The 72,089-nt window shown below is 37.4% G+C and overlaps 3 protein-coding genes across 6 annotated transcripts; 1 reads left to right on the top strand and 2 right to left on the bottom strand.

Annotated features, from left to right (window-relative positions):
* The first annotated feature begins 26,512 nt into the window (after positions 1-26,512).
* LOC133819166 (protein OBERON 1) lies at positions 26,513-31,306 on the top strand. Of its 4 annotated transcripts, XM_062252345.1 has the most exons (6): positions 26,513-26,817; positions 27,987-28,454; positions 29,343-29,902; positions 30,005-30,071; positions 30,371-30,854; positions 30,975-31,306. In XM_062252345.1, exons 2-5 carry the CDS (start codon positions 28,079-28,081, stop codon positions 30,811-30,813), a joined length of 1,446 nt encoding a protein of 481 aa, XP_062108329.1. In that variant the 5' UTR covers positions 26,513-26,817; positions 27,987-28,078; the 3' UTR covers positions 30,814-30,854; positions 30,975-31,306. The 4 variants fall into 4 exon arrangements, with proteins under 4 accessions (XP_062108329.1, XP_062108328.1, XP_062108327.1 ...); XM_062252344.1 differs by having other exon boundaries at positions 28,064-28,454; positions 30,371-31,306; XM_062252343.1 differs by having other exon boundaries at positions 27,992-28,454; positions 30,371-31,306.
* A 2,429-nt stretch (positions 31,307-33,735) lies between these two features.
* Positions 33,736-34,987, bottom strand: LOC133819165 (uncharacterized). Its single transcript, XM_062252341.1, has one exon. The coding sequence runs from the start codon at positions 34,689-34,691 to the stop codon at positions 33,984-33,986; it is 708 nt and encodes a 235-aa protein (XP_062108325.1). The 5' UTR covers positions 34,692-34,987; the 3' UTR covers positions 33,736-33,983.
* Positions 34,988-44,592: 9,605 nt separating this feature from the next.
* LOC133819164 (uncharacterized) lies at positions 44,593-47,668 on the bottom strand. Its single transcript, XM_062252340.1, has 6 exons — positions 47,525-47,668; positions 47,305-47,410; positions 46,985-47,029; positions 46,773-46,881; positions 46,008-46,323; positions 44,593-45,321 (listed from the first exon to the last, which is right to left on the bottom strand). Exons 1-6 carry the CDS (start codon positions 47,570-47,572, stop codon positions 45,136-45,138), a joined length of 810 nt encoding a protein of 269 aa, XP_062108324.1. The 5' UTR covers positions 47,573-47,668; the 3' UTR covers positions 44,593-45,135.
* Positions 47,669-72,089: the final 24,421 nt, after the last annotated feature.

The following is a 72,089-nucleotide window of genomic DNA, read 5'->3' as shown; positions in this document are numbered from 1 at the left end:
CCTGAGTTTATCCCGAACTAAGGATATGATGGCTGTGAAGCACGAGCTCAAAATCGAATAGCTATCGAAGCACGAGCTTGGGGGAGATATCTAGCTCGTGGTAATTCAAGAATATTGCATACTCTGGGTTCCCTAAAGACTCGGGATTTGTTTACATGTTTATTTATGACCAAGCTGTCATATTTATTATTCGAGATAACAGGAACCTGTTATCCTGTTATCAAATCATGCCCCAATATAAATGGGAATTATTTCTATTAAATGTAGACATTATGTAAATGTGTGATTGACTCACGCGGTTACCCAAATCTGTCCATGGAATTCCCCTATAAAAATACAGGAATATTGGACAGGAAAGGGGACCATTATTCTGTAATACCAAAACTCTACAAAAATAGAGAGAAAAACAATAATAATATTGACTCGGGGACTAGGTGGATTTTAACCACTGAACCACGTAAAAGTTCTGTGTTCTTGAGTGAATTGTGTTTATTTTTCATTATGGTTTATCATTAAGCACTAATCTGCCTTATTATTTTTTGATACACTGTTGGCAAAAAACTGCGTCAACAATAAGTAAACATCTTTTCGCCTCACAGTCCAAGATCACGCAGATACTCATCCATGTTCCACAATCATACTAACAAACATATAGATTCATGATCATAGAAATTAACATTTAGCAATCAACAATTAACAATACTAATAAGCATGTTCTAGCAATATCAGTGCTAATAAGCACGTTCTTGCTCATCATGCAGCAGTCAAGGGCCAGTCCTATTAATGTATCCCATGCATGCAAGTAAAGAATTTATATTCTATTTAAGCAGGTAAACACATAACCACATAAATAGTTACCAAAACATGAGTCGATCTTGTCTTTAGTGGCGAGTGTACATGCCCATCCAGTCTACAGGAACCCTAAACCTTGGCACACTCTGATACCAAGTTGTAACGCCCTGGATAGCCCAAGACCGTCACACTCTGTACTTTAAATAGTGCTTAACTCACTAAACGAGTCATTAGGTTGTAAATGTGCAATCAGGTGATATTAACAGGCCAAGGTGAAAATCTCGGCCAAAAAGAATGGATATATTTTAATAAAAATGTTAAACTATACATGGGCCCATAAAAGTGTTTACAAATTTATTTACAATCCAAAATGGTCATTATAGTATAAAACTTACAACCCGTCGACCTAAGCGGCAAAAATAGGGTTAAGCCCTAGTTCCTCAGAAAAACACCTTGGCCGTGGTGGTCAAGCGGCCACATATGTACACATCGCCACCTAAGCTCTCCACTCAAGGCTGGGTGAGCTTTTCTTTCCCTTTACATGCACCACATAGTACCCGTGAGCTAAGACTCAGCAAGAAAACTTATTACTGTATGTATACAATATGAATAAATGATCATGTAATCGTTCTGGGGTCCTGCGCCCTGGAATGTTGACTATTAAGTCGTTCTAGGGACCAACACCCTAAATAGATGACTAATACGTCTCTCTCTCGGGTAGATGACTAATAGGTCTCTCTGAATAGATGAGTAATAAGTCTCTCTGAATAGATGACTAATAAGTCTCTCTGGGGTAGATGACTAATAAGTCTCTCTCTAGGGTAGATGACTAATAAGTCTCGCTAGAATCCCGTGCCCTAAGCCATGTGATGATTCAATCACCTAAGCCTTTTATCCCTGGCTCTAAGTAACTAGCCTTTAGACTAGACAAGTGCTTTAGTTTTCTTCGACCAGTAGGTCGGTCAAGCATTTAATGCTCATGTTGATTAGATCTAATCATTTCGGCCTGCGTTAAATACGCTAATGCCACTCTTGACTCATAAGCCAATATCATACAACCAATGCTAAGTACGACTGCCGATCATGACTGATAAGTCAGAACTTCATGACCAATACTAAACATCAATGTTGTTTCTGACTAATAAGTCAATGTCATTCACAAATAAGCAAAGCTTCCAGACATTTATAATGCAACCAATGTCCATAATTAATGCACTCAAAATGCCTCATCAATAATCATGCATGTCACATATTGGGTGCAGTTTTCTTACCTCTGGTTCGAGCGTGAAATAATAAAAGAACGACCCTTGAGAACGATCTGTCCTTAGGCCCCTTAGCAATCACCTAATCATAACCAAATATGAAATTCCATCAATAAAATAAGTAATAGAAGGTTGCTAGACCAAGACCTAGCCTCCGGGATGTCGAATCCTACTAAATTGGGTAGTAGGAACGATCTCGAGGCCTTAGGTTTGAGTTCCCACGATTAAAACACAATTTTGGCCCAATCTGTCCTTAAGCGCCGCGGCCCCATACCCTTGAGCTGCGGCCAACCTCCAAATAAAGGTGCCAACTACATTCAGCCTGAACCTCGCGCCGTAGCCTGCCTCCTAGGCACCGCGATCCCAACGCCCATCAGCCTCTCCTCTCTTCTTCACTAAGCTTGGGCCGCGACGCCCAAGAACAGGGTCGTGGCCCCACCTGTAACTCAGCCAAAAACCTTCATTTTCCCCTTTTAAATCACTCCATAACCCTATCCAAACATATCCAAATCCCAAAACAAAGTTACCAAACATCCCAATGGCCCAAAACCATCAAAACTCAAGCTTTAAACAACTCAAAAACTCATCAAAGCATAGAATCCAATTCAAAACTTAGAAACTTGAAAACTCAAAACTTAAAGCTTGGATTACCTCTGATTGAGTCATTTTTCTATAAATCCTCCAGTTAATAAGCTTCTAATCTTCCCTAGAATCGCTATAACTCGATCCTTGCTTGAATTCGACTCCTAAAACTCAAGTTTCATTCGAAAATGCGACGAACAATAAAAAGAGATAACGGGAGAAAGAGAAAAAGTGTTTGAATGTATTTTCCTTCTGACAAGTTACTTCAAGCTTAAGTAACCTCACATAAATCCTAATGCTCGAGGTCCCAAAATACCCCCGGGGGTAAATAGTCAAAATTCCCAAAATTTCCTCCTGATCTCACTAACTCTCAATATATCGTCAAATTATCATTCTCATTACCCAATATCCCGGTAATTGACCCCGTAATGACAAAACTGCTAACTTGCATCCTAGGATCGTCTCATGCCAAACAGCTCAAACATATCCACATAATAATGTGGTCTCACCTATAAATCATAAACATGTGCATAAATATACAATTATGCCCTTAACGGGCCAAAGTTATGAAAATGTCATTCTAATAAGAAGTGGGCCCACATGCATGCAATTATCATCATATAATGATATAACTCACATAATCATGCATATAATCACATAATTGCATATTAAATCAGTTATGGCCCTTCTGGCCCCCTAATCCAGGCATTAAGCCACATTAGAGAATTTGGGACATTACAAGTAGTATTGTCACCAAAACTAAAAAAAAACAACACAACATATTAATAAGTTCAAAATAATAATATAATAAAACTAAATGTCATCAAAATCAATTCCAAAGTTATTATTGTCATGTTGTTTTGGTGGTTGTGGTTGTGGTTGTTACTGTTGTGGCTGTTGTGGTTGAAAGCTTGCCATTATGGACTGTATCATATTCATGTCCAAGTTGACAGGCTGAAATTGTGGAGCTTGGATGTTCGGATTTGTTGCTTGCAAAAATTGTTGCATTTGCTAGAAGTTGTTGTTCTGGTTCATAAAGGCTTGAGTGAAGTGTTGAATCATGGACTAGAAAGCCTCAGGTGGTACCGTTGGAGGGCCAACTGTGGTGGACAGAAACGGTGATGCCTCTGATTGTGAAGAGGATCCAGTGGCACTTGAGGCAAAGGTACTAGTGCCCTTCAACTTGCGTCCAATACCTTAGTTGTGGCCACGACATTGACCAAGTACCTTTTAGAAGAATTGTGTCTTATTGACAGTGGCACTTCCTACTAAGATTTAGATTGAGATTGGGATAGGGATTGTGTCTGGACTTCTTCTTGCAAAGCATCCTGCAGTTTAGAAACAAGACAATTAATACATAATATAATTGAATAATATACATATATACAAAACTTAGAAAGTTACTTACATATGCATCCTTAGCATTCGTGTTCACCCACCCACATGTCGGATGATTGTGCATGTCATGGAACGTATCGATAATGCTGGGTAGTTCCTTAGTTTGAAGATTCATCTTTAGAAAACAAAATTTAACAAAATATCATTTAATTATTGAAATTATTATTAAGATAAATTAAAATATTTCAAATTATCTATATATTTTTATTTACCTTCTTAAATCGAGCTAAAGCATAAGAAGATGATCCATGGAGACTTGGATACTTCTGTTTTGCTTTGTTTGCAGCATTTTCCTTTGAGCGTGCCATGAACTGTGGAGTGGTGAAAAGGTCAACCAAATCTCATTGTCCATGTCTTCCAATGGATTCTTTCTGGCTGTCTTGATATCATCACACCCTCTATGTTCATCGAAGTGTCTTTTCTTGCGACCTTTTCTATCCTTATAGTGATCTTGAAACTCTCGCTCAATCCCAGTCTCTATCAGTCGCTACTCAGGGAGAGCTCGGGGAAGAATGAAAAATTCCTTCAAAAAAATGGTGAGATTTTTTAAATTATATAAAAAATATTACATGTGAATAAATTGATAAATTTACCTCAAGCTTTTGCATCAATCCTATCTTGTGCTCATCCGAAACACTCTGCCACGAGTCATAATATAAGGGGACATGGTGACCAATAAGGTTACCAATAAGTCTCGTGAATAATGTCCCAAAATCACCAACTGATTTGTAGGTTCCCTCCTTCATATCAAATTTTAGAGCCAACAAACCTTTATTGTCATTGACGAGCTGTTGCAAATTTTTGGATCGAGGCCGACCTCTTCTTTTTTCGGGAGTCGCTGCATATGTTAATTAAACAATACAATTAAATTGAATAAATAATAACAATTTGTCATTTATTGATAAAAGATAGAGTAATTATAGTATATTACTTGTCTAATAAGAAGTAGGAACTCGCGTGGGATCTGGAGGAGGAGGATCCGCTTCATCACCACCATGAGAACGAGCAACAGTAGCAGACACATCTTTGCATTTTAAATAGTTATTAACTTAAAATCAGTTATATAATTTCGGTAATGCATTTGAAACTATTGAAAAACAAACATTGTTGAGCAAAGTCATATATTGATTGAAAAGTCTTGAAATTAAAACATACACATTAAACATACAAATATGAATATGCATAAGAAAATATTAATTCTCATCAATGTTGATTCCTACATCATCATCTAAACTTTCTAAATCATCTTCACTAATTTCTTCATCATCATCCACATCCGGAACAGATCGGGATGTTTCCCCAATTATGCTGGTGTGACCAGGTCAATCCAAATGCATAATCTACAACTCTCCTAATTCCACAGTGAGTACAAAATTTGATGAAGTGCTATGATGCACGACATCAACCTCGTTATCATCATCAATACTTGGATAACCCCAGATCTTTTGATGATTGACTTCTTCTACTACCTTCCAATTTTTGTTTCTTGAAGGATCTTTCAAGTAGAAAACTTGTTTTGCTTGAGTGGCAAGAATAAAATGATCGTTCTTGCACCATTCAGAACTAATCATGATACTAGTTATATTATTCTCAGTCATATTTCGACCCTTGCTTACATCGGTGTTGAACCATTTGCATTGAAACAATACTACTGAGTAACCATGGGAATAACATAACTCTAAAATCTCCTCAAGTTGGCCATAGAAAGTGAAACCATCAGATCCTGGCACCGAAACTCCACTATTTTGAGTGGTACGTCTTTCGTCACGACTATGGACCAAAAACTACACACTGTTAACAATGCAAGCTGTGTAGGAGTATTCATTCTGATTGGACCCGTTTGCTAAAGCAAATAATTCATCAGTACACTCAGTTGATTGTACTTGTCGCAAACGACCCATCTATAGAGTATGACACAAAAAAAGAAAACACAATGAGATGAGTATTAATCGATACAAATTTCATAAGACTTCTACAGTTTCGATAATTTACCTTCAACTTAGACCAACTAGGAAAATCTTTTTGAATATTTATGATTGAATTTTCTCGAAGGCATTCACTATATAGCACAAGGATTAAGGTAAGATAACAGTTTGCTATGAATTAAATTTAATGAATTCATATATGTGTTGAGCTACTTACTCCATAATGGTTGGATTTCAAGGCAATTGTTGAGTACAAATCACTCCCCTTCTTTTCGATGAAGATAGTCAAGGGATATGATTTTCTTTTTGCTACTTGGACGACATTGTGATTAAAAAATTGACAACTGCCTTTTAGGAATAACAATATCCGCATTTCTTTCCGAACGATTAAATTTAGTCTGTACGCCCTGAAGATATTGCAAACAAAAAATCAAAGCTTCATCAGCAACATAACCCTCCGCTATTGAACCTTCAGGGCGTGCCTTATTCCTGACATAATTTTTCAACTTCTTCATATATCGCTGAAACGGAGACATCCACCTCATGTAAACTGGTCCTCCGAGGATAGCTTTTTGCAGTAAATGAAGAATTAAATGAATCGTTATGTTAAAAAAGGCTAGAGGAAAAATTAACTCCAACTTGCACAAAATTCGTATCACTTGATCTTCTGCATTCTCCATGTCTTTAACAACCAATGTACGAGCACAAATTTGCTTAAATAAATTGCAAAGCTCAATGATTGTCTTCAAAATAGACTTATCCAAGTATCCTCGAACTCCTACCGGCAACAGACGTTGCATAAGAATGTGACAATCATGAGATTTCAACCCAACAATGTTGTCATCATTGTCAGTTACTTTCTTAGAGAAATTTGAACCGAAGCCATCAGGAAGTCTAAATCTTTTTACGAACTGACTAAAAAGCTGTCTATTATCCGGTGTGAAAGAGTACATAGGATGTGGTTTGATCAACTTCGTACCATCTTCCTTGAGGTGAAACTCTTCTCGGATACCCCAATTCTTCAAGTCTACTCGTGCGTTGGTGGTGTCTTTAGATTTCTCATTCATAAGAAAAGTACAGAGTAAATTGTCGAAAATATTTTTCTCTATATACATCACATCTAAATTGTGCTTCAGTTCAAGTTCGGACCAGTAATCAAGTTCAAAGAAAATACTTTTTTTTACTCCAATTAAGCTCTTTTGAATCTCGCTTTCTTTTCATACCCCCGAAACTGACATGTTTACCAAGAAAATGATCTGGAACATGCGCTAATTGTTCGAGTATGTCTTGACTACTAGATTTTCTTGGAAAACATCATTTTTCATAATTCCCATCAAACAAGTGACTCTTCCTCCACTTATGCGTAGAAGATAAGAATCTTCTATGAGCAACATAAGCCATCTTCCCAATTACCCGACATGAAGGAGTGTCTCCGTTGCATGAAGGACATGCCATATATCCTTGGCCACTCCAACCAGATAAACTACTATGGGCCGGAAAATCATTGATCGTCCATAATAGTGTTGCACGCATTCCAAATACACTGATCATTGTGGCGTCTCTGGTTTGAACTCCTTTATCCCACAACTCCTTCAATTCGTCTACCACAGGCCTCAAAAAGACATCCATGTCCTTCCCAAGTGATTTCAGACCGAGAATCAATAAGGTCGGCATGAATGATGACTCTTTCATGCACAACCAAGGAGGCATATTGTACGTGCAGAATATTACTGCCCACATGCTGTAAGATAGACACATGTTACCAAATGGATTAAAACCATCAGCAGCCAAACCCAATCGAACGTTTCTGGGTTCCTTAGAAAAATCAGGATATCTTGAATCAAATTGTTTCCAAGCACCCCCATCAACAGGATGGTGCATCACACCATCTCCTTTCGACCGTCCCGTACTATGCCAGGTCATATCATTTGATGTATGCCTTGAACCATAAAGACGCTTCAGCCTAGGAGTCAAAGGGAAGTACCGCAACACTTTGTGGGTGACTTTTTTCCCCCTTGTGTCTTTGTCAGCCCATCGGCTCTCACCACATACAGAACAACTCTGTTTTTGGGAATTCTCCTTCCAAAACAAACAATAGTCGTACTTGCAAGCATGAATTGATTGATAACCTACCCTAACTTCGTCATTTTTTTCTTAGACTCGTAGAATGAAGTCGAAATCTTATTCTCCTTCGGGAATGCAAATTTCATAAACTTCAAAAGTTCATCAAAGGAACTATTTGTCCATTTATTTATAACCTTCATGTGCATCATCTTCGTCAAGAAGTCCAAGGAAGACAACCAAGTACAACCAGGGTATAACTCAGCTTCAACATCTTGAAATAGGTCATCAAACTGATTCTCCGCACTATTGCCGCCACCATCTGAAATTCCTTCATTTACGTCTTCTTCATTAGGGTCTTGTTCACCAATAACATCATTGATGATTTCAATCATCTCATCAGTCACTGGAGCCCCGTCGTCCACTACTGGAGGCGTATCAACTTCACTGTGGTAGGTTCACTTCACGTATCGCTGCAGAAATCCATATCTGTGTATGTGAACCTCCACCACATCTAATTTCTAATTCAGCATATTGACACACTGAACACATGGGCATTTGACTTCTCCCGAAGCATTCACATGATTCTTGCCCATTTGTATAAATACTTGAAGACCATTCCAAAACTCATCAGAGTTACGTCGTCTATTAGTTATCCAACTCTTGTCAATAGTCATAATTGTTTCAAGTGGAATATAAATTATCACAATGTGATAATCATAAAAAACTACCTTCATTTGCTAATAATTTTTTTTATCACCAAAACACTAATTTTTTCAAGTAAATTGTGAAATTTTATTGAATCTTATGAATGTATATTATCAAATTTTATGAATATATTATCAAATTCATTAAATAAACAAATATTTAATTATAATATTATTAATTTACCATTAAAGATTATTATTTTAATTTATTTAATAATCATCAAATTATTAATTTATTTTCTACTTTTTATTTTAATAAAATTTCAAGAGTAAAATTGACTATAAAATACTTTATTATAAATTTTTATTCTACTTTTTATTACTTTATAAATTTTTTATTAATTACATTAAAATCTACTAAAATTTCAGCAGCATAACGATTATAATCTAACCTATCCCAAAAATTAAAATCTAAATAAAATATACAAAACCAGTCCCAGAACATATATATAATTGAATATAAAGATTTAAATCTCATATCAACAACATAAATCATATTATAAACATTTAATTAGATTTATCTAACCTAATAAACTATTTTTTTATTAAATTCTAATATTCATATCCACATTAAATCATATAAAATATTCACATTTATATACATATACATACGTATTTATATTTATATACATATACACATAAAAAATAAACATACATATATTAATCAAAAAAAATATATCATCTAATATATAAACCTATCATATGCATTTTTTATAACATAATATTTAATTAAATTAAATTAATAAATATATTTTTATATCTATCCCTAAAAAATACAAATATAATTAAATTAACAAATATACAAATCTAACCTAAAAAAACATAATTCAACTCAATATAAAATAACCAATTACACAATTGAAAACTTAATTTAACACTTAATCAATAATAAAAAAACTTAAAAACAATACCCAAAAGCCAGGCTATAGCGTGATCTTCTGTTAATAATCTTATCCCAAGGCTCGGACTAGGCACAAGTAATCTGCAAAATAATAATAATAATAATTGTTGACGCCGTTTTTCGTCAACAGTGAAAGAAGAGCACGTAAACAATTATTAGTAATGGCCAATTAAAATATGACAATATAAAGCACGATTTTTTACGTGGTTCAGCAGTTAAATCTGCCTAGTCCACGAGTCTCTGTTATTAAACTCAAGATTATCTCTGAAAATTCTTAAGCATGAATTCTTCAGAGTTTTCTCTCAAGGTCAGAATTTCGGTCATTTACAATGGTGCACGACTTCTCTATTTATAGAGAAGGATACAGAATACTATCCCACATATTTTGGGTAGTTACTCTTTTTGGTGTAAATAAAATAAATGGCTTTAAATGCCTGCGATCCGATATAAAAGGAAACGTCCCCTGAAGACCAGGGGCGTATAACTAATCGAATAATATCCCATGATTTTATGGGATTTACAATAATAAATGCAGAACACGCCCCTTATAAACAACACTTATAGATATTCAAAGTCATTATCATATATCTCCAAGGCCTTAATCTCCCAGGTTTCTCATCAGCTTTCGAGCTAATGACATCTCCCGAGGTCACATGGCTTCGAGGCCAAACGTGTGTCAGGCTCAACACCCTTGATTCGAGGTATTCTCTGAGGATAGATGCGTGTCGGGAGCTATCCTTCGAGATCGTGAATATTTCGAGGCCACCGCATTCGAGGTCGTCTCAGTCTTGCAGGCTCGATATTTAGTCCTGGAGCATACTTCAAACTTTACGAGTCCATTCGTTGCGAATCCAACTTTCGAGGTCACATTTAACATAGCTCGAAATCTGGGTATAACATCTTGCCCCCTCAAAAGTATTTGTTCGAATCCTAAGAGAAGGAAACTTTTGAACTACTTTCTTCGGGAACCGTACCGTCATACACTTTGAAAATGGACACGCATCAGCTGGGTATTGCTCATTTTTGGTACTTGAGTACCTTGGGAACATGCCCACGATCATCCGTCTGCCACCTTTTTGGCGCCATCTTGTCATTGACCCCTGCCCGTTGGATTTTATGAGGATTCTAGCTAATGGCCCAGATCAATCCTCTTTATCACTTTTCTTCCTTTATATGTTCAAGGCCTTCTTCTTCCTCTCATTTTACACGCATCAGAAACAAAGAAAAGGAAAAGATGAAACCAGAGGCCATCTCAGAGAATTTTTCTTCTCGCGCATGTTCTCTCAGCCGAAAAAACAAAGAACCCCTGGTTTGTTCGAGTCCGTGAGCTCATATTTGCAGCCTCTCCTTCAGTCAACGATCTCTCTGCAATCGCTATTATTGTGTAAGTGTGCAATTTTTATTTTCTCTTTTGCCAGTTTCTGTCCATAGTGTTCTTGTTATTTTTGGGAATGCGCTGATATATTTCCTTAGTATTATATGCTAGGAAATTTTTTATCAATAGGTTTCTACATTTACGTTCCCATATTAGGTGTTGAATCTCTGGTTTCAAATCCAATTTTTGTGTAGAACGAACCCAAACATGGTTTCTTCATTTTTAGGTTTTCAAAACTTAAAAAACGTATCTTGCACACCAAGATATTTGGGTACACAATCTTGGTTTTTAAAGAATGCACGATACCCCACGCTACCTTTTCTGAATAACCGCCACCTTTTTTTTCCTGATACTTTGGGATTTTCAAAAAGTTATGTCCACTCTCCTCCTTTTTCCCGTAGAATACACGTTCTGACTTTTTTTATTGGGTTTTAGTATCGAGCTCGTTTTGTTTCTAAACTCCGAGCTCGCTCTATCGAACTCGTAATTCTTGCATGCATGGCCCTCACCATTTTTTCTTTCTCGCTAGATGTCACAAAATCTGGAAAAACGGTGGGGGTCGTTGCTGGCAATCCCTTACTCGCCAAAAACCCCAAGCTCGGAGTCGCTGTTCGCTCGGAATCAACGCCGGATTCGGGAGTACGAGCTTTCGTGCGAGCAGGAGGATATTCGAGCTCATTATCGCCGTCAGATAGACGAGGTTATAGAGAAGAAGAGGAGAACTCTTCGGGAGGCCCTTTATCCAGAATCCAATTCAGGGCCTAGGCCGATTCCCCTCGACCCTGCACTAAAGGTCACTGTCGCATATAATCTAGGAGAACTTCAATTTTCACTAATGGGGGAACCTTCTTCCTCACAGCCGAGGAAAGAAATGTTCGAGGCCGAGCACTATTGGAGCTCGGTTACCTCGACTAGTCAGATAACTGACATCTTGGCCCTCCATGGCCTTAGCTTGTCAGGTTCTTTGAAGTGTCGAGCTCCAGCCGACCACGAACGAAGCTGTTTCGCCCCTGGGGGCCGCGACGCCAAGCTGAAATACGCGGCATGGAGCCAGGAACACATGAGGGCGGGGGCACTATTGCCTTTGAATTCTTTTTTCAAGGACTTCACGGATTTCGTTGGGTTGGCTCCGTTCCAGCTCAACACCAATTCTTACAGGGTGATGTCTGCCCTGAGGTCGCTATACCACGAGCTGACGTGGGAAGGGCCTTCGCCTCAAGAGATTTTATATCTCTTTTGTCTGAAAAGCAACCCCTCCCGAGCTCGGGGAGGAGATGGCTTTTATTATCTTTCGAGCTATCCCAAAGAGAATAAGGTCTTGGAAGATCTTCCCAATCATCCACCTGATTTCAAAAAGGCCTTCTTCTGGACAGACGGTCTGTCCCCGTCTCGACACTACTCGTTCAGGCGGATTCGTAAATATTCCAGTTTTCTTTATCTTTGTGCTCGGGATTTTAGCTGTTAGATCCGTACTTAGTTGAAATATGTCTTGTCTTTCAGCCAATCTTCAGCGTCCCACTCCTGACGAGACAATGAAGGGACATAAGGAGACCCTGCTCCAACTCCCTCATGGTAGGAGGTCTCTCCTGTACCTTTTACATGAGGATAAGCTCCGAAAATGCGGACTTTTGGGGGAGGGCCAGTCTACCTCTGACTGGTCCAATAAAAAGTATGAACACTGGGAGCAGGTGCCTCTGCCCACAAGCGTCCTCCCTCCGAGGAAAGAGGTGAGGCCCCCACTTCCAGTTCGCATAAGGAGTCCGCCGTCGGGGAACGAGGCTAATGACGAAGCCTCGAGCTCAGACTCGAATGAAGGTAAAGCCCTCCATACTTCGAGAATGTGGTCCCCCACCTTACTAAGGCATAAGCTCAATAGGTTAGTCTCATGCCCACATGGTAGATACCACTTCTACATATGGAGTTGGGTAGACGACTGTGTTCATAGGTTTGATAGTGGGCTCGGGAAGTATGACACCATGTATACTTCGGACGAGGTGTGGAACGGGATAGCTGTCCAATACAGGACCAACGATTATAGGGACCTTTCGAGGTTATCACCCACCTATAGGGAAGGTACTCCCCCTACTTCTTCTGAAGATGGGGGAATTTCATGGTCCTCGAGCTCTAGTTCGGGGAAGAGTTTCAGTTAGGTCTTTTCTTCACTTGGTTTTTTCTTTTTATTTTCCAAGCTTATCATTATTATGTCTAACTCTGATTGGAACTGTGCAGGTGCCATGGAGTCCGACCTTGACAATATCATCGAGAGCGGTGGTGCCAAAAGGACCAAGCGTCCCAGGGCACCATCACGAAGGATGGACCGGCACGCCAAGGTTCCCAAAAGGACCGAGAAGACACCTCCTCCCCCAGCTCCTCCTGTTACCAGCTCCATCACGGCGCCATCTTCGCAGGTCGGTGCCGCAAATGTGGTATCGTCTTCGGAGATCGATGCCTCTAACACGACCAAGCCCCAACTTCCTGCAGTGGTTCGATCGACACTCGGTCCACCTTCTAGGAAGCCTTCTACTTCTTGAGCTCAAAAGCTGTCAATTTCCACCCATATGGACGCATATGTGGTTGACAATGCCGCTGGGTCTCATGGGTCTACGCTGGTCTCGGATGTTATGTCCCGGATCGGCCAGAGCTTTGGCAGTCTCGAAGCTCCCCAATGGAAATGCTTGAACGACACCCAAGACTGCACTGTCCTTTATGAGAAGAGTATCAAGCTCGCCGCCGTGGTAAGTGTCTTACAGTCTTACTTCTTGGTTATAAACACACTGACCTGGAGCTAATGATAGTTTCTTCCTTTGCCAGTCTCTTACCTTTACTGCCTAGCTCAACTATAAGTTGAACCACGAGATCCACTCGAGCAAGTCTCATGCTCAGGAGGCGAAGGATCTCCACCTCAAAGCAAGCGATGATCTGAAGGCAGCCAATGCAAAGCTGGATGCAGGAGCTAAGGAACGTGAGGGCATGGCCTCCGAGCTTGGGAAGCTGAAAGCCAAGCTCGAGGAGCTTGAGAAGGAGAATGCCGAGCTCGCAGATCTTAAGAAGGAGGTCACTCAGCTCCAGGAGGCCAAAAAGAAGCTTGAAGATGAAAAGGTCGCCACCTTTGACATCATGGAGGATGAAAAGGCTCGTCTCCTTGCTGAGTACAAAGAGAAGAAGAATCAGGCGATCGACTCGGCCATGTACCGAATGTGGGCCAACAACGAAGATCTGGATACCAGCTTCTTAGGTCCTCACGAGGCAACACTTCTCGACAGGTGGAATGCTCGGCTCGAGAAGGAAGAGGCTGCTCGGCTCGAGAAGGAAGAGGCTGCTCGGCTCGAGAAGGAAGAGGCTGCTCGGGAGGCCGTTTCGGAGGGAGCCCAGGAGGATAGTCATGCTATTCGTCCTGAGGAGTCCGGTGCTGCTGATACTGAGAAGGCCAAGGAGACTCCTCCTTCTTAAATCTGATCTCGGGGAAATCAATTATTGGGGCTGCGTGCCCTTATTTTTGTAATTATTTTAATTTATGCCCACGGGGCTGATACAATTTCTCTTATGCTTTACATTTCTCTGCTCGAAATATTTTGCACATTTTACATTGATGAATCATTTATGTTTATTTATTCATACAAACATAGTGTGGATTTAGGCTCGAAACTCGATGCATTCATGCATAGTTTGTTCAAATTATCCACTCCCGACCTCGTTATTCATCAAAGTCGGATGTTACTTTAACCATGAACCCGAAAGTACTTATATGGTATGTAATGTGAATGGTTTGGTTATATTTTTTTTGCTTAGTTACTTTTCCTCGTCCTCGGTTTTTACTCCAAGGTTAAGAGTTTGAAACTATTTTTCTTTAAGATATTCCAGCCTCGATCTCGACCTATCCCAAAGTAGGTTTAGGCTCCTACTTATCGTCGATTAGTTTTTTGGCTAGTTTGTTCCAAACCTGTTAAGTTTGCACATCTAGTTAACTCCAAACGTTTTCTGTTTTTGATAATTCGGTTATGTCCGAACTATCTAAGCTCGCGCATCTGGTTATATCCAAATACTTCATGTTTTTGATAATTCAGTTATGTCCGAACTATCTAAGCTCGCGTATCTGGTTATATCCAAATACTTTATATATATTTTTTATTTCTTAAGCTGATGGTATATATACCAATGATGCCCCCTTAATATCCTATGAGTGTGACCATAGGTTATTAAATTAAGAGAGATTGCAAAAATAAAAAGAGATAATATACCGAACGAAATAAATCTTTATTTGATGGAATTCAAAAAGCAAACAAACTAATACAGATAGAAACCCATGGTTATAGGCAACACTTTTCCTACACTACTGATAGTAAGGTCTAAGGTGTTCGCCATTCTATGCTCGTGGTACCAGGCTCCCGTCCAATCTCGCAAGTTTGTACACACCGGGACGGATGATTGACTCTATCTGGTATGGTCCTTCCCAATTCGGCCCGAGCACCCAGCTGCTGGATCTCGCGTTGCCAAGAATACGCGTCTTAACACCAGATCTCCCATTCCGAACTTTCGATCTCGAACCCTCTTGTTGAAATACCTGGTAGTTCGTTGCTGGTAAGCAGCGTTTCTCAGCTGAGCCTCTTCTCTCTTTTCTTCAATCAAGTCTAAGGTTTCCTCAAGCTGAGTGTGGTTTGAACTTTGATCGTAAATCTGAGTTCGGATCGTTGGGATTTCAACCTCGATGGGCAACATTGCCTCGCAGCCATATGCTAGAGAGAACGGGGTATGCCTTGTTGATGTTCAAGCTGTGGTCCTATTGTTGGATAAGCTTATACAGGATCTTTATTTATTTTCATGTATATCTAATATTAAACAAATTAATACGAGATAGCCTAAAACATGTTTCTAAAATTGAATTCAAAGAGAAACAAAAATAGAATACTTACAGTATACGCAGCGGAATTAAGAGTCCTTCCTTCAGTTTCTCTAACTCTTGTATCCTTTCTGTCGCAGAGTATTATCAAGAAACTGAACCGATCTTCTATTTTCTTCACGATCTTCCAATGTATCCTTAGAACCACCTAGACTAGTGTGGGCAATTCTCAACACATGAGATAGATATAGAGAGAAGAAGATAAAATAAGAAAGTGGCTTAGAAAAGGACTTGTGTTTAGAGAGAATATAAAACTATCAGAAAATCTGACTTATCAAAAACCCTTTTTTTAACTTCTCTATAAGCACTCCTTTTATAGACTCAATTAGGCCATTTAATTTAATTAAAAAATCAATAAAATAACAGCCATTTTGAAGCCCTCGGTCGAAATTATCATGGGCTATAGGCCCGTGAAATTTCCCATTTGATTATAAGCCCATTGGACTTAAAATCAAGGCCTGTATTATTTTCTATTGATTTAATTAATTAAATAATTATTTAAATCCTTTATCAAATTAATTATTTATAATTTGAACCTTGATTTAAATTTATTTATTAATTTAGATACCAATTTATCTTAATTAATAAATCTGCCATAATTTCTCTTTTCTTCTCAAAATTACACAACTCTGTGAAACTATCCAAAATTGACCTGGTCAACTTTGATAATTCTAATTGATGATTAAATCAATTAATTGAGACTATCTAGATGATTTTATCCAAGGTACAATGGGGACCATGGGCCTATGAAATCAAGCTCCAATAAGTTATCATAAATCTAACAAATAAATTTACTAACTTATTAATTCCTCGTGACTCCACTATAGACTTGGAATTGCACTCTTGAATTCATAGAACGCTCTATAACAAATATAGATACGCTATTAATTATCCATTGTTACAACCATAATTGTCACTCAATCCTCTATAGACGGTCTACAATGAGATAGGACTAAAATATCGTTTTACCCCTCATTGTATTTTATCCTTAAAACACTTAGTTCCTTGTAAATGATATTTCAGTAAACTAATTTAATTACTGAAATGAGATCTCTATCATTTAACACCTTGAACCAAACTAAAAGGAAACCATCGTTTCACTTCTTCATCAGAAGCTATAGATGTTCATATCTATGATTAACACTCCCACTCAATTATACTACCGAGTTCCCAAGATGTAAGTATGGGCTAGTCCGTAGGGTAAGCTGGTAACGAACAAGTCAAAGAACTCAAATAATACAATCAGTTAGAATACTAACCACTCAGAATTGAGATTGAATTGACCTATGGTCAACTATATGATATGACTAGAATAAATAATAACGGTATGTTTACTTATCTTATCAACTGTCAATATCGGTCCTGTCCGATGTAACAAATACATCCGATCTTATCTACTTTGCTAATGTTCTGGAAAGAACATAACACTGTAATGTGTAAGTAGATCATATCGTAGATTGGCAAGTCAGTGTAAATCCGGTGCACTGACTAATCTTAGGACTAACTTATTTTTGAACATATAATCATATTTATATTCCACTGTGATTACGTCACTATAAATAAGATTAGCTATATGCTCGGGATTTAATAGAAGTTTATATTAAATAAATAATCATGAAAATAAAACATGTGAGCAAAGTGATTGACCAAGTCAAAAAATGATTTCTATTCTTTTATTGATAATAAAATGAGATTACAAAAAATTTGGGTTTTAATTAGGGCATAAAACCCCAACACCTATATCCCCAAAGGACTTGGGGCAATTCTTCGGGCCACCGTCCCTTTGCTTCCTCCAACTTTTTCTTCAGAGAACTTTTGAGAGTTTTGTTTACAGCCTCGACCTAGCCATTCGCTTGAGGGTGGGCTACTGATGAAAAACTCTTTATTATGTCGTTCTTTTCACAAAAGTTGGTGAATAAGTCGCAATCGAACTGGGTTCCATTGTCGGATACGATCTTCCTTGGTACCCCATATCGGCACACGATGCTTTTTACCACAAAATCAAGGATCTTTTTTGAAGTTATAGTCGCCAATGGTTCAGCCTCCGTCCACTTTGTGAAGTAATCCACGGCGACCACAACATATTTTACTCCGCCCTTGCCGGTCGGGAGAGAGCCTATAAGGTCGATGCCCCATACCGCGAAAGGCCATGGGGAAGTCAACATGGTCGGCTCGGATGGAGGAGCTCGAGGTATCGTGGCGAATCTCTGGCATTTGTCGCATTTCTTCACGTACTCGAAAGAATCCGTTTTGATGGTTGGCCAGAAATATCCTTGGCGTATGATCTTCTTGGACAGGCTATGCCCCCCGGTGTGATCTCCGCAAAATCCTTCATGAATTTCTTCAATGATCTTCTTAGCTTTGGGAGGGGTTACGCACCTAAGTAACGGCATGGAATATCCCCTTCTGTATAGCTTTCCGTCCAAAATGGTGTAACGGGGAAGTTGATACATCAACTTTCGAGCCTGGTTTCGATCTTTTGGGAGGACGCCATTTTCAAGATAATCAACTATTGGGGTCATCCAGGTCGGCTCTGTTTCGATCATACACACATCTTCCTCTTCTGGCTCGTTAATGCTAGGTGCTAATAGGTGTTCTATGCGTACAACATTCAGCTCCTCATTTTCGGTGGATGTGGCGAGTCGAGCTAAGGCATCTGCATTTGAGTTCCGTTCTCGGGGAACCTGTTCAATTGCGTAAAACTCGAAATACTCCAATGCAGATTTTTCCTTCTCCAGATAAGCTGCCATCCTTGTGCCACGAGCCTGGTATTCTCCTAGGATTTGATTAACCACGAGCTGGGAGTCACTATAGCAATGTATAGCTCTAGCTTTGAGCTCCTTTGCTATACGAAGTCCCGCGAGTAAAGCCTTGTATTCGGCCTCATTATTCGACGCTTTAAAGCCAAATCTTAAGGCAGAATGAAATCTGCTCCCTGCGGGGTAACCAAAATGACCCCTGCGCTCGCTCCATTTTCATTTGATGAGCCGTCGACGTAAAGTTTCCACAGCTCGTGGGCCGTGGGTATTACCTCGTCGTCGGCTATTCCGGTACATTCCACAATAAAGTCCGCCAATGCCTGTGTCTTAATGGTCGTTCTTGGGTGGTAGGTGATCTCGAACTGTCCAAGCTCAACAGCCCATTTAAGAAGTCGACCTGAAGCTTCTGGTTTAGACAAGACTTGCCTAAGCGGTTGGTCAGTCAGCACATGGATGGGATGCGCCTGAAAGTAGGGGCGGAGTTTACGAGATGAATGAATTAAACTGAGCGCGAGTTTCTCCATCAATGGGTATCTTGACTCTGCCCCCAGTAATCTTTTACTGATGTAGTAAACGGGTCTTTGCACCTTCTCTTCTTCTTGAACGAGCATCGCGCTTATCGCGTGTTCGGTGGTTGAAAGGTATAGGTACAGTATTTCTCCCGTTTCAGGTTTCTACAGGATGGGTGATTCTGCAAGGTGCTTTTTGAGCTCCTGAAAAGCCAGCTCGCATTCCTCCATCCATTCAAATTTCTTACCTCCCCTTAATAAGTTAAAAAATGGAAGACCACGGTCCGTAGATTTCGAGATGAATCTGCTTAGGGCTGCCACCCTGCCAGTCAAGCTTTGGACATCTTTGTGCCTCCGAGGTGAGGGCATGTCAATCAGGGCCTTGATCTTGTCGGGGTTAGCCTCGATTCCACGAGAGTTTACAATAAAGCCCAGAAATTTTCCTGAAGACACCCCAAAAGTGCACTTCTGAGGATTTAGCTTCATGTTATACTTCCTGAGCATGCCGAAGCACTCTTCGAGGTCATCAACATGGTTCTTGTTGAGTTGAGACTTGACAAGCATGTCATCAACATAAACTTCCATGTTGTTCCCTATTTGTTATGAAAACATCATGTTTACGAGCCGCTGGTATGTGGCTCCAGCATTCTTGAGCCCGAATGGCATGACATTATAGCAGTATAGCCCTTTATCCGTGATGAAGCTCGTATGTTCTTGGTCGGGGGCATGCATGGGAATCTGGTTATATCCAGAATAAGCATCCATGAACGACATCAGGCCATGCCCCGCCGTGGCATCCACGAGCTGGTCAATCCTTGGTAACGGAAAACAGTCTTTTGGGCAAGCTTTGTTGAGGTCTAAGTAATCAATACAGGTTCGCCACGTCCCATTGGGCTTTGGGACCAACACCGGATTGGCTACCCAGTCAGGGTAAAAGGCATCCCTAATGAATCGGTTTGCCTTTAACCTGTCAACCTCCTCCTTCAGTGCTTTCTTTCTGTCTTCGTCCAGCTGTCTTCGCTTTTGTTGCTTCGGGGGAAAGCTTTTGTCTATGTTCTGTGCGTGGCTTGCTACATTCGGGCTTATCCCCACCATGTCTGAGTGTGACCACGCGAAGACATCTTGGTTTTTCTTCAAAAAGCAAATTAATTGCTATTTTGCCTCATCTTGGAGGTGTTTTCCGACCTTCACCTTCTTCGAGGGATCAGCTTCCTCGAGCTAAATTTCTTTGAGCTCCTCTAAAGGTTTGAGGTCAAATTTCTCCTCAATCCTTGGATCAATCTCTTCGTCAATCTCTAAGACTGTTCCGTCTTTGTTTTGTACGATGACGAGTGCTTGTGCGCTCGTCTGTTTCTTTCCTCTCAAGGAGATGCTGTAGCATTCCCTCCCTGCTAATTGGTCTCCTTTCAATGTCCCGACTCCGCTAGGGGTTAGGAACTTAAGGGCCAGATGCCTTACTGATGAAACTGCCCCCAGCCCGACCAGGGCGGGTCTCCCGAGCAGCACATTGTAGGCTGATGGTAAGTCTACTACCACGAACTCCATCATCTTGGTTGCCGAGACTGAGTAGTCTCCCAAGGTCACGGGGAGCTCGATGGATCCCATGCAGGCGGTTCCTTCTCCTGAAAAGCCATACAAAGTAGTTGCACACGCTTTCAGGTCGCGAAGGGAGAGTCCTATCTTCTCGAGGGTTGCTTTGTAAATAATGTTGACTGAGCTCCCATTATCTATGAGAACTCGGTGGACCCTTTTGTTGGCCAGCTGAAGAGTAATGACCAGCGGATCGTGGTGAGGAAACTGGACATGGGATGCGTCTTCCTCGGTGAAGGTTATTGGTTGTGTCTCAATCCTCTGGCTTTTTGGAGCCCTAGGTTCGGGTTCATAAGGAGACCCGTCCCCAGTCTTCAGCTCGTTAACATATCTCTTTTGGGCGTTCCTGCCCATTCCTGCGAGATGAGGCCCTCCCGAGATGGTTATTACATCCTCTCCATCTATTGGCGGGGGCCTGTCTTCTTCCCGAGCTCGGGAACTATTGTTCTGTGTCGTCGAAGGCGCGGCTACTCTCTGGCTCGCGGCCGCCTGACTAGTATTCTGGTTTTTGACATATTTCCGGAAGTAACCTCTCGAGATCAATCCTTCGATCTTGTCCTTCAGTTGTCGACATTCATCGGTTGTGTGGCCGGTGTCTCTGTGAAATTGGCAATACTTACTAGAGTCCCTCTTGGACTTTTGATTTCTCATCGGGTCCGGACGCCTAAAAGGGACCTGGTTTTCATTAGCCAGGTATATGTTCTCCCGAGACTCATTGAGCTCGGTGTATACTCTATACACGGAGAAATATCTCTCCCCTTTCTTTTTCTTTCCTCCCTCGGCTTCGGGGTTACTTCCTTCGTTCTTTTTCCTCTTGGAGGGGTTCTCCGTGGCAGGCTTTGGAACTGCTGGGTCCGCCGAGGTTGAGGCAGAGTTGATGTTTATCGTTGTAGTTTCGGGCTGGGAAGTCGCATTGAGCGTCGACCTCGCTTCCTCTACATTGACAAACATCTGCGCTCGTCTGTTAAACTCGGTTATGGACCTTACCGGTTTCCTTTGCATGTCGTCCCAAAGGGCACTTCCAGGCATTACGCCAGCTCGGACAGCCATTAGGTGCCCACTGTCATCCACGTCCCGAGCTCGGGCGACTTCCAGATTAAATCTTGTTAAGTAACTTTTTAGTGTTTCGCCCGGCTGTTGTAGGACGTTAGTTAAGGTGGATGCCTCTGGTCTGACCCCCATCATTGCTCTGAACTGCTTCTTAAAGTCTTTAGACAACTGCTCCCAAGAAGTTATTGAGTGTCTCTTATATTTTTCGAACCAACTTTTGGCAGGTCCTGTCAATGATGCTGGAAACAACATGCACCTGAGCTCGTAACCCACGTTACTGGCTCTCATGATAGTGTTGAACGTGCTCAGGTGACTACACGGGTCGGTCTTCCCTTCAAACGTTGGGACGTGAGGGATCCGGAACCCTTGAGGAAATGGAGTATTGGAAATATGAGGAGCAAATGGTTCGAGCTCCTCGTCAGAGTCTTCATACCGATCATTCCTTTGCTCGTTTTTCAAAAGCTTAAAAGCCTTTTCAAGCTGGTCAATTCTTTCTTGGACTGGGTCCATAAGAGGCACTGTCTGGAATCGGCTGTCATCGATCACAATTCCAGGCTCGCGTCTCCGCAAGGGACCTCTACGCCTATTCAAGCGATTCCTCAAGTCCGGATTCGTTTGGTCACCATTACCCCGACTTTGATTTAGGTGATCTCGCAGGTCGTGACGATTTTTGCGGCTTCCGGTATTCTTACGACCTCGGTCATGCTTACTGATCAACTTGGTATCTCCGGACTCATCACTGGTAAAACTCATTGCTTGGTTATTTCGTGATGGATTCTTCCCACGTCACCTCGTCTCCGCCGTGCGAGACCGAAATGTTTGACTTTTCTCAGATGGGGCGCCTCTCCGCTCCTGGAAAGCCTCCCCGTTTCCTTGTCTTCCCCCCGCACGCCCTTCCCCCTGATCTCGAACGAGTTGAGCGTTCCTCCGGGGGGGGGCGAAGGATATCTTATGGGTGATGGGGGGAACCGTATAGGCGACGGTGGCTGCCACCCATGTCGTGGCCTAGAGGGTCCAGAATTTGCCCGAGATGGGTCGGTCGCATTTGGTGCACTCCCAGGTACCTGAGTCCGAGCCTCTGCAGGGGTTCAGTTATTCTCAGTTCCTGCATGCACTTCCACAGGCGGGTTAGCCGGGGCCCGAGCCCGAGTACTCCTCTGGGGCCTAGGTGGAGCGGATGGCTCTGCTGGTGCCGGAGGTTGAGTCGGCCTCCTTGTGGCAGCGTCTTTTCGTGGACGCCCACGGGGTCTACGGGGAGGAACATGCATGTCCCTTGGAGGAGGGACTTGGTTTTCGCACGGAGGCGGGGGCTGAGCCACCTGCGCCTCTGCGACTATCCTTGTCAACTCCTCATTCCGTTTGTTGGCCTCTGCCAACAGCTGCTTCAATTGCCGGTTTTCAAGTTCTACAATAGGAACATACCACTCAGGATTGTAATACATATCCTCATCCCTTGGTGGAGGAGGTGGTCCCCGGGAATCAGAAGACCCACTTCTCTCTTCAACATCCGGGTTCTCCATTGGCTGTTTTCCAGGACGTCTTGGGTAATTTTCTTCAGGTGTGTTCTGATTGTTAGTGGCCATGACTTTTCAGGGATGAATGCTTAAGGCTCTCAATGAAAGCACCAAACTGTTGACGCTGTTTTTCGTCAACAGTGAAAGAAGAACACGTAAACAATTATTAGTAATGGCCAATTAAAATATGACAATATAAAGCACGATTTTTTACGTGGTTCAGCAGTTAAATCTGCCTAGTCCACGAGTCTCTGTTATTAAACTCAAGATTATCTCTGAAAATTCTTAAGCATCAATTCTTCAGAGTTTTCTCTCAAGGTCAAAATTTCGGTCCTTTACAATGGTGCACGACTTCTCTATTTATAGAGAAGGATACAGAATACTATCCCACATATTTTGGGTAGTTACTCTTTTTGGTGTAAATAAAATAAATGGCTTTAAATGCCTGCGATCCGATATAAAAGGAAACGTCCCCTGAAGACCAAGGGGCGTATAACTAATCGAATAATATCCCATGATTTTATGGGATTTACAATAATAAATGCAGAACACGCCCCTTATAAACAACACTTATAGATATTCAAAGTCATTATCATATATCTCCAAGGCCTTAATCTCCCAGGTTTCTCATCAGCTTTCGAGCTAATGACATCTCCCGAGGTCACATGGCTTCGAGGTCAAACGTGTGTCAGGCTCGGCACCCTTGATTCGAGGTATTCTCTGAGGATAGATGCGTCTCGGGAGCTATCCTTTGAGATCGTGAATATTTCGAGGCCACCACATTCGAGGTCGTCTCAGTCTTGCAGGCTCGATATTTAGTCTTGGAGCATACTTCAAACTTTATGAGTCCATTCGTTGCGAATCCAACTTTCGAGGTCACATTTAACATAGCTCGAAATCTGGGTATAACAATAATAATAATAATAATAATAATAACCCAAAAAATTTTAAAAACTCATTTATACCAAACACAAAACACACACATATACTAACAAAAAATAACATTTTAAACCATAAAATACAAAGAAATAGGATTAGATTACCAAAACAAGGCAAAAAAGGCAGCATATAGGCTCGGATCATCTGTGGGGCTCGGATGGCTCTGGTTTTTAAAAAAATTTTTTGCAGAAAATGAAGAAGAAGGCTCGGGCTGGGGAGTTATATCGACTAACTCTATAGCGATGACATGTCGTCGCTATAGAGTACAAGAATGTCGTCGCTGATATCAAACGCATCGTTTCACTCAAATGGTGAGACCCTACAGCGGCGACATGCCGCCACTGTAGGATAATGAATAGTACACGAATCCTACGCGTGTGCTATGCGCCTACCCTACAGCGACAACATCTACAGCGACAACATGTTGTCGCTGTAAGCAGTGAAATTTGACTTAAATTTTTTGGCGGTTCACTTTTCCACATTTTTTTGGGCCTATTGCTACGACATGTCGTCAAAATAGAGTACAAAATAAATGACCAGTGGATTAAATTGGACTCTATAGCGACGACACGTCGTCGCTATAGAAAGTGAAAAATAGGCAACCAACTCTTGGCGATTAAGTTCCCTCCCTATCCTACAGCGACGACATGTCGTCGCTCTAGAATAATATATTTCCCTCCTTTTTTTCCACGACTCTACAACGATGACTTGGGGTGCAAATAGGCAACCAACTCTGGGCAGTTGAATTCCCTCTCCATCCTACAGCGACGGCATATCGTTGCTATAGCCAAACATATTTCCTTCTTCTTTTTTCGACGAAGACCCTATAGCGACGACATGTCGTCGTCGTAGAGTTAGTTCCTGCCTCTTGTTCCCTCCAAATTCCTGATACCCTACAACAACCACGTCGTCGCTGTAGGGCACCAAGAATTTGGAGGATCTGGTCGTGTGTTTTTGACGACCCTATAGCGATGACATGTCGTCGCTGTAGCTTATTTTTTTAATAAATTAAGAAAAAAGAATTTTTCGTGGATTTCGACTACATACAGTGACGACTTTGGAGTCGTCGCAATAGATGTCGTCGCTGTAGACTCTTTTTCTTGTAGTGTTAGGTTATTAATTAACCCTAGTCTACGAGGCGACTGTATTAGGATTGGTGAAGCTTGGTTGGCAAGCTTCTATGGAGTTTCAGGCAGCGTTTTTGCAATGCTCTAAATACAAAAATTATTTTTTGGAGGTCCTTTACAATGGATGTCCTAGCCCTACTTATAGAGGTTGAGAGCAATTAATTCCCTTAATGGAAAGTTATTACAGAAATATTCTCAAATAGTTGGGATTAAAAGCTAATTAATACACATTTTTGTGATAAAGGTAGTGGTGGGCCCGTGCATATCACACGAGGCCCATTTACGAGGTTGCAACCCACCATCTTCTAGGGAGACACACTCCTGACAGTGTCAGAGAGTGGTTGCACGTTTTCCAATGCCAAGCGACGCATTGGGACATGCTGTTTGTCGCCTTTACAGGTTCGACACCATGATCTTCACAACAGTAACTTTGTCAGACAATTACTTGTGGGCTATGGTCTCTATGCGCGACATCTAGTGCTGCCATCTAGTCTCTGAGAGATCTTCTCACAAACCTGGAGGAATCACAGGGAGGAAACTCAAGCAAACATATCCTAGGTTCTCAGGGCGTGGCCCGTAACCTTCCCCCGAGGAACCACCCAAAGATTGGAGGCAGCCTATCTTCTGAGAAGGCAGTGAGCTAACTACTTTTGGAGATTGCCACATGTCACTTAGTGAAAACACGGACAACAAACTCTTTTTGCATGAATTTTTGAAATTTTTTTATGGTAATCAATTTCCTTATTTTATGGACATTCCATATTTCATTTTTTTTTTCTCGGTGGATGACCATATTTTGGGTAATTACCTTTTTACCCATAAATATAGAAAGTATCTTTGTATTTCCCATATTTATGTAAAGCTCTCGTTGATTTATGATATAACATGGTATTTATTTTTAAGGTTTTTTTAAAAATTATTTAATATAAAATTTTATCAAAAAGAAATCGGGCTAGGTTGGGCCGGTTTGGGCCCAGGCTTTCCAACCCTTGACCCAAACCAATGATATTCGGCTTCCCATGTTTCAACCCTTTTGGGCTTCCCATTTCCGGTTTGGGTTGGCCGGGTTCATCGGCCCACAGTAAGTTTTGTGCACCCCTAAGTCATTTGGTGCACGGAGAAATATCTTTCTGCCTTCAATAGCCAGCCGTCCGGGTTCTCACCATCAAAGCTGGAGAGTTCGATGCGCCGAGTCCGTATGGAGCTGTTGTAGTTGGGCGGTAACCTCCAGAAGCCGAACTGGTACCGCCGAATTTATTGGGTCTCTCCGAATCTAACTGCCGAGCCCCGTCGTCAATCACCGTGGCTTTTCCCGAAACCGTCGACTGGTCCCGACCGTCGACCACCAGCGCCGGGCGACGCTACTCTTGGCTGCGAAGGAACTGATCTAAGCGGGTGACCAGTGTGGCCATCCCTTGCTCCAGTTCAGGTAATTTCTACAGTTTTTCATTCATAGCTCCCATCTCTTCTTGCACCGTGGTTACCAATTCCTCTACTGCCTCCATGCGAGTCTCCATATGATTTACCATCGTCCCTAGGTCGATGCTCTGATACCAATTGATACACCATAGTAGTGTATCGGCACAATATCAAAACAAGCAGAGAGAACAACTGAGGGAAAGAGAGTGATTTTATTGAAAGTAGGAAATTGCCCAGAATATTCGAGAGACCTGGTTTCTCTCCAAGGTCTGCTGCCCAATACAAATCAATTAGCATGTATAACCCTAACATTCTCATCTCAATTTAACTCCGTAACTTTCCAAATAAAGCTGAACACATCAACAGAAACAACCCCAAACAGAAAACATCTCAAAACAGAAACAAATCCCTGAACTTCCCTAAACACCCCATCTCATTCATTACGAGATCTTCTAGTATAAGTGTATCGAATTGGTGGCTTGTCAGTTTCCTGTATAGTTTGTGACAGTTTAGCCTATAATTTTGTAAGTAGCATATGGCTGAAAAATTATACTACTGTTTTCAATTCAAAGCTCAACTTATTTATCCTACCACCCGGTGTGTAGTTGACTTGTAATTTTGTGATAGCATATTGCTACTTTTTAATTGTATGAACTAACTAAGTCACCACAAGTCATTCTAAATATTACAACTCACTTGGTTTATAAAGTTTAATTAGGATTGATACATACATCAGGATTAGGAAGTTAAATTTTTAGAATGAAATCTGGGATTTTTATCATGTATATTTCCATCTTCTCAGTATTTTATTGAAGCAAGGAGAGTTTTTTTTTACTTTTTTTTTTTTTTGGTATTTTAGTGTGATTGAACAAAATTAGAGAAGCATATTTCTCTTGTGAAAGTCATTCTAGATTCAGCACATTTTGGAATGGGTGTGGTTGCCTATGAACAGTGATTTTGCTAGCATTTGCCTTTATCTCCGACTGACTTATGGCATCTATTATCATATACACTTAATGAGTGCACCATGCATTTCATATGAGTCTGTACCATAAAAGCATAAAGTGTTTTTGAAATAATTTTATTATGCTTCACTTAAATGTTTCCATTTTGAAGCTATTTATAATCATACAAGTGATGTTGAGCCACAACATGGTTTTATGCTTGTGTTTTTTGAAGCTTAGGGTACTCCATAAGCAGATAATATTCTTAACATGGTACTGGCTACACTTTACTAGACCTCACTCTTTTGTCAGCCTATAAACCAATTGATGGAGATAGAAGCTTACAAGGAAAATGAAGAAAGCATGCCAGGCATTGAGGAAGATTTGCATGTTTTAAAGCCGGTATCCCAGGATGATGCTGGTGAGGGTCTGCCCTATGGTCCTGCGAATTGGCCGAAGCCTGGAGATAATTGGGGTTGGCGGGTGGGAAAGAGAGTTGCTCGAAATGGGTTCTTTCTTGATAGGTATTTGTATCTTCCCAAGCGTCTTCGTAAAACTGAGGCTTCCGGTCGTAAGTTAGGTTTTGCTAGTAAGCTTTCAGTTGAACGCTATATTCAGGAAAACTTTCCTGGTGTTGATGTTGAGGCATTTTTTGCATCATTCAGTTGGAAAATCCCCTCAAAAGCAGCATCATTAACAAATGGTCAGCTTCAATCCCTTTCTTGCTGGTTTCTACAGATATATTGACTTCTGCATTGTTTTTTGTGTCTATGAAATGTGATACAGTTCAACATTCTTCTTCTCCATAATATCCTAACATTTTTCAGATTTTAATGCATGCATGGCAAATGAGACATTGATTGCCTGCTAAGAGCTAAAAGTAGAGTCTGGTTTTTTAAGATAATTGCTAATCTAGTTTTTAACACTAGTACTTGTTTGCCACTTGTACCACTATGAAGTGAATGACTGGCTTGGTGGTGTCAACTGTTGGAAAGTGATGATCTTTGAAGGCTGTTAGAGACTAAGTTCTGACCAACGGTTTAAGTATGTTATGTCCGTCTGTTCCATCCATCACGTAATTATCACAATTGTGAAAGTTGAATCATGCCATTTTTCAGGGTTACATTCTACATTCCCACACACTACTTTCCTGCACAAAAAATTACCGTCATAACAAATCGGTAGCTTGGGGATCTGTTGAGGGCACGCCACTTTGGAGTTTTAAAATGGACTCTAGACTAAATATTAATATGATTTCTTTTTATATATATATATATATTTACTTGTTCTCCTGCTGAACCCTATATTCTTTGGGTGTCGGTGAAATCTAGCATATTGCTAGATAGGTCCCCTTGAGGAATTAAAATATGTTCTGTACTTTTTTTCACAATTGACAAGTCTTTTATGATTTTTTGCATATTTCATATGTTTGTTGTTTTAACATGCAACGTTTATGTCATGATTGTTTCTCTGTCCCTCTCTCTATGAGGGTCACTTTTTAACACGTATGTTAGATGATCTTTACGTATTAGGTTATTTGTTGCCAAAATTCCTGAATATTCTTAACTATGGTTAATTTTTATATTAACAGGTAATGCAACATGGAGCAATGCACATCTACCTTCTGAAAAGTATACAGATGTCTTTGATTCTAACTCTGATACAGGAGGTTGTAAGGCTAGAAATAAGATGTGCAACAGTCTCGTGGAGCAAGTAGAAAATTCTCCCTTACCAGTCATGCCTTGTGACATCTGTTGCGCTGAATCTCGATTCTGTCGTGATTGCTGTTGTATTTTGTGTTGTAAGACCGTAGATTATACCTACGGAGGCTACAGTTTCATCAAGTGTGAAGCAGTTGTGGGAGAGGCTTATATCTGTGGGCATATTGCACATATTGACTGTGCTCTACGATGTTACCTGGCGGGGAAGGTAGGAGGAAGCATTGGGTTGGATGCCGAGTACTATTGTCGACGTTGTGATGCCAAGACAGATTTGGTTCCACATGTTACTAGGCTATTGCAGACATGTGAATCAATTGATTCTCGAGATGACATTGAAAAGATTCTAAAAGTTGGTATCTCCATTTTGCATGGATCACGGAAAACTAGTGCAAAGGGGTTGTTGAATCGTTTTCAGTTGGCTGTTGGAAAGGTAAATTTGATATTCTTTAGGTATAGAAAGAGTAGCTGTCTTGTCTTAGCAGGTAGCCTTGCACTATTTAAAGCCTTGCTCACCATTTAGTTTTGGCATCAGCTTGAACACGAGACTCATCTTGAGGATATCTGGAAGCTGGAAGACAGCTCATCAGCTAATTCTGAAGGTAATTTCTTAAAATTCTTATTCGATTGGATTCATAATAATTATATTATACCAAACCATGAGTTTGAGCTGTAGCATGGGAATATATTTTGTTTGCATACAATTTGTTATGGAATTGTGGAAAGTTGTATCTCCAATTCGGATGTATCGCACACTGGATTAACATACACACTCATGCACCTCCCGCTACCCACAATGCTTTGCTCTCAACCTAAGATCATGGATAGAGTCATCTCACATGTTTTGTCATATTGGAGTTTTAAACACTCATTTTTAAGTAATATATGTTTTTCTTTATAGATATCTCTAATGGTGGGGATGTTGCACTGGATCTTGTAAACCAGCAAGACCCTCTGGATATTATTCAAACGGACATGCAGAACGTATCTGTATCTTTTAATTGGAAAACTGAATCTCTCAAACTGGAAGAAGAGATTGATCAAGTTTTGCAGTCCTTGAGAAAGTCACAGGAGACTGAATATGAATTGGCAGAGGAGAGGCTTTATACTCAGAAGAATTATCTCTCTAATTTGTTCCAGCAACTCGAGATTGAGAGATCTGCATTGACCCGTCATGTATCATCAACTGACCAAGATGACTTGCTGAGTGCTGTCTTCAACCGAGTGAATCAGATAAAACGGGAACTGATGAAACTCAAGGAAATGGAAAAGGTGGCGAACGGATTTGGAAGAACTGCTAGAGGCATTCTGGAGGAGCACTATGGTATGGATATTGAGGGGTGAAGTGTAGTGAACCCTATATGTTACGCAGTTTGGATTACTGGGTTAGTCGTCAAATTTTGGCCCAGAACTTTCTTCTAATTTTTCTTTTTCAAGCTGATCGTCCATGTAACTTTTCAAGCATGTCAGAGCTCTTAGGTTTCTGATACATTCATCATTAACAGCTATGGCTTGTGATGAACAAAACCAAAGAGTGAAATTCTGTTGAACAAAGCGAAAGGAGTAGTATGTGGAGGTTGTGGATTTTGAGTACTTGGAATTACAAAGCCCTTGTCAAGTGCAGAGATCGTTGAGCATGGCTCATCAATTTTGTCTCCCTGCTGCTATGTGAGTGAGCCGACCCTCTGCAATTTTCAATCCAGAGGTAACAGTTTAAACAGGAGAACATTTTGTTTTGTGGTGGTTGTATTGTTGAAAGATTATGGACATTATTTCAAATTCTGTCACTTCTCATTTGTTGAGTAGTCATCTCAATTTGAAGCCTCATTTTTTGTTATTATTATTGTTTTAAGTAGTGATTGGCAAAATATAACCTTTTTAATCACTTTGCAAAATATCTTATTTTGATAATTCTTTCATAAAGTAGCACTTTCTCAACAAACACATTCAGTCCTCTTGAATTTAATCAATATCTTGTTTGTTTGAAATGATACTTCGTAAAGAATTATCAAATCATTATTAAGCTTCTTTTTTTCAAAAAGAAAAATCTATTTTCATTAGTATTTTTTAAAATATATATATTTTCTCATCATCTCTACAATATTTGAGAACCAAAAAAATCATAACAAATGCTAAGTTGATATTCAAGAGAGAATTAAGCCGGTGTGGTGGTCGTAAGCATAATTTAATGATGCTACACTTGTTTTAAAAAGAAGTCCCAACTTGGAAATTTATCGGTGTGCCCTGTTTAATATATCCTCGTTTTGATTATTTGGGTACAAAATTCTGGGCAAATATTTATTATCACATACTTGACTGGTCATCTGAAATTAATTGACTCGTGCTGTTCCCTTTTCATTAATCTCACTTGCATGAAATTGGATTATTGGACTATTAAATAACCACAAGACAATCGATTTCGAAATGTAACGATTAAGCGCTTACACACGTGTACATGCTCGTGAACCATATTTTCTTTTCTTTAGGCTAATCTTACTCGGTAGCGTCTTTGCCTGTCCATTCCTTTCAAAGTTAGCAAAAAATAAAGATTCGTTAGATGACACATCGAATAACTTTAGTCTTCCTAAATGCAAATCCTATCTCATACAAATGTTAAAAGAGAGAAAATTCTCCCCAAATTGACTAAGACATGACATAAAATTTTGACGATTCTATTATATTATTATTTGCTTCACACCTTTTTTTTTTTCTTTCTAACTTTGGGAAGATAAAGGTTAAACTACTATATTTTTCCATTTAGTTTCCTCTTGATTCTCTCAAACTTGTATCGGTGTCACTATCAATAATCTTTATTTGAAAAAAGCATGATAAAATTTTAAACTACAAAAACATGTTACCAAAAAGATCCTGAAATGTTTTGCAGTTTCCAACTTAAGCTATACATGAGAAAAGGTCATGTTGCTTAAAAGGGCAATAAAGCTTCTAAAGCAAAACCGTTCCTCAACTCTCTAGAAAACAACCAAGAGAAACATAAATATAGAAAAACGAGACCTAAGAGAGAAATTTTATGTTATGATTAAGCATATCGTCCAAAAATTTATCTAAAGCTCTTCCAAAATATGTGATGATTATCAGATTTCAAATCCCAAATGAATGGCTGAAAATGAATGTTGTTAGGGGGGGCCAGGGCCAGGGCCAGGGTCAGGGGCCAGAAGATGTAGCCTTTGGTAAACCCCTGCTGGAGAATTGGTTAACATCATTACAGTAAAAAAAAAGGTTAAAAACTGAAAGAGGTGCAATAGATTCAACAACGTCTTCTTTGGTCTTACAAAAAGATAAAGAAATATATGGTTAAGAAAAAAAAAACTATGATACTAGAGAGGGACCGAGTTCTCATCAGAAAAATAAATAAACAAGGAAAATATAAGAAGAAAAGAACCCCACGCCAAAATGTATACAAAAAGGATGTTCATTGTCTAAGCCAAGTTAATGAAGACCTCAAAATACTAAGCTAACTAATTTATTTGCTAAAAGCAAAAGGGCAATCTAATTTAATGTTAGCCCCAAGTTAGACGATCACGTACGAATCCCACCAAAAAGACAAGAAGACCTACTATGTAGACAGCAACGTGGACCACTACGTATAGACCCACTAGTTGAGTCAGAAGCATATATTCTTTTCAAGCCATCAAATGAAAAAAGCGAATTAGTTCTTGATATGTTTTGATATATTAATAATAGAGCTGGTTTTTTAGTCTCAATGCAATTCTCGAATTGAAAGTTATGGTTATGATTGGGTTCATTCCGATCAAGAAATGAAGTCAATTGAATATCTGAATCAAACAAGGTAAAGAAGAAAGGCTAACCATGCGCTAACCATGCAAAAAAGACGGGCAATGAATGCAGACTAAAACATTACACTAAGTTCAAGTGTTGAGAAAATGAGGGGAAAGGATATCATTACACATTGAATTATTTGAAATTATTGCATCATGGGGCCAAGAAAAAGAATAATCCATAGTATAACATGAATTTCAAAGTAAAACTACCACATACACACATTTCTCATGTTTATTGATCCATAAAAAAAAAATCAAAACAAACATAAAAGAGAGAAGTTTGTGTTCATACTTGCCTTCCATAATGAGTAATGATAACAGTTAAAAACGAGATTCTGTATCCAAAATCTAAATAGGTAACGAAACTACTTTCAATGTTGCTGTCTATGGAATAATAATGGTGAAAAAATCTATTACCTAAATACGATTAGAAGGGAAAAAATTACCAAAACAACATGCAATGAGATAAAAAAAAGAAGTCCACGAACTCTTTCAATTTCAAATGCTATTGCCATTGCCATCGCCATCGTCAATACCATCATCAATGAAAATTTAACAAAAGCAACATTCTTGATTGATTTAACGAAAGAAGCATACAACAACTAGTTTCATCAAGAGCATCATCATCATCATTTAACTTTGTTACTAAATCCAACTGAAGAAAAAGAAGTAAAGTTTAAAGTTTTTTTATCTTAAAAAAAGGGCATTTCTTTATTACTGTACAAGCACAAGCCGGCTTCCCATACCTCCTCGGAAATTATTCCCATTTCCAGTGCCATCGCCCCAAACCTCGCCACTACCATCTCCTCCATGCTCGGAGTTCTCAACGCCCTCGCCCTTCGGCACCGTCACGATGAGCTCGCCGTCGACAAAGACCGCACTAGCGAGCTCCGGTCGAGTCGTCTCCGGTAACCGAAACCTCCACATGTCGAGTTCGAGCTCGTCCAAGGGCAACTCCGTTGACCCACTTTCCCTAACCACAATCTTCGTCACCCCAGGATGGATTTCGACCGTGTGAGCCCTCACATCGACGCCGAAACCCTCCGTCTCGGCCACGAAACGGAAGAAATCAGCGCTCTCCTCAACCGAGACATCGGCATCGGACCGAAACGGAAGCTCCAAAACCCGACTAAAAACATGGGGTAGCCGCCGGAGTTTCTTGTGGGCCAGACCCGCCCGAGATTCCGAAGTCAGGTCCCTTCGATTGTTTATCTCATAGTGGATTGTGATGTTTCGCTTCTTGGGCATGGGATGGACCTTCATGGTGGTTGTTGTGACGCCAATGGGGTTTTCAGCAATGATATACAAAAATTTCACAAAGATTAACAGCAAAACGAGAGATACCCTTTTGAGTAGGGACGTCCAATTCTCGGAAGGAATCAAAATCTTGATGGAATTGAAGTTCTGAAAAAGAAGAATCATACAGGACAGGTCCTAAAAAATCATGGGTTTTATTTGTTTGTTTTGCTTTAATCTTTCTTTCTTTCTTCTGTGGAGCTACGGAGATAGTGGGTTTTATCAAATTTGTAAGAAAAAATGAGTCTTTGTATGTCTAAGATTGAAAACCAGACAGGGAAGGAGTTTTTTTTGGGGGGGTTCAATTGAATTTTTGAAAGAGAGAAAGAATGGGAACAACTTCAATGCAAAGGCAAAGATTTGAAATAATATGGCCTTTTTTTATGTTATGTATTGGAGAATGTTGTGGTGAAGGTGAGAATAACTACACAGATAAAAGAGAAATAGGTTTTGGTTTTAGCCCTTTTCGTTAAGAGATTTACAATATATGCCATTTTATATATTATTATTTTTCCTTTTTTTGATATCCAATATTTTAAAAAATAATAATTAATTAATTATTATATGAGGATAATACTTGAAGACCATTGTCAAGCTAAACTTGTTCACTTTTCTGTTACCATAAATACAAGGAAAAATATTTCTAAAAAAAGAACGCAAACTATTTATCCACAAAATTATATATAATAAATAGTTAATTTATTAAATCTAAAACATTATTTTTATTCAAAATGTTAAAATGTTTTATCATTTGAATTATGCCAAACAAAAACTGAAAATGTAACAATTTTTACAAATGACTTTGACAACAAAGTCATCCTAACAAAAAAAAACCCTCCAAAAAACATTTTATTTAAAAACATATGAGATAATTTTATTCTTATCTTTAATAATAGATAGTGCAATGTTGTAGGTTGATCTATAATTTGATAGGAAAAATATTTTTAGGAATACAAATAATTGTAGGCTGTCTATATAGAAATATAGATATTCTTAGAAAAATATATAAATATAAAAAGATAAATATTTGTCAGCATATTGGAATGGGGTGGAAGGAAGAGAGTGTGGGTGATTTATTAACATAAGGCAAAGGGTGACAGAAATATCAATAAATGACCACATGAATGTGTGTGGCTTTTAAAGTCTTGAGACAGTAGAGTACTACTACACTACTACGTATGTATGTGTATGTATCTTCACACTTTAATTATGATCACTCTAACAACAAATATTAAATAAGATGATTATTGTAATTAATATTATATTTGTTTAGGAGAGCTTAAAAGGTATTTTCACAAATTTATACTGTAATAAAGTATTTTGGAGGAATAAAGTAAGTAATATTCTTGTTTTAAAAAATAAAAGAGAAATCTAATTGAAGGAACAAAAACTTTGTTCATTTTCATAACATCCCATAAATAAAAATTAAAAGCAATATTGAAAGAAAGTCGGAACCAAATCACTCTATAGGTGACAATTGAGGTTGTCATTTCGAGTTAGTTTTGATGTTACATTAGTATTATTAGCATGTGGGGACTTTTTTCATTACATTTATTTTATTATATTATTGTATATAATTACTTTTTTTTTGACAAAATAATTTTTATGATTTTACATCATTCGTTTATGGTTAAAAAAACTTTATTTTGAAAGTAAATAAAATTTTCATTATTAGGTAAATAGGACATAGTCAATTACACGAAGATATCACTCATAAATCATGGTCAACAATAATATGCTTACCAAGCCGTTTATAATAAAAATGAATAAAACTCTAACACCTACCCCAACTAAAAGACCAATAAGCGTCAGCTGTCGAGCATCAACAGAGTGTGAAGTAGACTAGGTTTCCAAACCAAATGAGCATATGACATATTTATCCTATTAATGACAATCAGCCAAAAGTCTTCCAATAGAAATTGTGCAAAAACAAACCCAATATGCAAACAAGAATTAAGGGCAACATAACAACGACCTACTATGCTCATGAAACTCGTCACAAGAGAACGGCAATTCACGAAGCACATGGTCAATAAAAATAGAGATCGAGGCCTCCCCTAAATCTGAAGGTGAAGAAAATCATGATCAAGATCCCTGCATAAGCAAACTGAGTAGCGCGAAGAAACACCAACCGCCCAAAAGATCACACAACCATTCTCCCCAACGCCAAAAATAAACATGCACCAAATAAAATAAGCTTCACCATTAGCACCATGGATCCCCGTAAAGGAACAATGGACCAATGAAAGGTGAACAGTATCATTATTTATTAAATTTAACACAGACAAAATTAAAGAAAATAAACAACAAGGCACATGAAATAAGAAAACAATAACTCCTTCACACCAAACCAACTCTCCCAACACCACCCACCCCTGATTCAAACCCAAACCGGCAAACCCCATCAACACCACCACCCACCAGCGTGCGGAGCACCTACGCGACCACCCACGAGAGACAACCATGGACGAAGGTGATCGGAAAATGAGAAGACCAGGCAAGAGATCAGAAGCAGTGGAGCAGTGTAGGAGAAAGAAGGGAAAAGAGGTTGCTTGTGGTATCACTAATGGCCTCTCGGTCGAAGCCTTGCCAGAGCTTAGAGGCAAACCAGCGAAGCCCTGACCGAGAGAGGGCTTTGTGTTATTGGCGGCGGCTAGGGTTTCAAAAACCCTATGCGAGAGAGAGAAAAGCTACCTCCTTATTGTCCATGAAGCTTTTTTAGCCAATGAAAAAAAAAAAAACTTTTTTTAGTTTCAAGAAAATATCATATAAACCTTTGTATTTTTTTAAAATTTATAATTATCATATGATTGTCAAAATAGAAATAAATTAATGTTGTTATATCCATTTTTTGAGTGTCACTATCAATCGGCCCAGATCGTGCCTAAGGCCTAGTCACTTGTTACTTTGTTTAATTATTGGGTCAAGCCCAATAACTTAAGCTCACTCAAATGTAACCCTAACTCCTCAATATAAATAAGAGTAAGACCAAGAGGGGGCGGCAAAAACTTTTTATAGAGAAAGCTCTCAATTTTTAATGAAGTTAAATAGCTAAAAGCTAAAGAAAAATGTAATTCATGACATGCAAGATCAATAACAGTGACTAAGTGGATGTAGACCATCTTTTTGGGGCTAGACCACTAGAAAACTCTCTCTCTCCATTATTTTTGGGCACTAGAAACATCTCATATACTTTATTTAGCTCTCACAACATTATTCTTTGGGTGTTAGACGAGTTAACAAAAAAACGAGTCAACAAATGTGATCTCATATTTATTAATAAGATTTTAATAAAAAATTCAAAGTACTTTTATTTAAATTATAGTGATTGGTTATTTTAAATTGAATTAAATTAAAACAAATATATATATTGTAACGCCCTACTTCCTTAGAATCGTTACTAAGTTAGTTTAAAACGTGCATTTAACTCGCTAATCGAGGTTTTAAGACAAACGTGTAATTAAACCATAAACAGAGTCATAAACTTTGAAAATAATTCCATTTACTGAAAATCATAAAGCGTTTAACATTTGGGATCCCAAAACACTGTTTAGAAATGTTTTCAACGCATAAATACAAGCAGAGTCGACTAGACAACAAAATCTAAGTTTAGTACAATCATCTCCCAAAATACCCCTGGCCGTGGCAGCCAAGCAGGCCAAACATGTACGCGTCGCTTCACGCTCTCCGTACTCATGGTTGGTCGACTTTTCCCTTGCCCTTACCTGCACCACAAAGCACCCGTGAGCCGAAGCCCAGCAAGAAAACTCTCACTAGCAGATAATATATGCATATCAAACACTTAGCATATAACACAGGCCATCAATAGGCTATACATATACGCCCATGCCGTCCCAGGCACTTTACCAGGCCCTAGGTACGCGGTCCACACCGTGAGGATATCCCAGGTATCCTTTGGGTCTCACCCTGGCAACTTGCACTCCGCGTGCTAAACGCTACTCTCGGCCCCTTACCGCACTCGGCCTTGCACTCCACGTGCTTAATGTCGTTCCCGACCCCTTGCTGTTCTCGGCCTTCGCCGTTCCCGGTTCTTGCCGTTCATTCACACATAGCATAATAAAGCAAATACTTAAACATGAATAAACTCAATCCAAGGGCTACACCCTGCAACACAATCATATAGGGCCCTACCCTGCATACAAGCTCTACGGGAACAGTATTTTTCTTACCTGTGTCCCGAGCTCTCCAAGCACCGATGTCCCAAGCACAGTCCCCTAATCTGAGCCTCGCCGAAACCCTAGTCACAACGCATTAACAATATTCATCCATCAAGTTCTAATCCATTAAATAACTTCGAGCTTTAATTCTAATCTTCGGTACCTTGAATTTTGTCAATCCAGGTGATAAAATCCATCCCGAGCCTTAACCTTTGAGTTCCCAAGCCTAAATCCACTTTAAAGCTCAAAATTGCACTAAGAGCTGCGACCCCATAAGGCCATGCTGCGGCCCATCCCCAAAATAGAGAGCAACCCCAAATCAGGGTAGGCGCGTCGCGGCCCGCCCTTCTTCCAAGCCACCAAAATGCTTCGGAGGGCTGCGGCTCAGCAAGAACAATGCCGCGGCCCGACCCTTCAAACCCAGAAAAATCCTCAATTTTTGCCACAGAAACCCATCCAATTAACCCCAAAATCAACCCAACAACTCAAGCTAATCATCACAGGGGTTATACTATGGATTCAACAACAAAACCCAACAAGAATTCAAGTTCAAAGCCTCATCAAACTCAAGAATGATCCATCACCCAATACACATGCAAACTCTATGAAAACCAGTAGCTACTCAAAACAATTTACTGAGATTAAAGCTTACCTTAAGTTGAAGTGATTCCCTAAACCAGTTCCCTAAGCTCCAAGCCTCAAGCTCCCAAAATCCCAGCTGAATTCCTTAGTCTTGACTAGTTTTCACCAAAGTTCCCCTTGCTAAGACTTAGAGAAAACAAAGAGAGAGAAGAGGAAATGCTTGGGTCGGTTTCTCCAAGTTTCTAAGTGTTTCCTGAATTCTGTTTTATTTAACTTAAACTTCTAAGGTTACCTCAAAGCTCGGGGTGCCAAAAACGTCCCTGAGGGCAAAATAGTAAGTTTTCTCAATATTCCCTCCTAAACATCCTAACCTCGAATATATCTCCAAATATTTATTTTCATAACCCGATAACCTCATAAACATCCAATACCCGAAATACCCCTCGACTCGCCCCGAGTCGGATTCTCAACCCCATTGTGACTTTCTGGCTAACAACTTCGAAGGACTGTCTCGGATTGTGCTACACAGTTATATCACAAGTATATCGCATTTATCTCATTTATCATATTTATGCCCTCAAGGGACTAAAATTACAAACATGCCCTTAATACCCAAACGAGGCCCACATGCATATTTAATTCAACTAAACGTGCATCTCTAATCACATATTCACATAAATTCACATATTATAACAATAATTCACTTATTGCCCTCCAGACACGCTAATCAATGCCCTAAGCCTTATTAGCAAATTTGAGTCATTACATATATATATAAAGGAGAGCACCAAAGAGAAAATGACACTCTAAAATTTCTTCAAACCACTCTATCTATTTTCTCATTTAATCTAATTTTTTTATTCATTTTATAGATTATAATAATAAATGTAATTTTTTTAAATTTAAATGAGATATTTATAAGATATTGTTATTTAAATATAGATAAATATCTCTTTGTAAATCTATATATATTTTAAACATTCTCTATTAATCTCATATTTTCCTCTACTTTAATTTTTTTTTTATCTTCTTCTCTCTAAATTATTTCAATTTCAATTTTCAATAAATTACAATTCATATCACCAAATTTGATTGATTTACATGTTAATGATAACACAATCCTCTCGGGTATTTATTCAATTATTAATATTTGTTAATCTTTAAAGTTTTGGTATTTATTCAATTATTAATGTTTGTTAATTATTAAAGTTTTTATTTTAAATTATTGATCTTGATATTCTAACATCTTTATCTTATTTTTCTATCATGTTTTAGATGTTATCGGGTGTTTATGTTGTGTGAGTGATATTGAGATTGTTGGAGGTTGTTGGGAAAAAAGAGACATCAAAGTTTTAACAAATTAGTAAGTATAAGTTAATCGATAAACCTTTAAATAGATTATGTAGCATAATTAATCGAAAGATTTTCCACCATCTCCAATGGTGTGAAAGTTATTGCGAGTTCTAATATATTTATATTTTATTTAATTAATATTATTATTTAAAATGAATAAAAAATAGAAAAAATAATAAAATTGATATAACCATCTTATTTTTTATCTGCTTATTTGTGGTTAATTAATTTACTATTATTATTTTAAATTTAAATAAGATATTAATTTTTTATTTATAATAATAAGTTCATATCTATTTTTTAGACTTTTTTTTTAAATTAAAGATATTTTATAAAAAAAAATCTTTTTTATATGAATATAAATTTAAATAATTATTTTTTACATTAATTAAATATTAATCTCCATAGATATTATTAAATATATTATTATTATTATATGTGAAGTTTTGGTACAATTTGAATTGAATCTTATAATTATGATACAAAAGCATATAATCTCTCTCAATAATCCTTCCCTTTTTTCGAAAGAGATATGAGTAAATAGAATGAAAAAAAAATCTAAATTTACCATCTCATCAAAATATATTGCTACATAGAAAATTTAATATATGTATATGTATTGTAATATCTTTTAGTAGCACTAGTATATAATAACTTATCACACCTGCCAACTTCTAAAACTAACAAGTATGAATAATGTCACTGATCAATAACATATTAGCACATTTAGGAAGTTACCATACAATGTAAACAACAATCAGTCCAGAAATCCAATTCATCAAATCTAAATGAAGTAAATGGTCTCTATGCATAAATGAACTCAATAATATGAAGCAAAAACCCCTTAAAATTTGTCTTTATAGAATTAAGCTACTCAAGTTCAATTTGTTCCTAAGCTCAAATAATCAACAAATCACAATTTGGGATACTACCATTGCCTTGACAATAATGTGATAAGCCAATTGAAACAATTTTATTTGGCAAAAACATAAATAATACCTATAAAGTTTGTCGTCAGATATATTTTAAATGATAATGTCAAAATTGAAAAACGTCACACGTTTTTTTTAAATAAAAGGAGAATTTAAGTCAAAATCTCTAATCTATTTCTAATTTTTCTACATTTTTTATTTTATTTTATTTTATTTATGATTATTAAATAATTAAAAGACAAAATATCTAAAATCATCAATAACGGCAATGCCTCTCCCGTAGCTCTTTTTTAATATTTATTAATAACTAATTTTCTAATAAATCAACCATATATAAATTCACATTTATCTTGAAAATTTTCCAATTCATGATAATCTTTTTATTGTTTCATATTTCAAATTCAAAATTTAAAATATCTTAATTTATTTATAAATAACTAATTTTTTGATAATCTTTTTAATAATTATATGTAATTGACATTTATTTTAAAGAAATTCATCTGTATTTATCTTTTTATTGTTTTGACATTTCAAATTTATAATAAAAATATTTTTATTTATAACTATTTAAAATATTTAGAAATAACTATTTTTTTAATAATTATAATAATAAATTGAAATTTATCTTCAATATTTATTGTTTTGATATTTCAAATATAAAACCAAAATATCTTAACAATTAAAAATATCAACATGTATATACGTGATATTAATTTGATTAAGAATATTATTAATTAAATTAATAAAAATATTTATTTTAAAAAAAAATGAATGATTGTGCAAAAGGCCGTGATTTATAAGTTTTCTACCCTAAAAATATAAAAATCTTTAAAAATTTATATAATAGTAAAAAAAAAAACAATGCAAAGTGTATAAATAATACTAATATTAAATAAAAGCACACGTATTACAAGTAGTTTGAATTTTATTTTTGGCACTTAAAGTATTCAGAATTTCTCGAAAACCTACACGAGGCTCGCTATATAATGAACATTATCATGAAAAATTTTTACGGTCAAGACGCCCTTACGTATCCATATAAAAAACATGTTGTACGTGTATGGTAAAAATAAATCAATTACATACAATCTCCCAAAAAATATTTTAAAATATATTTTTTAATTATTAAAAAAAACTGTGCGAAGCGCGACTATATTTTCTAGTTAAAATATAAATGCACAATTTTATTTATAATTTAATTAAAGAGTATTTGGAGATTTTTATTAATATTTTAGTTCTTGGTTTGACTAAAATTAGAATAAAAGAATTTTTGTGATCAGTTTTAAAGATCAGACTATTATGGAATTTAAAAAAATATGATATGGTATAACCCTCCAAAAAAAATATTTATATATATGGTTCATTAACCCCTTTTAGAAGGCTGAAAATTCTACTACGCGCAAAGGAAGGTTACATGCAAAAGTTCAACCATGCCTAAAAGGAAAGAAAAATTAGTAAATGATGGTACAATCCAAACCAAAATCCCGTTAGCTTTGAAATCATATTTTGACAATCATGTAGACTATTATGAAAATTTTAAAAACATAGCATTTAACTAATACTTAAAAATAATCTATGGTTTAACCCAAAAAATACGTATTTATAAATTTATATATAGTTTTTTTTTAAAGAGAAATATATATGGTTCATTATCCATTTTTAGAAGGCTAAAAATTCTACAACGCGCAATAAGAAGGTTACGTGAAAAAGATCAACCATGCTTGAGAGTAGAGAAAACTTGGTTAATAATCGCACAATCCAAACTAAAATTTCGGTAGGTTTGAAATCATATTTTTCTTGTCTTGGTTGACATCAATAAAGCAAAGATTCGATAAAATTTAATACTTAGTTATTTGTAAAATAAAAATTAGAACAATGCTTCACTAATCAATAGTCAAGGAGCATCAATCTCTACAAGAATATATATTATATTGTTTTATTTTATTATCTCGGATTCGGTGACTTTCTTTCTGTTACATTCAATGGAATATATAAATTTATTTTGTTTTTTTACCACTTTTAGAAGGGAAAGAAAAAAGAAAAAGAAAAAGAAAAGAAAGCCCATTTCAGATCAAATGATATTCTCAAGTTTTCATGAGCTAAATTTGTCATTCTTAACATAAGTTCAAGAAAATTAACATGTCTTATACTTAGATTGATGATGACTACATCTAGCTAAATTTCAGGTACAATTCAATATCATTGCATACATAGCACTAACTATACACGTATATATATGATTATTATTTTATTTAAAATAGCTGATGATTTCCTTTCCATTATTTTTTTCACCAAGCAAAGACAAGGAATGAAGGTTCCCTGGTCTTTCCAGGAAAGGGTTAGACAATAGCCTAATCAACCTTAATCCACCTCCCATATAACAAAAAAAGGGCTTGAATTGGGTGATCTTTTGTCTTATTTTAGCTGAGGCCCTGACGCGTGTGGTAGGGCCCCAAAAACCACACACACAAATACTTTACTCTTTTTCTCATTGCAAGTGCAAATGCAAATGCATGGCGATTTTCGATAGATAGATAGATAGGTTCTCCCCCCCACCCCCAAAAAGGGAAAAAGGCCCACAAATTGGCTAAATATCATGTATCATGAAACTTAATTATAGGTAAATAGCCCACCACTGGCTTTAGTTTGGATGTATATGAAGGTCGCTTTACAGTCACACTAAAAAAATATACATACACCCCACATAACAACCCAAGAATCTTTGTGTTGTTGATATTGTATTTGGTGCTATTTGGTGATTTTCCTTCTATTTTTCTTTGTTTTGTTAAAGCTTTTCCAGACCCAACAATAATAATAATACGAAATAAGTCTAAGCCTTAGAAAGGAGACCAACCGATCCAAAGTACTCTTTTAATTCTGAATTGATTTAAGATTAGAAATTTCATGTGTCTTTCTTTCTAATTGCTTCTCAAGGAGTAGAAGAGATTTTTCATAGAGGGAAAAAAAAATCATTAGAGGAGATTTGAAGGAACTTTCAAGCTCTTCTTTTTATTTATTTATTTTCACATCATATGAAATATTTTGTTCAAGGGAAAAGAGCTCAAATAGGACGATTGTTTCAACAAGAAATAGATAAACAATTCAGGCAAAACATTGCTCTAAATTTCACACAATAAACACTCCCATTATGAATTCTCCCACCTAAATGTCTTCCTCTTATCATCATCAGCTGCCTCATGCTGGCGTCAAGACTTTTAACAGCATAATAATTGTGATTACTGTTGCTACTAAGGCCAGTATATTAAATTTCCAACATAATAGCATCATAACTATAACCAACTGAACATTAATTCCCTGCATTTAGAGGAGCCTGGTAGAAGCATTTGAAGAGTCCATATTGAGACTATATGGTATTAACCATTGAGCCAACAAACTACTTTGCAACGGTATAGAATAGATAACAGATGTACCTGAAATCATATCAATATTTCCACTTATACCTTCCTTTTTACTTTTCTTCTCTGTGATATCCTCCAAGATGTTTTATTTAGATACAACTCACAATTATGCATGGTGGGAGTTCAAGGCATCCTGGTGGCGCATTCGGCGCCTACGTTGAGCTCTTCTATGGTTACGAGTGTGTGTTCTGGGGGATGTGGTTGAGGGGTTACTAGGGTGAGTAATATCCTCCATTGCTGGATAACCGAAAAAGCAATCAAAGGGGTCCATTGAATCAAGAGCCGTGTTCATCTACAATATGAAAGTAAAGTCAGAAAGAATGGAATTTTATTTTGTATGCCATGGAAACAAAAGCAAGGTTAACATATTTATTAGTATGCTTGCATAGATGGAAGAAGAGACCCTTTTACTAGAGGGTGTATAAACTAATACCCGCTACTGTTGTTCTTGTTTCATTTCTTTTAACAATGAAACTGAAATTTTGGTTCACTATAGGCATATATTTAACTTGGCAGTATAAGTACAATAGGTAAAATCGGGAGAAGTTTGTTTAATTGGTTACTTGCAGTTTGCAGGCACATACGACTTATTCAGAACATAAAAGCATGGATACAAATATGCGTGCAGACATTCTGATAAAAGGAAATACTAATCAAATTGATTATTACAAGAATTTAAGATTTGAATACTAAAATAGTAACTAAAAAATGAAAGGGGTTCTCGAATTGTTTTTTAATGCATATGTATGACAAAATTTTACCGGGTGTAAGTGCATCACAAAACATAGCATTCTAGAAAGACTTGAAAGAGATGTTTTCCCATAATTAAGTTCCTGCTGAGTACTTCTGTCAATAAACAAAATATTTTTTTATAGGTACTTAAGTCAATTTTATCCTTATTGATTTTTTTAATGAAGTTTTTTACCCGTGTTTTGTGAATGCTACGAAGAACAAAAAAAAACATGATTAGGTACTTACAGGAGCTTGCTTGGACTCAAATTTAAATTTTCCTTCAAAGTCCCTGCGAGACTCAGTTCGAGTGCCACTGGGATCCCTCTGGGTATTACTATTATAATCACCACGAGAATCACTCTGGGCTTCACCTTGGGAATCACTGTGAGAGTCACTATCATGTGTTGTTTGGCCAAGACTACCGCTATCACTAAAGAAATTACGGAACCGCCACCTTACTTTTGGAAGATCCACGGTTGAGTCATCAAAAACTTTCTCAGAGTAAAAGTGCTTGCTGATGAGCTGCATTCTCCATGGATCATTCCAATACCTTTTCACTACTCTGTCGTTACAATCTTTATTAGTGGGTAAGAAATTCAATCGAAGTAATGTATAATATGGTTTCTGATATTTTTCCACAACTAGAAATTTAAAGTACTATATCAAAATAAATCTATGAGAATATCTAATTGGTCCAGTATCGTATCACAACTGACAGCAAACAGATTAACTAAAAACTGCTTGAATCAGTAAAAGTTTTAGGGCTGGGAATCTTCTGATTTCACACTGATTGTTTAGGAACATCTAGTGAGCAAAAAGCAGAAGAATCTTGGATGTTTGATATTATGGAAGATAACATGTTGAGTAATAATAATAAGTTTGAAAAATTATATCAAGAATTCCTTGATTGCCAGGCAACCAAGCTCCCATAAGTTATCTGATTTCAGTAATCATGCACAAATTGGAAAAACTCGTGAAGTTTTAGCAAAAAAGGTGAATGAATCTACTTACATAGATGCTAACTCTCTTTGCATAGTACTTTCTTGCAAAGTAAGAATCTGATCAATGGACGAATTTAAAGATGTACCAAGTCTCCACAATCCAACAGCAGCAGAAGCTCCTGCAAATGGGCAATGGAGAACATAACAATTACAAATCCATGACCATGACCTGTTATTAATAAATTAAAAACCATACTTTGTGAGAGAGATGGTTCATCCTACCTGCTGAAATACCTATTCGACCAAACGTACTCAGCTTTGATGTTCCTGACAGAAGATTAATGAGTTTGTCACACAACAAGAGGTATAAAAAAAATTAATAGCAAAGAATACAGAAAAATAATGTTTTTCTAAAAAAATATACTGTACCCACATAAATATTGCTTTACCAAGTACCATTTAATAAATTTAGAAAAATTCTTGTTATATTTATACAACCCTTTAGCAAATGCCAAATAATGTCATATTAAACAATAAAAAATGAATTGTTTGTATAAATATAGATAACGGCATTCTGATTTAGCCCTAATTTAAATGCATACCTATCCAAGCAACACCAGCTCCCAAAAGAGCTCCCACAGTATAATCCTTGATAGCCTTAGATTTGCAACTAAGCAATGTATTCCTTTCTTGTACCGTCAAATTATACTTCCAAAAGAAAAAAATCAATCAATTTTACACATTTTTTTCGCAAAAAATCGGGTAATGAGCTGAAATTGATTAGGATTTTTCCGAAACGGTGATTTGGAAATTAGAAAGTACCTTCTTGGCCCTCATAACTTGGTCCAGCTCGAATAACACTTCCCCCATTGTCGTTCGAGAAATTACAGAGGAGATGTGGCAGAATCACAGACGCGAAGAAGAAGCTGTAGAGTATCAACTCTCAAAACTCTGAATGACTTTTCCTGGGCTTCTATTTTAATGGGCCTCTTATGATTTTGGGCTGTTGATGGGCCTAATTTGAGGGTGTCTATCATAGAGAAATGATGAATTTACATTAAGGGGAAATTTTCTAAACTTTGATAAAAATGACATTTTGTGTGTGTGCATTTTATATGATATTTTATGCTTTCTTTTTTTTTTTTATGGGATTTGTTTTTCCATATTTGTATAATAATTGATTAGTTTTATTATATTTAATTATATAAGATTATTTTGGCTAATTTTGAATTTTTGTGAGGGTATTTTGGTAATTGTAGATATTATTTTTAATTAATTTTTTTGTTCAGATATTGAAAAATATCTTATTTTCTTCTATTTTTTTATATTATTCAATCAACATTTTTTCCAATGTAACCAGCTATCATTATCATAACAATTTTGATTTTTTTTTGTGGTATGATCATTTGCCACTGTCAATTTTTTTAGTGATGTGTGGTAACTGATTATATCTATGAAAATCAGTTTTGGTTACAACTATAAAAATAATTTTGATTTTTTAGTAATGTACTATTATCAAAATATCAGATGAATTGTAATTGGTTACTTAGTGAGATTTGGAGAAAAAAAATTGATATGAAAAAAATAAATTAAATTGACCGTGAAGGTAACTGATTACAATTAGGTTTAAAAAAAAATATATGAAAAAAAACTAGTTGCGATGGCAACCGGTTACCTAGCCAGACCTGAAAACAAATAGGATCCAAACAAAAAATCTAAAATGATCATAATCGTAACTGGTTACAGCTAAGTTTGAAAAAAAAAATCAGATCTAAAAAAAAATAGTTACAATGTTAACTGATTACTTATCTAGATCTAGAAAGAAAATTAGATCTAAACAAAAAAAATATATAAATTGATTATTATTGTAACTAGTTACAGCTAAGTTTGAAAAAAAAAAATCAAATATGAATAAAAAGAATTAGTCGCCATAGTACGTGGTTACTTAAATAGGTCTGAAAAAAAATCAAATTTGAACAAAAAAACCTAAACAAATTGTGATGGTAACCGGTTACCATTAGGGCTTGAAGAAAAAAAATCATATCTAAAGTGTAAAATCATATTTTAAATGCAAAATCAAATGTGAAAAAGAAGAAAAGCAACAAGAACAACCAAAAGAATAGCATTAAAACCACAAACAGAAGAAGAAGAAGAAGAAGAAGAAGAAGAAGAAGAAGAAGAAGAAGAAGAAGAAGAACCAAAGTGAAGTAGAGCTGCATAATCATCGGGGGGTGGGGGGCTGCGTCTCCGGCGGAGGGCGGAGGTGGTATCTCTGGCGGAGGGCTAAGAAGAAAGAACCAAGTGGGGAAGAAGAGATTGAGAAATGAGAAAATGAAGAGAGAGAAAATAGATGATGAGAAAGTGTGAGAGGGTTTTGTATAACAATATGGTAATTTATTTTTTATATTTGATGGGATTCCCATGTTTTAAACTTTTTTATTTTTGAAAAATTCACCATATTTTATAGCATTTCTTTTTTGCTCATAAATATAAAAAATCATATATATATATTTTATATTTATGATTTTGGGGTGTTGATGGGCCTCATAGGAGGGTATCTTTCAAAGACAACAAGAGAAATTATTGGGAGAAATTTATAAATGCCCAATTTATTATTAAGTTAATTATAAATAGCCACATATGTATTTTAATTAAATATTTACCCAATTTTAAATGTACATTGATCAAACTACCATTATTTATAGAGAAGTTTATATTTTATGTGGGTTTTTACATTTTAATTCCAAAAATCACTTACAAACTTTTATTTAAAAAAAAAAAGGAGATTTTTACATAAAATGACTAAATGTGCCATTTTTTTACAATTGTACTATCAGATGTCTGTCTTTTCTTTTTTATTGTTTTATTTTATATTTTTTACTATTTTTATCATTTTTAATTTACAAAAATATTAAATGTTCACTGACACACACATTACCCACCACACATCACTTTTTCTCTTTCTTCTTTTTCATCCATCACTTTTTTCTTTCTTCTTCTTCTTCTTCTTTCTTCCTCTGCTACTTTTCCTCTCATCCTCTTCTTCTTCTTTCTCGATCACATCCATGCCCAAGCTCGTCTTCCTCAATTCTAATCACCATTTCGCCGATGTGCCAACAACGATGCTATTTTTTTCTTTTCGTTTTGTTGAATTTTTGTTAATTTGATTTTCTGTATTCCCTTAGTTGTTAGTGTATTTTATTGTTTTGTTGCTTTTTATGTTTATGTTACCTTTTTTGTTTGTTTATTCTATTTTTGTATATATTTGGCATTTTTTCATATGCATGCAATGCGTTTGATGTAATGCTTGAATGATTGAGATATGTTGTTTAGTGTTAGTTTTTATAATTATTTTGGTATGTTTATTTTTTTTATTAAGTGCTACTTTAGGTTTTGTGGTGGGCTCTTTCAATGCTTAGATTGTGTTGGGGTGTTGTTTTAGGATTTTTTTGAGTAAGAAGAAAAGCAAGTTTCTATTAAATTTTGTTTATGTTTCAAGTTTTATTCTGGTTTGTTGGTTTTTCATTTTTTTTGAATAGTTATAAGTTGTTTCTATGTTGTTCTGTAGTGATTGCAGTGTTTTCGTAGTGTTCTTTGCTGAGTATTTTTGTTGAAGAAGCAAGTGGTAATGTTGACAGTGATTGTGGTATTTTTATTTATTAGTTGTTTTAATGTTGCAGTTAGTAATTGAGGTTAACGTTGCGATAAGTATTGATGTTCATGAGTTAGATGTTGTCCAATTAGTACTTGAGGTTAAAGTTACTCCTGATATTAAAAAGAGGAGTGTCAAGCCTGGATTAGCTTTAAAGTCACCTTTCAGGAATGACTGTGAATCTTCAGATGTTGGAGTTGTTTTGTAGTTTGTCTGTTGTTGTACTATAGTTGTTGTTATGATATTTGTTGAGTTTTGTTGTTGTTGTTGTTGTGTGTGTGTGTTTTAATTTTGTTTATCTGTGATGTGCATCATATGAATGCATTTTTTGTTTTTATTTTTTAAATTATGGATTATGTAAGAATATATATATATTAATCTTTTAGTTAGGTCATGCATATGTGATTGTAGACAAGTTTTATTATCAATGTTAAGTTATTTTTAAAAAAAATTTGAGTTCTGTTTTATATATATAAACAACACCAAAGCATCTTAAGAGCAACAAAGTAGAACAAACTATAGGCGATGTTTATAAGTGACGGAAACGGTGCAACAACAATGCACAAACTATATGACAAATTATTTAAAAATTTAAAAACTAATTGCAAGTCTCGATGAACACTTGCAAACAACTGTAAATGATTGTAAAATAATATTGAGGAAATGAAAATACATGATGCAAATAAAGAGAGATAAAAGTTCTATTTAAAAAAAATAAAAAAAAGTGGGAGATGGGTGGTACAGTTAAAAAGTATTATTAATATTTGTTTCTTTCAATAAAAACAAGCTACATAAAGCTTGTCAGACATTTATGAGTTTTTGACATCTTGTAATGTTTTTTTTACTTTATTCCTTCTTATTTTTTTTTTTTTGATGCTTAGTACTCATTATCTTTCTTTTTTCTTTTCTTGTGCCCAAGACCTCTCTCTCCATCTCTTTCTTTCATTTTTTATTTATTTATTTTATTCATCTTCTTCTGCAGATTTGATCAACAACACAACCATCCACGTCCACTGTTGATTTTGTGGTGATCTTGCAACACAAAAACAACACGACATCAAAGACCGCAACATAAAAACAACACAACATCAGATACCGCAAGACAAAAACAACACGACATCAGATACCGCAAGACAAAAACAACACGACATCAGAGACCATTGTTGATTTATCATTGCGTTTTGTGGTGAACTTACGTTGACTGCACATCAACAAACAAATATAAGTGAAACTAGATCGAGATCGACTGTAGCTATCATGTTGTTTCGGGTTGAGATTGGCTGTAATCAGCGTCGTGGGTCGTGTGAGAAGTAGTGGTATTGCCGCCTGCGAAGGAGAGAGCAAGTAATTCGTGCCGAAATCCATGGAGGTTTCTCGCCGGCGTTCATGGAGTTCTCTCCTTGCTGGGTTTGTGGTGGATGATTATGGAAGCAAATCTTCTCGCTGGCGTCGTGGGTTGCCAAAGAAGGAGGAATCTTGCTGCCTGTGAAGGAGAGAGAAAATAGTATTTTTGTAAAAAAACTTTGTGCCGTACAAAAGTTATTATTGTAGTGTAACAGTAAAAATATTGTTTTTTTATTGGTATTTGGTTATTTCAAAAAAATCCCTTACAAAAATGCATTGCCAGAATAAAAAAATATATGATTCTAAAATAATATACCTGAAATGGAAAATTCACAGAATCCTATATTTTATATTTTTTGTGGTTTCCAAAAGTAATCTTTTGGTTACTTACGATGCCAAAAAGATACCTGTTGACGGCGTCAACTAAGAACAAGAACAATTAAACTTCAATAATATTAGGAAGAAAAGAAGAAAAGAGATTTTTTACGTAGTTTAGTAGTTAAATCTAGCTAGTCCATGAGTCACTATTCTTAATATATCTACGTCAAAGCTCTGAAAGCGATTTCATAGAGTTTTTGTGTACAAGAATTGAGCGTAAAATTAAATGACTATAATCCAAGCTATTTATAGACCTGGTTTCAGATACTCTCCTCTGTGATTTTAGGAAAGAGTTACACAAATATCTTATTTGAATTTGAATTACAAAAAACTCAGTCCATAATGCAATATCTAAACTAATTCCCCGAAAATAGGGATAATTTACTTGAATACCTTTTTCTGACTCTTTTCAACATAATATCGAGTTGATATCGATATTCATTGAACTGATATACTTCAGTGATTATTTCGAGCTAGTTTCATTGACTTCGAGCTGAAATAATCTAGTTATGCTTCTAATTACAAGAACATTATTAATGATAATGTTATTTAATTCTGATCCCCCTTATCTTCGAGCTTACTCTCCGAGCAATCATGCTTATCCCGTTCTCGAAAACAACGTATAACATTTGCCCCCTCAAAAGTATATGCTCGGTCTCGAATAGAAGATAATTTGGAATATCCCTCATTAGAAAATGTGCCCACCTACCACACTCAAGTGTGTACACGTGTCATGCTCGAATTGGTTATTCCATTGTACTTGGAGTACCGTCGTTTCGTTTTCCCATCACCTTTTTGCCACTGTTTTCCTTGAATCCCCAACCGTTGGATTTCAATCATACGACCACAAATTTCCTTACCTTTTTCCCTATATATACCTTATTTCCTCTTTCATCTTCTTCACTTTTCTCCTTCTCTAAAAAATTCAAAGCTTTTTCCTCTCAAGAACTAGTGATCCAAAGTCTCCATCTTCTTCAAAATCATCTCGCTCTTCAAGATTTCTGGATTGTCGCTGTCAATCGCTTTTATACACACATTCATCACATATTTTCAAGTAAGTTTATCAACATTTCTTTTAATACACGTAATGTTCATGCATGCATTTGTTTTTTGTTCTCTGTCCTTGAGATTTTTCAGAATTTTTTTAGGAAAATGTAGGTGTTTAATATGTTTTGGGGTCAAAAATCATACGAAAAAATGGTTTTTAGATAAAAAAAAGTTCTAGAAATAGGCGTGGTTTTGGGTAGCGTTCCCATTTGGTTTTTTCAAGAAGTTCGAGGGTCTATAATTTGGGTAATCGTGCCCAAATTTTTAGGGATCGTAGCTATAACTGCCATACTGCGTTAGATTTTAGACTTATATGAGCTCACAGCTCGAGCTCTTTAATTCTTCTTGTATCATATTTGCTTTCGTGCTATATTCCATTCCGAAAGGACCCTCACCTTTACTCTCTCTTGGTAGGGCTGAACATGGGTCGGATTTTCAGGTTTCGGGTGTATCGGATTCGGGTTTTGCGGGTTTCGGGTGTGTAAAATTGGTACCGAACCTGATCCGATGGTTCTCGGATTTTGCATATTTTTGAATTTCGGATTTCGGGTCTACACGGGTCAGGTGTGTGCGGGTTTCAGGCCTTGTTGGGCATGTTTCGGATTTGGGCTTTTTTACTCATTTGACAAAACAAATTAAAAAATGCTAGTTTTTTATAATTGTTTTTTTTTTGACTTTTGACAAGTGTTTTTTTATAAAAAATAAGTTGAGACTTGAGAGTACCTTGTCAAAGAAAATTTGTTCAATTGTTTTGGCTAAAATTGACAAGTTTTATAATCCATATGAAAATTTTGAAATATAAAGTTTTAAAATTAATATTAATTCATATAATAAAGTCTCTAATCTCCAAAATTTAAAATACAAATATAAAGTCTATAAAGTCCAAATACAATCATAAAGTTCATTCAGTCTAAATACAAATTAGTAATTACAACAAGTCCATAAAAATATTACAAATACAAAAGTCTCTAAAAATCCAAAATACTAAATAGTAAATACAATATACAAAACAAAGAAAAGTTTAACAAGAATATATACAGAATCTTTTTCTTTGTCTTTCCTTTCCTCCACTTTCCTCTCCTCTCCTTGCCGAATAGTATAACAATATTACAGAAAAAATAAATCACTTTAAACTTTTAGAGAAATAATGTGTGACAAAAATAATATGAGCACAACATGATTTAAGACAATAATATGAACACAAGATCATTCATATATATATATATATATAACATAATCAGATTCATTATTCATATATATATATGTGTATATAATTTTAACTGATTCAAATTATCAATAACAAAACCAAAAATTAATCGATGTAAGCACAAAATGATAATAATATTTTCAACAAAAGTCAGATTTACAATAAAATATTTTATTTAAAACACTAAGAACAGATTCACAATCCATATACACAAAAGTAAAAAAAAACAAAAAAATCAAACTAATTAACACAAAAATAAGAAACAGGTCATATATTTAAGAATCAAACCTAATAAAATTAGTGAACACAAACAAAAATTCAAACTAATTATTATAAAAATTAGAATCAGATCAAATGGGTAACAAAAATTGAGTGAAAGAGTAGATAATTATAATACCTGGAGGTTGTTTGTTTGAGGAAGCCCGACCCCGTCGCCTGTCCGAGCTGCTCCTGTTGCAGGTGCGTCCGAGGCCGAGCTACTCCTACTGCAGCTTTGTCCAAGGATCCGAGAGGGAGGGGAAGACAAGAGAGAAGGGAAGACGAGATAGAAGGTTGGGACTTGGGACTACACCATTACCACCGTCGACTCGTCCAGAGGAGGGACGGACTAGGAAGGGTCGGATCTGGTCGAGAGAGAGAAGGGTTGAGTTTGGGGTAGGCGCTGTCAGTGGAGAGAAAGAGAACAGAGAGATAGGGAAACATTTTCTTTTATGTTTTAGGTTTAGGGTTAATGTTTAGAAACTTATTAGAGTTTTTTTTTTCAGAATCAGATTAATAATCGGGTTTCGGGTTACACCCGAACTCGAGAGGTTACTAATATATAAATCCGAACCTGAACCTGAACCCGAATTTATCAGATCGGGTTGAATCCGACCTGAATTGGTCGGGTTTTCAAGAAAAAACGGGTTTTTCGGGCTTGAGTTGGACAGGTTGGTCGGGTTTTCGGGTAAAATGTTCACCCCTATCTCTTAGTAGATGTCATGTCACATTTTTGAGAGGGAAGGTTGGGGGTTCTCAGGCCATTCCATACTGTAAACCCAATCCTTGACCTGAATCTCTTTTTTCTCGAAACCAAAGGTTAATCCATGAATACCATATAAAAGTCAAAAGAGAGGAAATCTGCAGCTCGTTTAGGCGTCAAATTAGAGAAATCATAGAAGGAAAAAGAAAAAGACTTCGCCTCACTGCCCATCTCGAGAATCCATCTACTAGTAAAATTCCCTTAGCTCGTCCTCTAGAACCAACGCTAACTGTTACTATCACTTTTCTCCCAGGTGAGCTCGAGTTTAACATAACAGCCACCAAATCTTCATCAAAATCTAAGCAACCCCAAGAGGAGTCACTCATCCCTGAGTTCGGCCCCTCTATCAATACTAAAAATATCATCTCCAAACCCACCTTCTTCGAGGCCAAGCATTACATGTCCTCGATTAAATCAATCAAGCAATTGTCTGACATCCTGGCGAGCCATGGACTTAAACTCTTTGGCTCGCTCATTTGTCGAGCTCCCGTGAAGATGAACGGATTTGCTTCGCACCTAGAGATGACAACTCGAATGCCATTGTTCGGCTTAGAGTCTGGAGTGATAAGCACATGAAGGCAGAAGCTCTCCTTCTTGTGAACCAATATTTTAAGAGCTTCACAGACTGGATTAAGATCGCCCCTTTCTAGCTCAAAACCAACTCATATTGCACCCTTGTGACCCTCAAATTTCTCTACGACGAGCTGAAATGGGAAGAACCTTCTCTGAAGGAGATCCTTGATCTCTTATGCGTAAAGAGCAACCCTCCTCGAAAGAAGGGAGGTGACAGGTTCTATTATCTTTCATGCTACCAAAAGGATGAGAAGCTACTCAAAGATATTCCCAACCACCCTCCAAACTTCAAGACCTAGTTCTTTTGGACCAACGACCTCAAGCCCTCCAGGTTGTACTCCTTGAATTGCATTCGTAAGTCTTAGTACCCAGTTCTATTTTAAGGAGTTCCTTTCTTTCAACTGGTCCTTTATTTATTTTGTCTATTTTTCTAGCTGTGTATGACCGACCTGATGCATCTCCCATGATGAAACAACATCGGAGGAGTTAGAAAAGCTCACATACGGGAGGAGGTCCCTTAGTTACCTTCTGCATGAAACTTAACTACGAGAATGTGGTCTTCTCGGTGTCGGTGAAACTCGGCCGACTACACGTACCCCAAGTACGAGTCGTGGTCTGATGTCCTTGTCCCAGCTCCAAAATCTAAAAAGAAACATAAGAACACCTAGGACGAGGATGACATTCTCCAGGATGAGTTACTGACCAAGCAGACCGATGAAACCCCCTCGACCTCAGGTGAAGGTAATCTCCAAAGCCGAGCAAGATGATCTCCTACCCTGCTCGAACATTCCCCTATCCTTTTAGTATCCTTCATAGTTTTTAACTATAACTTTTTTATCTGGTCGGGGGTAGATCGAATCGTTCATAGACATAATAGCGGGCTTGTAGAGGGACAAGTTAAGTGCATCTAGGAGGATATTTGGGAATGGCCTGATTACCAATTTGGGTCAAATGACTAGAGAGATTTTTCTGAGCTCTCTCCCATGAGACTAGAAAAGGAACTTAGTGACCCTAGTAATCCTTCTTTAGTTCAGCACCAAAACCCATTATAGCCTGTAGAGCTGTTCCAAGCTTGAGTGTTCAGGGTAGGTTCTTTTGAGTGTTTTTGCTTCACGATATACAAATGGCGTTGAAAAACCAATTCATGTCTAACTTGGCCATTTTTTTGTTCGCATGAAAAATGCAGCCGATGCCATCTGCCATGGTCGACCTATTCAAGAACCGTCCAAAAATAAAGAGTGGGAAGAGAGGTTGGAGAAAAGAAGATGCAGGCACGATGCTTCCACCTCACTAGCTCGGAGGATGCTCCTTCGAAGAAAGGCAAAGCCTTCGCTGCCACCTCGACCCCCGTTCTCAAGGGGACGAATTCCATTGTTTCTGAAATGGTTGTGGTAGCTCCTCACGAGGGAGAATTCATCCTCTCCCATGGAGTTTGTGAGTTTGGATCTATGATAGGTTCCAAAATCCTCTCCCGAGTTGGCCAGACCCTAAGTGGGATGTCCAGAAAAGATTGGAAGTTCCTCGAGCAAGAGGCTTCTCCTTTGCTTCAAGGAAAAACTCTTGACTTCTTTCTTTGGTAGAGTTTGCATGTTTACTTTGTTAACTCCTATATATTTATACCCTACAATTGTGCTAACATATTTTATCATATATATATATTTTCCTTTACAGGGTATACTAAGTGTCCTTCGGCTCTCGGGGCAGGTCAACAGCCTGGCCACTTCAAGTCGGAAGTGCATAACTGATGCTAAGGAGGCCCAAGTCAAGGCTGAGTTGGAAGCAGACTCCTTGAAGAAATCCTTGGAGGATGCCCAATAGAGAATAAATCAGCTCGAGGTGGAGAAGAAGGCCTCAGCTGAGCTCATGGAGCAAGAGTGGGCTCGGTTCGAGGAGGTGCTCAGGGCCAAAGAGGGCGAATTCTCCGAGCTGGCCTGTTATAGGGTCTGGACCTTCAACCCTGATGTCGACTTCTCATTTCTCGGTGATGCTCGAGATGCCTTCATTGAGAAGTTTAAGGGCATGTTAGCTGCGGAGGAGGCTGCCCAAACCAAGACTACTGAGGGGAACCTCGATGAGGAGCTCAGAGATGAGGTCACCTCGGAGGCTGGAGGCGCATCCAAGGTCCATTTTTTAATTAAGGCCCTTAAAGCCGAGACAATACAATGATCGAATTTTTGCGAGCAATCACATTTTTTTGGAAGGGTTTGAAGCCCTTAAAGACAATTATATGCTCTTGAGTTTTATATTACTATCTTCAGCAATAGTTTACTCAAATTTTCGAGCTATTTTATTTTCTCATTTCAAATTATTTTTATTTTAAGAATAATTTATTGCTAATTTTTAAATATCTACTTCACTTATGCTTTCATGATCGTATGCCCAAATTTACCAAGTGCTGAAATTTTTTGAGCTTACAATATTTATAACAGTTATAATACTTGTTTATTCATACAAGTAATGTTGAGCTTCTTATGCATTTCTATACTTGTCCTGCATAGTTTATGTGCATGATTACACTCGAATTCGAACTTGTAAACACAAGCTCGACTACTTTAAATTTGCTTCACAAAAATTTGCTGTAATAGTGTTAAAGTTACCTCGGTTTCTTTAACTTGCTCACAAATTAAGAGAGTATAATGTTATGAAAGTTTTTCCCGATTTGTTGTTATTTCAACTTGTTATAATTTTGTGCTTATGAAAATGTGCGAAGTTATAACATTGCACATCTGTTTTTATTTTTTCGAGCTCATGGTATGGTTATTTCCAGCACCATATATGCTCCCCTTTAACTCCTAACATTGTGATCTTAGGTTGTTTTGTTATTGAGTTGCGAGAAAAAAATTAACAAATAAATTGAAAATGGAAATAAAGATGATTTTATTAATATCCTTTAAACAAAACATCACTTGGTTACAAAATAATAAACATCTTCAAAAATCTATTGATAATATGGTTGTGGATGTTCACCATTCCAAGCTCGCGGGACCAATTCTCCATTCAATCGAGCCAGCTTATAAACTCCTGGTCAGATGACTGATTCGATTAGATATGGCCCTTCCCAATTCGACCCGAGCACACCATCTGATAGATCTCTTGTTGCCAAAAATACTCGTCTGAGCACTAAATCTCCCACTCCAAATTTCTTGTCTCAAACCCTCCTATTAAAATACATTGTTGCACGTTGTTGATACGGGGCATTTTTGAGCTGAAATTTGTTTCGCTTTTCTTCGAGTAGGTCTAACAATTCTTTGAGCTATAAATGGTTTGAGTTCTGTTCATACGCCTCGCGTCTTAATGTCGTTACTTCAACCTCGATGGGCAGCATTGCCTCACAGACATAGGCTAGTGAGAATGGTGTGTGCCCTGTCGGGTTCGAGCTATTGTTCTATAGACCCATAAGACTTGTGGTAATTCATCAGGTCATTTTCCTTACGCTTCTTCGAGTCACTTTTTGATAGAACTTTTCAAAGTCTTATTCACAGCTTTAACCTGTCCATTTGCCTAAGGGTGTGCCACCAATGAAAAGCTTTTTATAATCCCATTTTTTTTCTTCACAAAGCTGTGTAAACAATTCACTATCGAACTGCGTTCCATTGTCAGAAACAATTTTTCTTGGGATCCCATATCGGCACATAGTATTTTTTACCATGAAATCTATGACCTTATTTGAGGTGATTGTAGCTAGTGGATTAGTGGTCCATTTCATAAAATAATCATCTACAACTAAATCATATTTTACCCCACCTCATCCCATTAGTATTGATCCTATGAGGTCTATGCCCCATACTGCAAATGGCCATAGGGAAGTCAACATTGTGAGCTTGGTTGGGGGAGCTTGAGGTATCGACGCGAACAACTAACATTGTCACAGTGTCTAACATACGTGAATGCATCATCTTTTAGAGTTGACCAAAAACTATCCTTGTCTTATTATTTTCTTTGAGAGGAAATGCCCCCTTGCGTGTTCTCCACAAAATCCTTCAGGGATTTCTTTAAGGATTTTTCTATATTCAGGTGGGGATACATATCGCAACAATGGCATGGAATAACTCCTTCGATATAACTTCCCATCCAAGATTGTATATCTTAAATTTTGTATGGTAATTTTTTAGCCTCATTCCAGTCTTTAGGTAGACATCCGGTTTCGAGGTAATCAGTTAAGGCATTCACCCATGTTGGTTGTGAATTGATCATTTCTACATCAGCAATTTCTAGCTCAGAAATACTGGGTTGTTGCAGGAATTCCACTAGAACTATGTTAAGTGTGTCAACTTCCTTAGTTGTTGCAAGTCAAGCTAACACATCGACATTTGAGTTTCATTCTCTCGGAATCTATTTGATTGTGTAGTACTCGAATTGTTCAAATGCGATCTTGACTTTCTCTAAGTATGCTGCCATCTTTGTTCCTTGGGCTTGGTACTCTCCTCATACTTGGTTTACTACGAGCTGGGAATCACTGTAGCAATGTATAGCCTTGGCTTTTAATTCACGAGCCACACGAAGCCCTGCTAGTAATGCTTCATATTCTGCCTTGTTATTGGATGCATCAAATCCAAATCTCAACGCAGAATGAAACCTATGTCCTTTGGGGATTATGAGTATGATTCCTGCCCCCGACCCGTTCTCATTTGATGGCCCATCGACGTAAAGTTTCCACAACTCTCGAGCTGGGGTTATTACTTCCTTGTTGGATATGTCGGTGCATTCATCTATGAATGCGGCTAGTGCTTGGACTTTGATCATCGTTCTTGGGTGATATGTTGGACCCAAAACGGGTATGTTTTAATATTTAAACTCGCAAGTGCACGAATCGTTTCTGAATATAATGATCATGTAAGTACGAGGTCGAACCCATGGGAGTTGACTAACATCAAAAGAAACTATTTCAAACAAAGCAAGAATATTCTAACCTAGTTCCAAATATTTGATGAGATTTTGTTTTAGAAAAATAAAAGACAAGTAATAAAAATATTAATGATTTTCAAATGAGATATGTAAAATAAGATTATTAAGATTTTAGAATCCACAAAATGCAAGTTCAATAGTATTTATAAGTATATTGATTCCCAAGTTTTGATATAGTTGAAATAAATCACACTATGTATTTTTTCAAAATATATTTTCTATTCAAGCACAAGTTACTCTTTAAAAAATGTAGGATTTTTCTTCACTTATATAAGATATAATTTCTAAGCATTAGTTGTGTTACAATCTAATGAAACTACAAAAAATCAAAGAGATTATGTTTAGGCAAAATATGATACTTATGCTCTAAGAATTAGATGTGAACAATTTAATGAAAAACATTTAATCAAAGAATATCATATTTTTGCATAATGAAGAACTAAGTGTAATATGCTTTAACACTCAATAATAGATGAAAAATGCATATCTTTGATAGAAAAATCCATAAACAATGTTACACAAATGGGAAATCAACATACAATAAAAAATACTATCTAGTTACATTTTGCTTCATCATCATCTTAATAACCTTTGAAAAAGATTAGAACCTCATAACTAGATAAAAATTACAAAATAACATACTTGACATGCTCTTCAAAAGATGAAAATGGTAGATAGAAAATAATGAAAAGAAGAGAGAAATATGGAGTGTAGAAGAGGTTGAAAAAAAGATGAAGAAGAAGAGCTTCCCAAATGGTCTTACAAGACTCTATTTATAGGCAAAATATGGAGATTAAATTAATCAAATTAAAATAAATAAATTGATTAATTTAATTGTGTTGGGAAGTGGTAGGATAAATAGAGTAAGTGTAAGAGTATTGGAAATATGAAATGTTTGGTTGGGTAAAATATTAGTGAAAAGCTAGGGTAAAAAAATAAATTAGGAATGTTTATTTAGGTAAGAAAAATAGGGAATAGTGAATTTATATTTGAGTGAAAAATATTGGGAAGGAAAAATATGATTTTTGGCATTTTTGTGGCTATTGGCAGCTTGGCTGTCTTGGCATATGGGGCATCTGGTGTATGTGGAAAATGGGCTTGGGGCTGCTTTGTTGGAGAGGAAAGCTGAGCATGGGATGGGCCTTTGCAACTGGGCCGAAGGAGAACTTGTTCTCAAAATTGCCATTTTCTTCCTTTCTTTCTTGAAAATGGCTATAGTTTCTTCATTTTTCTTGCTTTTCAAGAGCAAATAAAATACAACAAATTCCCTATAAAATAAACATAAATTAAATTAAAATTAAATATTTTCAATAATAAAATATACAACCAAAAGTTACATGAAAATATTAATTAAAACTTAATTTACTTAAACATTTAAGCTCAAAATTGCATCTTTTTACTCCTAACTTAACAATATTAATTTTAAATAATTAAACTATAATATTTTACAATAATATAACTATAAAAATACACAAAAATCTATAAAATTAAAATTAACCTAATAAATTCAAAATTACTTAAAAACTTAATAAATCAATTAAAAACTCAAGAATTAAGCAACAATTAGCACATAAAAAGTGGTAAAATAACTCTATTTTGTAGAGTTATCATGATACGTTATCTTGAATTGCTTGAGTTTAACAGCCCATTTTCATAGCCAACCTAACGCTTAAGGTTTCGCCAATACTTTTCTCAAAGGTTGATCATTAAGAACATGTATTGGGTGTGCTTGGAAGTAGGATCGTAACTTCTGCGAAGCATGTTCTAAGAATAATGCGAGCTTCTCCATCATGGGATATCGTGATTCGATTCCTAATAATCTTTTACTGACATAATACACCGGCCTTTGTACCTTTTTATCCCCCCGAACTAATGCAGCACTAATTGCATGCTTGGTTATTGCGAGGCATAGGTGCAATACTTCACCCATAACGTGTTTTGACAGAATTGGTGGCTCCAAGAGATGTTTCTTAAGAGCCTAAAAAGATAGTTCACAATTCTCTATCCACTCAAATTTCTTGCCCCCTCTCAAAAGGTTAAAGAATGGCAAACACTTGTCGGTTGATTTTCAAGATGAACCTGTTCAAAGTTGCCATTGGTCCAGTTAAACTCAGGACATCCTTGTGTTTTTGAGGTCAAGGAATTTCAATTAGAGCCTTTATTTTGTCTGGGTTTGCCTTGATTTCTTGAGCATTCACTATAACTTCGAGGAATTTTCCCGAAGATACTCCGAATGAGCACTTTTGTGGGTTAAACCTCATATTGTACTTTCTGAGTATGGTGAAACATTCTGTGAGATTGAAAACATGGTTATTGGTGTGTTTGGATTTGACTAACATGTCATCCACGTATACCTCCATATTATTTTCTATCTGCTAGGCGAACATACAGTTTACCAATCTTTGGTACATTGCTCCAACGTTTTTTTAACCCAACATGCATCACGTTGTACCAGTATAGTCATTTATCCATCATAAAGCTCATGTGTTCCTGGTCGGGAGCATGCATGGCTATCTGGTTATATCCAGAATAGGCATCCATAAATGACATGACATCATGTCCCGAGGTTGCATCAACGAGCTGGTCAATCTGAAGAAATGGAAAACATTCCTTTGGACACACTTTATTTAAATCTGAATAGTCAATACAAGTTCTCCATTTCCCGCACTACTACAAAAAATATCTTTTGCGTCAGTTCTCAACTGCCATGATTGATTTTTTTGCGTCAGTTTGAAATCCCATGATGCAAACTTTCCAAGCATTTGCGTTAGTGGAGAACTGCCACAAATGTAGCATTTTGGCAGTTATGCACTAACACAAATGCTCATCTTTTGTGATAGTGCAGAATTGACACAAACAACATTGTTTGTGATAGGGCAACACTGACGCAAAATCTAGAAAAAATTAATAAAAAATCCATATTTAATCCATTATTACATATTATTAATATTATTATTATTATTAATAATAAACACTGAGTTTGAGAAACAATCAGATATACCATTTATCAAACTCTCACACACAATTTATAATTTGGTTTTAAAAATACAAAATAACAGCAAATTGATACGCAAAATACAAAATACATTCATGAGCCCTTAGCCTCACAAGCACCACCACCACCTGCAAACATCAAAACAGCGAAAGATAAGCCATAAAATCTAAAAGCAAAATAGAGGTAGTTTCTAATGAATGATTATTTTAAAATCTTTTATGGTATGTAGTATACTAAAAGATATTTATGGAAGAAAGATGCATCTATATAACTTTAAACCATAAAAAATAGTTTCAATATTGATAGTAGAACAAAGTGATACTAATGTTGTCTCTCTAAAACCAAAAACAAAAAGCAGGAAAAGAAAAATAGTAACAACATACATGATTTCACTTCCACCAAACTAATTAATTAAACTCATCAATATATAAACAACAAGTGATAAAAGAAACAATCAAACCCATCCAAACAAGAAACAATAAAATCCTTCCTATGGTATACAATTAGATATGCAATTAGATAACACCAAAACATATTTAAAGACTATATAAAACAACATATACGTGAAACTCAACCCAAAACATATAATGATAATTTAGAGAATACAAATAAGCCTAATTAAATAATATGCACACAAAAACAATCATCTCATTAAAACCATGTAAATAATGAAACTAAAACCATGTACATGTCTCAAATAACCATTCTAGGAAACAAACTTTTGAAAACACTAAAGTTGCGAAAAAAAACACCAGAGGCTTAATTGAAATTATAGTCATACAAATAAATCTAAAATCAATAAGCAAAAACCTTCATGATCCAACCATAATTATTTGTCAAATCTCAGTTCAATTACAATAGGAGAGAAACATAGACATAAATACATTATGATAAAGATATATTTTATAGATTCAAAGAAAAAAAGGATTACTCAGTTTCTATTAATTATATTCAACAACTGTACACAACAAATCTAATTTAATACCAATATACCTTTTAGTATATATGCTATTCTAAATAAAAGAGTGAAATTTATGCAAATCAAATATGGAATGAACAACAATACTATTACCTTCTAAAACACAACCATCAAAAGTAATAACCACACATAAAATCAAAAGAAAAAAATCGAGAGTTGTCATCGTCATCGCCCAAAACTAGAACTGAAATATCACCTACTACAAATTTTGCAAACTGAAATCTAACCACAACCATTGTGGTGCAAACAAAAGACACTCACACAAATATATATATATATAATATATTTCAGAGAAGACAGAGGGAGATTTACCTGCGAAAGCCTGCTGTTCCCTGTGTCCCAAGTCCCTCGCCGAGCCACCATGGACATCGGCTACCACCACCCTTGCCGATTCTCCTCACACCACCACCCTATGACCCTCACCATGGTCAAACCCTATAGCACTATGAAATCACCACCACATATTACAAAAAACAATTGTGTGAGAGAGAGATATAAAGACCCTTCACACCACAAATCCTAGCTCATCGTGACCTTGATTGCACCGTGTGTGTGAAAGAGAAAAGAGAGAGAGAGGTTACTGAATATATGAGTTGCGACTGTGAATGAAGGAGAGAAAGAAAGGATTTTAGGGTTAAAAATAAATTCGGCTTCGACCCATGTTATCCTTTATTTTATTAATAAAAGCCCAATAACGTTAGTGGTAGACTGACGCGTCGCTGCTCATTAGCATCAGTGCCCCATTGACGTGAATGAACAGTGGTGCGTCAGTTCACCTCTGACACTAAGTTGAAAATAAACAGCGTCAGTTTTTATTGTGACGCTATTTACCAAAATTTTGCGTTAGTTAGCCACTGAAGCAAATTTTCAGAAGGAGTCAACAGCGTCAGTCAACTCCGTTGACTGACGCAAAAAAGACTTTTTGTAGTAGTGTCGTTTGGCTTGGGAACTAACACCGGATTAGCTATCCAATCTGGGTAGAAAACATCTTTTATAAAGTGGTTGGCTTTTAACCTATCCACTTCCTCCTTCAAAGCTTGCTTCCTCTCATCATCAAGGAGCCTTCTTTTTTGTTGTTTTGGAGGAAATTTTTTATCTATATTTAGAGCATGGCTAATTATATTGGGAAAAATTCCAATCACGTTCGTGTGGGACCAAGCAAAAACATCATGATTTTCTTTTTAAAAATCGAGTTAATTGCTATTTAGCTTCCTTGGCAAGGTTTTTCTTGATTTTCACCTCCTTTGTCGTGTCCTTCTCATCGAGCTAGATATCTTCAAGCTCGTCAATTGGTCCGAGTTCAGCTCGGTCCTTTGTCATACGTGGTTCAATTACATCTTCCACGTCGAAAACCCTTTCCTCTATTTCTTCAAGTATGACCAGTGCTTGCGCACTAGATTGTCCTTTTCCTCTCATGGAGATACTATAACACTCCCGAGCCTTTAGCTTATCACCTTTTAACATTCCAATTACACTTGGAGTTGGGAATTTTAGACCAAGTGGCGTACTGATGTTGTTGCCCCCAGCTCGATTAGGGTTGGTCTTCCGAGCAATACATTGTAGGCCAAAGGTGTGCCTACAACTATGAACTCAAAGATCTTGGTTACTAAACTGGATATTCCCCCAACGTTACGGGGAGCTCGATTACCCTGTACTCACAATCCCTTCTCATGAAAATTTGTACAAGGTTGTTATGCATGATTTAAGGTCTCGGGCTGATAAACCCATTTTTTCCAGCGTCATTTTATATAAGATATTCACTGAGCTCCCATTATCTATTAGGACTTGGTGGACCCTCTTATTGGCGAGTTGGGTGGAGATCACCAATGGGTTGTTATGTGGGAATTGAATGTGTGAAGCATCATCCTCAGTGAAGGTTATGGGCTGAGACTCGACCCGCTATTGTTTTGGAGCTCAAGGTTCTGGTACGTAAAGGGAACCATCTTTAATTTTTAGTTCATCATATCTTTTTTGAGCATTCCTGCTCGATCTGGCTATGTGGGGTCCTTTGGAGATAGTTATTACTCTCTCACCATCTATTGGGGGTGGCCTGTTATCTTCTCAACCTGGGGGTGCCGCGAGTTGTGGCGATGCAGGTTGTGCTGGTGTCGCCCTTGGATTTTGTGGGGCTTGCCCTTGGTTGTTTCCTTGGTTCCAAGCATATTGTTTGAGGTGTCTTGAGATTAGTCCTTCAATCTTGTCCTTTAGTTTCCTACATTCTTCTGTCATTGTCCAATGTCCCTATGGAACCGACAATATTTATTTTGGTCTCGTTTGTCGCGTTGATTGCGTATAGGCTCAGGTTGTCGAAACGAGACCTGATTTTTGTTGGCTACATAAATATTTCCCGAGTCTCCATTAACTCGGTATAAACTGTATAAATGGAGATGTACTTGTCTCCCTTCCCTTTTTCTTCTTACTCTCTTCTGCCTTGGGAGTACTGTTATGATTGGTTAAATACAAAGGATAAGTGTTGAAATACAAGCTAGGTATAAACACTTAGTGAATTTCACATAGTGTATATGTGAAAGTTGAGTTTTAATTGTAGGCACTTTAAAAATGCGTTTTTGGGTCCAAAGTGATACATGGAGATATCAAAGGATCCTCAAAAACTTTTCTAGCATTTGGAGTAATTTTAGGACCATTGGAAGGGTCCAAAGTCAGAGGAGGTGGTGATGCGTCGCCCCCCAAGTGGCGTAGCATCGCCAAAATGCGAAGGGGCTCAAAAGCCTCAGCAGGCGATACATCACCTACATGTAGACGACGTATCGCCTGTCGTGTCTGTACGGTTACATAAATAAGCTCCAAATGACATGTGAATTATCTCTAAGCCTATTGGTTAGACCTAATGACGGTACCTACACTAAAGGGTCATCATAGAGTTTTGGAAGACTTGATCTGTAACGTCCTGGATAACCAAGACCGTTACACTGTGTGTTTGAAATAGTGCGAGACTTGCTAATAAAGCCATTTAAATAAAAACGTGAATCTAGAGACATAAACAGGTTAGGTTTAAAAGATTTTGGTTATAAACGAATAACTTTCAATAAAATAAATGTTTGGCACATGGGATCCCAAATCAGGGTTTAAATAACATAATTACAAAATTTCCAAATCTTATAAATAATCAAGCCACTCTAATGGAAAAATACACGTTTTAGGTTTTCGTCCCTGTACAATCCCTCGACCATGGCGGCCGAACAGCTGACAATGTACACCTCGTCCCCAGAGCTCTCCAACCCATGGTCAACTCATCATACCCTTACCTGTACCTGCACCACGTAGCACCCGTGAGCCAAGGCCCAGCAAGAAAACTATAACATCATAGCACAATCAATATCGATAATCAAATAGACTACAGAGCATAACCAAATGATTTACAAGACATTAATCAATTAACCAGCAAGCCATGGCATTCACTTAAGCAAGGACATCAGTCAATAACCAATGATCTAGTTTCCAGATATTCAACATATCATATATGTCCAATTAACAATAGTATACATGTCAAACAACAACTGGTGTCGACACCCTTAGGCCGCATCCTCTATTTAATCCACTGTCTATGGCTCACTTAGGTCAAGCCCAGTGTTCAACCCACTGACTCCGGCCCGCTTAAACCGAGCTCAGTGATTATTAAGCTATCCTCAGCTACCAGTGGCTTAGTCGCGCCCTGTGCACAAGTATTGATTCCGACACTCTTAGGCCGTTTATCACATGTACCCATGGCATAACACCACCTCATGACATTCATACAATTATAGGGAGCCCTTAGTCCCAACATATTCACATGGTTAATCACAATCATATAACAGTGCATACGAATATAGGGAACACCTAGTCCCATCTTATCCACATAAACGAGTGCAGTTTTCTTACCTGTGTCCCGAGCTTCTTGAGCATCGGAATCCCGAGCACAGTCCTCTATCCCGAGCCTCGCTGAAAACCTAGTCACAACACATACATAGCACTCTCATTACTAACCAATTCATGATCATCTCCCAGAATCAATCCCGTGCTCCCGGGACCTCCCATTTCCCCACACAAGGTAGCGAAAGCGTCCCCCGAGCCCCCTGAGCCAAAACCCTAAAAACTCAATTTTCCCCTTTCCTGAAATTAGGCTAGCGCTATGGCACATCCCTATGGGGGCCGCGGCGCCTAGAGTGATCCCCATCTCCTGATTCAACCTAGTGCCGCAGCACGGAAGAACAGGGATGCAGCGCTCATATGCGAACCCAGAAAACTGGGTTTTTCCCATCATTTTTCCCGAGCCAAAACTCTTCCAAATCAATACCAAGGTACACCCAAGTCCCCAATTCGACCTAGAACTTCATATAAACAGTATAACAACTTATGAACACCAGAAACACACCCAAACACTCCTCCAAACTCAGAATCACAAAGTGGTTTCAAACTTTACAAAACTTAAACCACAAACCAGAAAACTTAAACCACACCAGCTAATAACTTCAAAGATGCATAGAACCCTTACCTTGAGTAGAAATTCGTCCTTGAGCCTCTTTCAAATTCAATTCCAAGCCCAAATCCTCTAATCCCCAGCTGAACCTTGCCAAGTCTTCACTCCAATGATCTACAAAATAAACACAATTCAGCTCACACCCATAACATATCTCAACATAATTTAATCTAGAAACTGAATTAGAACTTACCTTTGAACCTAGCCCAGTCTCCCAAATCCTAGCCTTGAATCCTGGCCTAAAATCCTTCAAAACCAACCACCATAGAGAGGGAGAGGGAGAGCATCAAATGGGAGAGAGAGAGAGAATTTGGTTCCTCTGCTTTTTCTAATTGTCCTAGTATTTCCCCAGCTCTCAACTGAGTATATCCAAATGCCAAAAATGACTTAGTTGCCCCTTAAGTTAACCTAAGTCCTCATATGACACCAAGGGTAATCTGGTCTTTTAACACATCCTGCTAAGTCCTCGAGTATACCTAAAAATCCCCATTAATCCCGACATACCAAATTATTAATAAGCTACTAACCATTACTCAATAATTCCTGAACACATTATAATATTCCCAAAATACCCCTAAGCTCCTCCCGAGCCGGGTATTTAACCCCGTTGTGACTTTCTAGCTAAACGGCTCCCTAGGACCATCTCAGGTCGAATGCTACAAATATAAATATATCCACATAATAATGTGGTCTCAACAATTTATCACATTTATGCCCTAACGAGCCAAAATTACAGTTATGCCCTTACAGACTAGACAGGGCCCACATGCTTATCTAATACTCATAAACATGCATTTCACATATCCATATAATCATAGGATCATGCATATCACATAATTATGCATTTTCACCATTAATTCACATAACTCCCAATTATGCCCTCCCGACACACTAATCAAGGCCCTTAAGCCTTATTAGTAATTTTGGGTCGTTACATGATCACTCTCTCCAATCTCTATCTCTCTCTGTAGCTTTCAAGTATCTCTAGTTTTCTCCAAGAAACTCATAAAGAAAGTGCTTGACTTTGTGAGTTTAAGGCTTGTTCAATCCCAATCCTCATTTCCTTTTAGAAAAGGCCTCAATCATCAATGGTGGCTAGGAAATAGAGAATTAGGACAACTGTAAAAATCGTGTATAAGCCTTGTGTTATCCCCAAAATTTCAGTTCGATGACGTGACAATCAGAAGTGACAAGTGGCAATGCATGGTCAGTAAATGGAACATTAATAGTCAATAAATGTATTGACTCTTCGGAGTTGTGATATTATTGGTCATGAAAATTATTTATCTGGTTTGGGAGTGATTTGACCGACCAGGTAGAATTTTTGTCCGACCAGTAAAGATTTTTGACTGACCAGTCAAATGCTTTGGCTGACCAGTCAATTGTTTTGGCCGACCAGTCAATTGTTTTGGCCGACCAGTCAAGTGTTTTGCTAGACTAGAGATGTGTCATGCTAGACCAAAGAAGTGTCATGCTAGACCAGAGATGTGTCATGTTAGACCAGAGATGTGTCATGTTAGACCAGAGGTGTGCTAGAGGAGTGCTTTTGCCTATGCTGACCGGTAAGTTGTCTTGTCCGACCAGTCACTTTGGGGATGGATTTGGTCGGTACACGGATCAGCATCCAATGACGCCTCAATAACAGCTTCAACCCAAATCATTCTCAACTGCCGCGGGAATCTCTTAGATATCCCGGAATAATAGCTATATTATTGTAATTTAGATTTATTTATATTTTATTAATTAAAATCTGTTGGAAGAACCAATGACCCGATCAAAGGGAATATCTGATGTATGATCCATGAGCTTATAAATAAATGGCTCATGGCATCATTTTGGGGATCTGATCTTTTTAGACGGAAAAAAAACTCTCTAGTTTGGAGACTTTGGGACTGTTACTTGGGGTATTCTTGGGGTATTTTCTGAGAGAGTTTAGAGAGAGAAACTATGTATTTTTCTAGTTACACTTAAGAAACTTAGTTGGCTCAAGTTCATCTGATCTTAAGTGTAGGATATATATATCACAACTCCAAGTGGATTAGGCTATTACCAATAAATTGGGGCTGAAGCACTATAAAATTATCAGTGTCGTATTTTTCTCTTGAAGGTTTATTGTAGTTTTGACGTCTACTCGTCGTTGGCCAAAATCGTGGTCAACACCTTGGTTTTGTGTTTTTGCATTTGAAGAAGGAATAGGCTCAAAGTGGTGGTTCTCCTATGGTTTTGAAGTTTCAACAAGGTTTAAGAAGTGTGGATGCTCAATATTCCACTCCCATAAAAGAACCAAGATGCGCGCTAAGGTCCCTTAAAGGCCTCAGCGCATGCATAAGCCACGAGACGCGAGAGCCACCACCCTCTCACAATGGCCTTGCATGCCTAGGACCGTGCCCTGCGAGATGATCTCACACGCCCAGGCTCACGCCCCAGCACCCATGGCCTCGCGTCCATGCCCGCGTAACCTCACCGAAGTACCCTTGGCGTCGCGCCCCAGCGCCGTGGCCTCGCAAATATGAGATCAATGCGAGGCCCTCAGGCCATCATCGTCTTGGGAAGTCATCACACCATCACGTCACGAGTCTGGATCCGTGCCCCATGGGATCAATGCCATATGGCCCCCATTTGCAAGGCATAGAGGCGAAGCACCATCGGCCTCGCTCGGCCACCCAGGCGCGAGACGCCATCGGCCTCGCTTGGCCTCGCTCAGCCACCCAGGCGCGAAGCTCCATCGGCCTCGCTCGGCCATGCCCAGCCACGGCCGCGAAGCTCCAGCCATCTCGCTCAGCCACGCCATTAGATGGACACACGAATG

The sequence above is a fragment of the Humulus lupulus genome, chromosome 2, assembly GCF_963169125.1.
Source record: "Humulus lupulus chromosome 2, drHumLupu1.1, whole genome shotgun sequence".
NCBI lineage: Eukaryota > Viridiplantae > Streptophyta > Magnoliopsida > Rosales > Cannabaceae > Humulus > Humulus lupulus.
This window is presented reverse-complemented; position numbering and strand designations above follow the sequence as displayed.

Excerpts from the sequence above, each read along its gene's own strand:
- LOC133819166 (XM_062252344.1), top strand. The coding sequence starts at position 28,079 with ATGGAGATAGAAGCTTACAAGGAAAATGAAGAAAGCATGCCAGGCATT. Across the intron at positions 28,455-29,342 it reads AGCAGCATCATTAACAAATG|GTAATGCAACATGGAGCAAT; the intron begins GTCAGCTTCAAT and ends TTATATTAACAG. Across the intron at positions 29,903-30,004 it reads TTCAGTTGGCTGTTGGAAAG|CTTGAACACGAGACTCATCT; the intron begins GTAAATTTGATA and ends TTTTGGCATCAG.
- LOC133819165 (XM_062252341.1), bottom strand. The coding sequence starts at position 34,691 with ATGATTCTTCTTTTTCAGAACTTCAATTCCATCAAGATTTTGATTCCT.
- LOC133819164 (XM_062252340.1), bottom strand. The coding sequence starts at position 47,572 with ATGGGGGAAGTGTTATTCGAGCTGGACCAAGTTATGAGGGCCAAGAAG. Across the intron at positions 46,882-46,984 it reads TCGAATAGGTATTTCAGCAG|GAGCTTCTGCTGCTGTTGGA; the intron begins GTAGGATGAACC and ends GCCCATTTGCAG. Across the intron at positions 46,324-46,772 it reads CAAAGAGAGTTAGCATCTAT|AGTAGTGAAAAGGTATTGGA; the intron begins GTAAGTAGATTC and ends TTGTAACGACAG.